The sequence below is a fragment of the Citrus clementina genome, unplaced genomic scaffold, assembly GCF_000493195.1.
Source record: "Citrus clementina cultivar Clemenules unplaced genomic scaffold, Citrus_clementina_v1.0 scaffold_1, whole genome shotgun sequence".
In the NCBI taxonomy this organism is placed as follows: Eukaryota; Viridiplantae; Streptophyta; class Magnoliopsida; order Sapindales; family Rutaceae; genus Citrus; species Citrus x clementina.
Window position 1 is genome coordinate 25,326,748 of NW_006263303.1, and position 60,948 is coordinate 25,387,695.

Below are 60,948 nucleotides of genomic sequence, written 5' to 3' on the forward strand. Positions count from 1 at the left end.
TTCAAATGTTTAACTAGAAGATTGATGCCTTCATTTGTGAGAAGGGAGCACTGGCTTAGATTTACCGACTGTAGTGCAGAGGCAGATCTGGCAAGCTTGCTTAGCCCAAAATCAGTCAATTGATATGCACCGGTCAGAGATATGGTGGTAAGGGCAGGAAGGCTAAAGTTTTGCGTGACAATGGTGTTTATAATGACATTTTCTGTCAGAATCCGTCCACAAAGGTCAAGTTGTAGCACCTGCATCAAGAACCCAGGGAAACATTAAAAAAACAATTAACAAACAGGATTTAACTAAAAAAAATTTAAGCTCAGAAAAATCATCCACCAGTGTTCAAAAGCGCATCTCTTAGCAAATGATGATGCAGGTTTATTGAGTTTGAATCATTCTCGATACATTCACACACTAATAAAGCTGGAAGCTGAAGCCAATGTTTCAATTGAAATAATGCACAAGCAGTCATGCTAGCAACGATTCTTTCTTTTATATATTTCAAAATTTATCACCGAAGTCAAATTTACAAAAGCAAACTCCTGGGGCTTCGCACGAACCTTTTGTAATAGTTTATTAATCATCTATCGTAGAGTTTCAAGAATGATGGCCAACACTGTCCTTGGTTCTTAAGGGAAAAATAAAAAAGAAAAGTAATGTAATACACGTTGAAGTAATGAGTAAAAATCACTCACAATCAAGTTCTTTTTGTCGCAAGCACCAAAGATTCTGGTGAAATCGTCTGTATTGATCTCGGAACAGTCATTCAAACGTATCTCAGTAGGGGAGCCACTTGCAAGGAGCTCAAGAAAGTGAGCATTCATTTTCCCTTTCTTCCGAACAATCTGACTAAGCTTATGCCTCAAAAAATCCGGAACAAGTTCTAATGACACAATCGCCTCTGCATTCCTTGCAAGAATTTTCAGACTAAGATCCATCAATGAAGGAACACCACATTGCCTCACCTCGACCTTATTCTTAGCAGGCATCCATTTCAATTCTTGCACCAAATTCCTCTTCTTGATCATCACCATTGCTTCATAAAAAGGACCACCCCCAAAATCTTGTGATTCGTCTTCAGCTTCTTTTAACACCCCCTTCTTGTTTCCTTTGTTGAATGAGTCATCTTCTTGAGGATGTGCAAGCCTGCGAGCACAATATCTTGCAACCTCATAATGCCTTCTTTTTGCTTCCCTTAACCGTCTCTCCCTCCACTCCCTTGCTCTTTGAAATTCATTCATCTGGGTACCTTCTTTCTGAAGATTAGAATCTGACTCCTCATTAGTTGCAACTAAGCTCAACGTCGTCAAATTCAATAACGCTAAATCGTCTTCAATGTCAAATATTATTTCAGTTGGTGAACTTTCGTTTTCGATTTTGGCCTCACCCTTTTCCTCAGTTGAGTATCTCTTTCTTTTACTTGAAGAACCACTTCCTTCTTCGCTTTCTTCATCTGAGAGTGTCTCCATACCTTTGAAATAGGCTTCTACGCAGTGAACCGCGTAGTCTTTTTCCTCATTTTCTGTTTGTTCCTCGGGAAAATTAGCCCCCGACTGAAACCCTAATTTACTATGACGCTCATCTGGTGGATTATTCAAATTAAGATTCAATGTTCCAGGCCTTCTCTGACCCATTTCCTCGTTTTTATTATCGTCGCTCAATTCACTGCCTCCAAGATTCTCATCATTTTCCCGCGAAACAGTTTTCTTGGGAAAATCCATTTTCATAATCTTCACCTAATCCGAAATCCCTCCTCAGTTTACCTCACGCTTTTTCCGTGCTCCGGAAGTTATGTACTTCCCGCTAAAAAAAACTGAATATTGCTGGGTTTGTTGCTTAAGGTATTACTTGAACTAAATAAAATTAAATAAACAAATTCCGAATAAATCTTTCTTGAGCGTAATCCAGCTTCTTTCATATGCGCGCCACGTCACGGTGAATATTAGTTTACCTTGTAATCCCTGCCGTGAGATTGTGTGAATAAGTAGATAATTCACGAAGAATTGAATACATGATCAAAAGCTAAAGTAAATTTTTTTTAATATATATATATATTGGAGAATTCAAGGTAAATATTAATAAACATAGCTCAAAAACTCTATTGCGACTTGAAGTCGGGTCCAATGTATCCACTTGATTGTAACAAAATTGATGAATTATAATTTAAAATTTAAAATAATAAATAAATAAATATTTCATATTCTTATGAAAACTCGAACTCTTATCCTAAAACATGAGGTGAATAGATGCCGAATTATCTCAAACATTTATAATAACAATGTAGTTGATGGGTTCATATTACATTATAAAGTCCATTGAGTCCAATTATCACGCCAGCTATTGGGAAGTCTTCTAGGCACTTAATTTCGTTTTTCTTTTTTAATTTTTAGTTGCAAGCATGCGTTACATTATTTAGCTATCTCTTGGTTGATGCTCATCTCGTGAGTTTAAAGGCTCATTACGTCCGTATCAATAAAATTTCCGTCAAAATTTGCTTAAAAGAAAAAAAGGTAAAATAAATATAATAATACGAAAGGGTGCCTAACTATGAGATTCACTTATGCAATGAAATAGCTGGAGAAAATGAAGTAATCAGCCAATTTGGAAAAATAAATAATCAGCAAATTAAACATTATTTATCAGGCTTATTACATGTAATATATATTCTATTCATCTTCTAATTAGTGCACGAAACATGACGCAAGAAGTTGAAGCTTGAAGCAGAGCCTTGTGCTCGTCAGGTTTTACGGCAGGTGCTGGTCCCAATCGGAGCCTCAGCAAAGCTTCTTCATCATCATCATCATCATCAACGACGACAACAATTATTTTCTTTCCTTTCTCTTCTTCAGTGAATCTTCTACTCCTTTTACTCACAGAAGAACGGCTTCCCACTTCAAAACCCCGCAAGCCTTTTGCAGCACTTTCTTTATTATTGTTTTCTTTGACAATCTCATCATCATCATCATCATCACCATCATCTGCCGCTGGCGCTGGCGGGTAATTGAGATCAATAACAAGTTTTGGCTTCTCTGTCTCATCAGAAGAAGCAGATGCAGGGTTTTGAGTCCGAGCCATGTTGATGATGGAGGGATTAGGAGAAAATGAATTAAACGCAGGGTTGAAAGCTTGAGTTTTTATTCTTGGAGTAAGAAATAATATACGATATTTGGTTTGTTGGTTCAACTTCAATACTGCCATATTTACGAATATTTATTGCAAAAATCGCATTACATTATAAGATAATTGGCTGGGCTGCCAAAACCAAACCAAAGTGATTTTATTAGATTTGGAGAGAGAATAAAGCCTTTCCTATTGGGTTCCCGCGTTAAAAGTCAAACTATAGTCAATTGGATTTTATACTTTTCCTAATTTCACTCAAATTCTTTTTAAAGATACCGTGGCGGACAAGTATGAACAAAGCCTAAACTTTCCTTGAATTTGAATTTGTATGAGTAATTAAAAATACAATTGCCAGTTATCAAGTAAATATAATTAAAATTAAGATCGTACAAGATACATGAGGTTAAAGCCAGCTCACATGATGAAATTATTTATATAGTGCTTTATTGGGTATGTGGTGATTAGTTTAAAAAGTGTAATAAAAATTAATAATAAGTGTTATGGTACCAGATGTATAGTTTAATAACCTCCTCCAAAATAACATTGTTAAACTCATACAAACTTTATTACTTTAAATAGGTTTTACCTTTACTCTATCATAGAAACAGGTTGGATCTGTGCTCTACTCTAAAATGATATTTTCCTTCCTAAATTATAAATTTGAGAATCGAGAATTTATTTTAAGATTTTGTTATAATGAGCATTATTGATTAAAATATTTTAAAGACATCATTTATTACTTTTTAAAAAATGCACAGAATAATCTCAGAAAACAAAAATTGTCACCGGAGGAACTAATACAAAAGAAAAGAATTGCGTGAATTTCATATTCAACAGTCAATTGAAAAAACAAACAAAAAAATTACAGAGGCCGAGAAAAGGAATACGATAGAACAAAAGACACCGAAAAAAAAAAAAAAAAAACACAAGTGGACAACAATTTAAAGAGGCTATTGGCAGCACGATCAGAGACCAAATGCATAAGAAACTGCAATCAAAGATATAATGGCATACGGCCACAAACTATGGGGCTGAGACAAACCAACTGCAGCACTGCATTCATCATTAGCGCCACTGAAACATCCCGGCTTTGATATTTTAGCGACGCCATCCTCAAAAACAAAGCTGGAATTGTGCTTGCCATTGCTGAACAGGACACACCAGAAATAGGGAGCCCCGCCGTCAGTGCCACTCACAGCAGCCCCGACTTCAGTATGGTTCTTACTGTATAGAATATCTAAGCTCTTTTCATTTTTCATCAAGATATCTGAAAAAGCTTCAGAAGCATGAACATATCGGGACTGGCAGCCTAGCAAACGTCCAGTGATTTGAGCGAGGGACGAGGAAAGAACACCGCAATTGGGAGCAAATGTGTCGGCAAACTCAGAATCAGCAGGTCTTTTGGCCTTTGGACCGCCCACATCATCGCAATGACCTTCATATGCTTTTATGTACTGCAAAGCTATGCAGGCCAGGCCCGGGTTATCATGGAGCGATGATTCCTTGTGTGCAGTTCTGTTGCTGTTCAGCACAGCCACCAACTCATCCGCAGGGTTGTTAGTTACTTTTACTGTATTTGTTATTCATAATGTCATAGATGAGAATGTGACCAGCAAAAAGATAGAAAAATAATAGGGTTGTGCTGTCCTGCGATATTGGACTGGGGATAAATGGTTACACGCCATCAACTTATTATTGAAAACATAAATACATAGAGCAATGATTCTAGAAATTATAACAAAACCAGCACCCTCCTGGGCATCCATCCATTCAGAAGACCACACTTTCAAACTTCCCTCATTTTATTACATTCTGTTTTCACACTAGGAATTATTCTGTCAATAGTAACCCTTTTTAGGATTGCAAAGTTCCTAACCTGATCATGGAAACTGAACCCTAGCTTGTCGTGTACTAAGTGGATCAGTGCAATACCCAAATGGAGCTGGATGCAAACAAAACACTAACTCAATGAACCTAAGGTGGTCCATTGAACTTCCTGCTACGCAGAACAAAACAGTGGGGGATCTTGATACAAATTACAATGCAAATGATGCTTCAACTGTCCTGGTAGTATCTCTTTCTTCTAACTTTCTAAAACAAACAAAATTTCATTAACCACAATTCTTGTGGACCTTGACTTTTGCATTAGTACCCAAGAAACTTGCTATTAAAATGGCGATTAGCGACTAGCAAAAGATAGTTGTTGGGAAAGACCACAAACCAACAATAGTGGTTGTTTGTTGATTTGCTTTGCGGTTTTATAATTTTTGTAGTAATGAATAGTAATAGCAAAGAACGAAACAAATGATCCATCTTCTTATCTCTCTCTCTCTCTCTCTCTTTTTCTTTTTTAAAGGTTTGGATGGGGATGAGAAACCTCACAGCTAAACATTAACGCTTGCCATCTATAATTACAAGAACTCATATGACCACGAGCACAGAGTGTATTCAAGGCCACCTCCAGGGGCTTATTTCTTCTTTTTCTTTAGTTGTGTATCTTGCTTAATCAAGAAGTGGTCATTAAATCCTTCCTTAAAAAATTACCATGATCAAGATTTTCCTTTTGAACTTATCATCACAAACACACATTCAAATCTTTATACCTTTTCCTCCCTCTCATCATTTTAAACGAAATGCATCAAATTTGCACCTTCTACCCTCCTTCACTTACTTCTTGAGTTAAACTAATCATAGATTTCATGCCTTCACTGTTTTAATCACCAAAGTCCAAAGCTCAATTGAATCAACATATTTAGGGTATGTTTGTAATTTTTGTGCTTCTGCTTAATTTTAGTTTTGAAAGCACAGCAAGCTAAAATGTCTGACAACTTCTCATCTTTACTTTCATTCCACAGTAGCCATGTAAGTACTAAAAGCCACAACTTCTCAAATCTCAAACAGAGCCTTAAAAGCTAAATCAGGTTGACTTTCTATTTTCCCCCTTCTCTATTTCTATTCCCTGAACAACAAAAGGGACAAATCTAAGATTCAACTCAAATCTCTCAGCAAGTCAAAAATCATAAATGAAAAAAAGAATAAGGTGGTAAAATTAGTTATTAGAGAGTAAGATATCTGCTAAAATCTGAACACACAATCTAAAAAATAAAGAATGCAGAGACTTTAAGCAATTATCTAAAACCGGAGTACCAGCTGCATTTCAAAAACAAAGGCAGAGATTTAATTCCAGACAGATCAAGCGAACATTGTTAATCAAAGTGAGGAAGGAGAGGCTTACTTTGAGTATTAGCAGATACTAAAAGCAATGGAGCTAAAATGAACAATAAGGCCGTGGCCGCCATTGTTGCTTGCTTCCTCTTCTTTTAGTTTATTTTGAAATTCAGCAGAATTCCAAAAGTTGCAGAGATTCTAAAGGGATCGGAGAAGACGAAGCAGCAACTGAACTGCGAAGCCAGTGAAATGTCCGCTTCAATGCGGTTCGGTTGCTTTACAACTGTTAAATTTGTTTTTATTTTTGTTATTATTGATTATTCTTGGATATTAGTAATTGCCGACATTGCCATTTGCCACCGACCGGTTTCTCGGGTTTGTCCCCAAGGCACGCGCTCCTTCTGCAGTTACTGTTATACCCTTGTATTGATAATGACACGTTAACCGCCAGAAATACTTCAATAAAATTCAAAATTATTCACGGAGAGACACACCCCTTCGTTATTAGATGTCAACACCGCACAAGTCAGCAAGGGCAATATTGTACACATGCGAGAAAATACACGTGGCGGTGACACAAGGTTAACTAAGAGGCTTTGCTTCGTAGAGTAGCACATTTCAATGCTCTATTCATTTTGCATTAGACAATAATAATGTTTTGTTCTTCCAACGGGGTAAATGTGTAATTTCGTAGCCGCTTACCTCTTCGGGCGCTAAGACAGACAGAATAGAACGAGAAGCAACCGGATAAGCTTTGGTTTCAGAGCTCTCTCATTGGCGTCTGTCGGAATGGCGACACTTAACGCCCCTGCGCACTTTAGCACTAGCCCCTGTACTTACTCAACCATCCCCCGCTATCTTTCCCCGAATTGCACGACGAAAACGAACAGGTCGCAACGAGTGAGGTGCGCACTGTCCCCCTCCAACTGGCGGGAAAGCCGACGACGATTGGTCTCCTTCTCTCTCGCCCTTTCACAGTTGCTCTTCCTTCCCAACACCAACAGTAGGCCTCATTCCGTTTGGATCAAATGATTTTTTTGTCTTGGTCATTATTTTATTCCTTAGCTATCATTTTTCGTTTTTATTACAATTGTATGCCACATCAGTAACAGTAAGCTTAATATTATCGCATTGTGATTCTACTTTCTAGTAGGAGCTTATGGTATCAATAACTAAGTTAAGATGGTTGTGACTTGAATAGTTGATTGATTAGATTTATGTGTGTTTTTGTCTATGCAGATGCTACAGCGGGCAGCCTTTGGGATAAATATGTTAAAAAGTAAGATTTTGCTTTTGCGTGGTCTCAGACCAATCGTTTGTGGCCAAGATTTTGTATTACAACTAATGTTATGTTATTGTGTTTGTATATTTTACAGGAAAAAGCTTGATCCTTTAGAGGTTTATATACCCCCTGTTATATTGACACAGTTACAGATTAAGGACTTAGGTAATTGCTTTCCGTGTTGATTCTATCCTATGTTTCTCCCACTCTGTAATTACGACTTATAATTGAATGTGACATGTTCACTACCTTCTTTCATTTCTTACTATTGGTTGGTAGTGTATCGCATCTTTTTCTGTTGATTGATTTCTTGAGTATCTATGATGCTGACTTCGCTGACCCATGAGAATCTGTGAGGACACGATTTCTTATTCAGATCTTCAGCCAGGTTAATGATCAAAATGAATATTTTGGTTGCACAATTTGAAGAAATAATTGAGGATGAGTTCATACTTGCTTAAGTTGGATTACTTTTCGTGTTGTTTGGAGTAGAATACTTCTAGAAACTAGAAATCGATTTTGGGTTTCCTTTTGTTTATGAATTGGTTGATATAGTTTGACTTCATATTATCGCCATCAAGTGACATAAATTTTTTTTTTTTTTTTTTTTTTGCCCCCACTTTTTTCAATTACCTCATAGCTTCTTAACTCACCCAGCCCAAATGAATTAATACCCCTTCCAAGGTTGATGTTGAGAGAAATGAAACCCACTTCACTCAGATGTTTGTGCTCGGTGTTGATGCACTTAAGATGAGTTCTTATCATGTTTATTATATCTCTCTTCAGCAACCCACTTCTAAAATCTTGTTGTTGCTCTGCATGATTTGTTATCATTTTAATATATCGACTTCTAGTCTGTTCCTTCAAAATGCTGGTTTACACAAGAAACGTGGTTTCAACTGACATCTGGACACTAGCACACACAGAGTGAGAATATAGAGTGGTGTAGTACTTATATTTTATCTTTTCTCTATTATAGAGAAAACTTTGGATGTTGATAAACCAGAATATGCTAACTGCCGGTCTCTACTACGTTCTGGTCCAGCTGCTTCTCTACGTGTAAATATCCGAGCAGTAAGTTGAAGCTTTCTAGTGAAGTTGAAAACTTTCATATTTCCACGTGTCTTCTGAACTATTTCCACCTCCATACTCCTTGAATGAAACTCTTTCATTGTCTCAAGCTCTCAGCTTAGGGAATACCGTATACTGAAATAATTGAAAAACAACACTTCTTCAATCTTTTCAAAATAAACTATGAGCACATGAAGCCATCTATTATTAGTGCATTCTTTTCATGACCTTTAAAAATTTCTTTTTGTGGTTATATTATGGTTATTTTCATCTTTAAGGCTATGTTGGAATCAAATGACCAAAGCATCACTCTGCGTTCACATTTCAGTTTCCTTTACAGCAGTATTTGAGTAAATGAGTTCCTGAGGTTTGGAAATTTTCTTCGGAACTTCAGGTAGCACAATATGCTTCAGATGCTGGAAATGGTAAAACGGCTTCCGATGATGTTGATCAATGTCTCAGGTATATAAATTCATCACAACCTCACTGCTAATTTTGAGGCCCTTGATATTTGGAGATATGTGCAGTTTTTTTTATTCAGTGGATTCATGATTTGCTCTGTACTAAAGTATTCCCAATTGCGCATCTTAGGAGCTATTTACCTAGAAAATAACCTCATGGTTGTCTGTGGGGTAACACTCATTACTGAATGGGTGTGGCCTAGTGTCACAAGCTACGGCTTGTTTGAGGATTTAGAGGGTTCAGCCAGCTAGCATGATAGCATTTCGATAATCTGTCCAGGCAGTTGATATTTAGGTACCATTTAGATTCTATGGAAAAGATACCGTAATGTTAGAAACACCTCAGATTTTGTGTGGGATATGGGAAAAGACAAGTCCCTGTAGCCAATATTAACATACTGTTACAAATTACAAGTTCTGCAACAAGAGAGTTAAACTCCTATTGACCCAATTTATTTACCTATTTTGAAGAGCCTTGGAAGATCTTGATTCTTTGTTTCTGCGTGCTTCAAGAAATGAAGGCAAAACCTCTATCAAAACAATGAAGGCCAAGATTGATACTGCTCTTAATGCACTGGACAGGTAACACTTAGCTTGTACTTCTGTAGAAGCTTGTTTCAATGATATTGTTTGCAAACCCAAAATAGCGAAAGATTATAAATAAATTAAGTTTCATATTATTGTCAGTTATTTTCTGTTAGCTATTGAAAATTTATTCTTATTAAAGCAAGTCAAGTAGGCTTCATTTTGTATAATAAGCTTCCCCCCGCAGCCTTCTCCAGACTGTCCCTGCTGATGTGTTAACTAAAGGAAAGGCCGTAGCTGATGCATATAGAAGTGCAGATGACGACACAGAAGCTCAAGTTTCAGACCCAGAAATCAAACAGTTGGAATCAATATTATGAATTTTATGCACTTTCATGTCTTCCCCTCCCGTTGTATTCTGTGGATTTTTCTTACTTGAAATGATGCTTTGTGATTGCAATTCATATTCATCTTGGTTTAGAATGAATGGTATTCTCACTGATCTGCCATCATGGATGATAGTCCACTTTCTTTGCTTGTGTATTGAATAATGAGATTCTTAGGATCTTGTAATGCATGTATTGGTAATAGTAATTTTATGCACATGTTTATATACTCTTGACAATTATGATCGTAAAATGCAGAAACTCGGATCAGGAGTCCAATTGGGATTTTATAAATAAAAAGGACACCAATATCTCAAATTTAAGATGTTACCAACCAGATAAACCGTTAGAACTTTTAACTTATAAATGAGCAAGAAACATAAAAACTAAATATAAGTTTAGCAATGAGGAATGCGTAAAGGTGAAGACAGAAAGATTAAAACAAACAATGATAAATTAACATAGAAACAGCATTTTATTGTGTTGTTACACAAAGACAGCCACATCAGGTACAAATAAAAATATACCCAAACAAAAACTGGCGTGAAAGATGACCATTTACAATGACATTAAAAGCAGATAATGGCAAGAATACCCCGCAGAAAGAAAATAACCACTTAAGCCAACGATAATTTTTAAAAAAACAAAGAGCAAAATTTTCTGTTGTATCATGAAGTGGTCAGGCTGCTGAAGATGCGCTTCAAACTAGGGCACGCTGCACGTAAGCTGCCCATGCTCGTTGAGCATATCTGTTGCAGACAAGAAGAAAAAAAATAAGGAATATTGTTATTTCAGATACAATTTTCCATTTTTAAAGGAAAAAATAGAAGAAAAGAAAGATAACAAATTTTTATTTCAGATATAATTTTCCACTTTTTGAGAAAAAAAATTGAAAGAAAAAGGGCAACAAATGAAACAGACACAGACCCATGCATTTTCAGTAGTAGACAACAAACATTAACTGATAGATATCACCATTGCAAGCGAAGTAAACAGTACGGGGGTACTCACCTTTGGACAAAACCGGACATCCAGAGTCTCAAGCATGCCACACTGAGTGATTGCACTTTCAACCCCTTCTTCATCAATGTTACAGGACTAATCAAGGCAAGAAAATAGCAAACAGTGTTAGATGGGTGCAGCAGGGTGGTATTCACTACACTGAATTGCAACGAATGTTAAAAAATATTAATGATAATGCAACATTTTGACAGTAACTGGAAAACAGGGCATGCCACTTCCATGTGAAGAGAAAAAGCTGACAACAAAACAGAGACACAAGAAGAATATATAGCATACAAATCCATATCTGGCCCAAGTAACAAAAAGTAAATGAACTAAAACAATAAATTCCTTGATAATTTTTGAAGTAGCTAAGACTCTGTTTAGTATAGTTTTTCAAGTAAAACTTATTTAATTAGAACTTTTGTTAGTAGAGCTTTTATCCAAAAAAATTTAATTGTTTAGTTGTCAATAAGAATTTTTATTAAAAATTATAAAATTATAGAAGTTTTTTAAAGTCCTGTTATGAAAAGAATAAAATGAAATTATCAAATAAGTAGAGGATATTTTAGATATTTTAACATTTAAAAAAAACTTTTCAACATCTACTCTCAAAAGCCCAAAGTTTGAGCTTTTGCTAGTAGAGGCAAAACAACAACAAAAATTTTAATAAGAGCTTATGGGATTAAAAAAGCATTTATGACCATTAAATAAGTCATACCAAACAGGTACTAAAGCCCCAAGAGACAAAACTAGAGTAGATCATCTAGTATGATAGTGCAAGATCCATCAGAGACAACTTTGCAAAATTCAACAATATTTTCATGAGCAGCAAACCAGCCAATGGATACTGGTTTTTGGTGGGGGGGGGGGGGGGGGGGGGGGGGGGGGGGCGCGCGCGGACGCTAAACTAATGATTCAGCATATATAAATGTTATTCAAGCAGCTAAGCAATATTATACATCTGCAGGAACTCAAGAAGTCCAAAAAAAGAAAAATAAATTATTTCCATAACTGAAGGCAATTTGGCATACCTGAAGAAATAGACTAGTCAATTTTGGGCAATCAAGCTTCAATGTTTCCAAAGAGCAGCAATTGCTGAACACAGAAACTTAAAATTATTAGCATACCAAAGAGCTCAGAAATGAAAAATAGCCTCAAACAAATCAAGAGAAACAATGTGCATACCTCAAATTAAGAAAGCACAAATTGAAACAAGCAACATCAACTTCCTTCAAGTTGGCAGATAGAGATAGATTTAAAGATGACAAGTGAAAACAGCGGGCCTGGGGTGGGATGAAAACTTTCCTAATATTCGGACAACCGACACAGTTGAGATTCTGCAGTAGGCGGTTGGGCTGGTCAATTGACTCATGAATGTTCTCATGAGGAAAAATTCCACAGGAGTTATATACAGAGGGTGACTCAAAAGGCTGACAGCCACTAGCACCCCAATTCAGGTCATGCATATTGCCACAACCATTCAAGCTAACATGAGTGAGGTGTGTACAGTAAGCAAGAAGCTCCTCTATAGCTGACTGACAAAGAGTCCCATAAGACAAGTCTAATTCCTGGAGAGCTGGCAGAGAACCTTTCTTGTAAAGAGACTCCAATGACGTGTTAGTGAGATACTTGCAAGCTTGTAATTTCAACACCTTGAAGAAGAAAAGAAAGATTAGAGAGATAAAAACCAAGCAAAGGGCAGAGCAAGAAACATAGAATCTTCAACATAGGCAAGATAACTAAGTACCATTCTCTAGAAAATGTATTGCACAAGAAACATTGGTGATATAATATGAAATAGCACACCGAGTATAGGTAGTACAATTATGCATAATCGAAACTAAAACTACCTTTAGTTGCAAACAAGACTCAAAAACAGGCTCCAAATTCGTCAAGAAAGTGTATGATAAATCAAGCATTGTCAAATTTTGAAGCGACCGCAAGGAGTAAAGTCCATCAGGACCAATAGACTGGCAAGACATCAATATTAATGACTCAATCAGTGGGCATGAAGTAGTAGTTGCAGACAAGCAGTCATCCTTGAGTTGACTGCACATAAAAATAAACAAGATGTCAGACATAGAACGGACAAAAGGATGCTAAAAAAATAGTGACGCGACACACCTGCAAAAGGAAGCATCAAGTGATGTTAAAAGAGGACAATTGATGTACGCGTCAGATAAGACACCACACCCTTTCAACTCAAGCACCACCATATGCAGTGCTTCAATACCGAGTGTGCTCAACTTGGGGCATATTCCCAGGTTGAGAGACTGAAGAGCGACCTGAACAAAAGATAGGGGTTTAGAGAATCATAAATGGAGTGATTGGAGCAATAAAATATTTAAATCATACACCAGTCACAACATAAAGGATTAAACTTCAAACTGAGGCTATGTTTGAGAGCTAGGATTAAGTTTAGGATTGGATTAATTTTGGAATTTGAATCATTTAACCTATGTTTTGCAAGCTTCACTTTGAATTAGATTAGGGGACTAAATTTGAATTCAGTCCTAAAATCATGGGATTAGGAATCCCGATTTACACATGGGTTTACTTAGGATTAATTTTAAAAACAAACATCTATTTAATTAACTATTACTTGTATATCTAATGCAATATTTGATTTAATATTCACTATATTAAAATTAATCATGAAAATTATTAATACCAGTAATTGGTTGCTTTTATGTATATTATTTGCTAACTTTTTGATAAAATAAAATATATTTAAAATATGTAATAAAAAATTAAATTAAATATTTAAGTAGTTTTTAACTTAATTAATTTAATCAAATCTAATTTATATTTGTTTATTATAATTATGACAACCTAATAACCAATTTTCTGTATATTTAATTTTTTATTAATTATCTTTTAAATTAATTTTAATAATTATTTTATTATTAAATATTCATGAATAGTTCATATTTATATTAAAATGTCAATTTAAATGCCATTTAATTTCATTCACATCTAATATAACATAGTCTAATCCAATATTGTACCAAACATAAGACATTATTATATAATCTAGTCTAATCCAATCGAATCGATTCCAGTCCAATCTAATCTTACTTGCCTAACATAGCTTGAAGGTACAACCCCAGAAATTTATCACAAGTACTTGAGCAACAAAGGAAACTAAGCAATCATTCTCACTTACTGGAACAAATGACGCACTTTCAATATGATCGCAGCCATCTAAACAAACTTTCTCAAGAATGGGACATTTGAGTTCAAGAGCTGTGATAGCACGGCAACCAACAAGAGATAGACTGACTAAAGAAGTACTACAGAACCGCACCACCGTCAAGCCCTGGCCAAGTAAGAATAACAAGTAATTACAGTCTCACAATTAATCAATAAGAAACCTAGAATGCCACACAAACCAAAATCTACTAAATGTTCAATGCCTCTTTTATCCACCCAATCTTCAGATCTCTCCCACTTATAACCCTTTCTCATTCTTGATGTAACAATGCTTCCCATCATAAGAGCAAGGTTCCTCACACTTTCCCCATTTAAATCACAAGTTACAAAAAAAAAAACAACCAGAACCCAATTCTTCGACATGGAAAGCTTTTTGAATACATCAAACACATAGAACAGTAATACCATCAAGATCATTATCTTCACATAGGTAACTTTTCTAAAGAGAAGTCATTGTGACAAAAAGAATATCATGAACATCTTGAAGTTACAAACACATATCATGCATGCACTTTAAAAAAATCAGTAAACCAATAAATGAATAACCAAACTCACAAACCTCACAATTGTCGAGAACCAAAGACTTTAGCATAGGGCATCCACCACCATCACTAAAAACTTCACAAACAGAATTTGTCAAAGATTCACAATCTGTAAGGTCCACTTCTTGCAGACACTGGCATTGCAATGCCAGTGATGTCAAGTTTTCCTGCTTCTGCAGCGACAATTTCTGCATGTCCGTAAAACAACTCAGTATTCTATCAATGAATATAGAATAAAGAATGGACAAGAAATAGATCTAATGACTCATTTACAAGGGACATACTTGAAGAGAATTTGAAGTAATGTTAATTCGGTGGAGAGCAGCACAGTTGGACACCATTATTGATGATAGCATCATTGCTCGCAAATTCAAGTCAGCAAATCTGTAGAATACAGAAGCTGATAAGTTAAAGACAAAAGGAGAAGGGGGAAAAAAGTGCTGCTAGCCAAAATATTAAGGCAATCGTTTGGGCTGGGAAGGGATAAAAGATAAATTAGATGGAGCAGAAAAGTATACTTGCGACAATGTACTAGTCTTATATTCTGCAAGCGAGGAAGCTCCAAGGAAACTGAAGTCAATAGGTTGCAATTATCAAGCTCCAGAACCTGGAGAATAGTTCACATCAGTTCTGACAAGTTGAATGCAATGACTAGAGGCTACAGAGTCATCCAGGAAACTCCAACAATAAAGCACGAGTATTCAAACCTCCAACATATAACTATGAGATATTGCGGCCATTGAAGCTGAAGTGATACCCTCACAGCTGTGCAGCTGAAGAACTGTTAACATTGGAAGCCTAACAGACTTCGAAAGGCAAAAACAAGGACGAGTGTCAAATAAAGTATTTCCATTTACCACAAAAAAAAACAATAGACGATTAAAATACAAAAACTGACCTCAAGTGATATGTTGGGGCAGTACGATGAATTGAGAATGCGAAGATTAGCACAACTAAGGGCAATCTCACGTAGTGACTCATCGCTCACACATGAACAATTCGACATATCTAAAGATTCTAGTTGAGGGCATGAAGTTGCTGCTAAACGAATTGCTGCATCTGAGAGCTTGTGGCAAGAGGCTATGTCGAGGAGATGCAGAAGTGGACAATTAAGCACCGCCTGAGCCATGTTACTGCGTTTCAAGGACAGATGTTCGAGTTGTGGACACCTATGGAAGATCATATTTTAGCACAAAAGTTCACAAGATAGAGAGGAAAAGATAGGTTACAGAAACACGACAATGCTTCACCTGATGGATACACGCATCACTCGGCACTTTGTTATTTCAAGACGACGCAATTGATCATGGTTTATGGGTATCTCCTGGACACCATTACCAAGCGTAGCATCATTGACATTCAAACTCTTCAACATACTGCAATCTGCTAAGGCATGAAAAAAAGCATCCCCTAGTTGACCTCTCCCCAAAGTTAAAGCTTCGAGATTTCTGACAATCAAAAAACAAAGATATAGATAAACAAATAGCCAAGACACCAATGTTCACTTAACCAGAAAACTATTTTTAAGTTCATCAAAACAGTTACCTCAACAAAGAGACTGCTTTCATGACAAGTAAATGGATAGCAGGAGCACCATATATGTTCACTTCAGTGGCATTTGGATATCTCTGACAAACATCCTCAACTGAACATGCAGTGGTAGATGAGCATTCAGTTTCCAAACTTACAATAGACCACGCGCGTGTGTGCAACAAGAATTCTCATAACCAAGCTAAGTTTATTAAATATTCAATATTGAACAAAACCGTTCAAGAAGTTAAATAAAACGTCATATTTTATCAGAAAATAACTAGAGAAACGACAATCAGTTTACATAACAAACAATAAAAACCGTCCTCCATGCTGCACCTGAACTATGCGTCCCTCCTATCAATAAGCATTTCAATTACTGGTTTCCATGTAACCCCATCGCTCCCAAACACAGGTAGAACAAAAACCACATTGTTGATAATGCAAAAAGCAATCAATATCCACAGATTTATCATTTTTCTTGTACATAATAGCAGCCCAAAATAATCTGCCCTCTCCTTATGAGATTATCCACCATCAGAAACTTCATAAAGCTGTATTCTAACTAAAAAAGATGCCTTAGCCAGAACCCATAGACACATGCACTTGTTTTTGGAAAACATCCCCTAAATTACCTCTTAATGCACGGAACCAAATTCTCAAGATAATAACCCCTTTTTCTCAGATAACCACCACATTGTTTTTTATCTCACCCAATCCTTTCATCTTTTTAGGAGTATATAGAAGGTCAAAAGAAGATTCCAAAGACCCCATCATGCAAGCAATAACCATGTCTGCTCTGAAAATTGCTAATTCCAGAATAGAACACTTAAGAGACCACCACATGTAATTTTTTACAAATCCAAAATGCCTTCTTATCATCTGCAATAGCCAATAATTCAAGGAAAATATTTCTCAACAAAATTTAATCTCAAATGTCCTGGAAATAACAAACTTCGGGCCACTTCCTATCGAAGAAACTAAATATATTCGGGAGGAAAGAAAAAATCAACTCCATTAAGCATCTGAAAGCCACCCATATAAAGAATCTTCAAGCTGCCCACTGAGAGTTGAACCCTCATACACATCATTGCCCTATCTGTCGCGTATCACCACAACTATTTACAATACAGAGTTTTCTTGTTTCACTTTTTGTTTATGTGGCTTAGCCTTATTTTAGTCTAAATAAATAAAAGAAAACTACTAAAATATTAGGGAAAATGGAGAAACTCATCTTAAAATAAAGAGCATACCTACTCGCACCAACTTACACCTATGGACAAATCCACAACCACCACGTCACCACCATGAACCAAGTCAAGTAAAGCACCACAGCATTTTGCCTAGTGCATGGTCACTGGCACCATTCCCAATCACTAACATGGCTATGTGCAATTCTACATCCAATATAAACATCTTCCTATACCAACCAAGACAATAGAGTTTGATGTTCCCTAAACCCATGAGACGATATCGAGACTCCACTTGCTAAAAGCAGTATTCTTTATGGATGTACTTGTTCCGACTTTAAGAATTTTATATTACATTCCTCCAATTCAATAACAAATTGCTTCAACCAAAGGAGAGGAGGAGGGAATGTGGAATGAAAAAGAAATGATGATATATCAGAAGCAATTATCTAAAATTTAGTTACAAATTACATATTCATTGTTTGTCATTTGTAATAATAGCAAAAATGTAATTTCAGTATTCCTGATCCTGGAATATTGTTTCAACTATCAAAAAGAAAATATTCTCAGATCTTAAAAATAGAAAATAGTCTTCTTCTTCTCTTTTAACAACTAAAATTTCTTATATAAATTTTGGAAAAATTACCAAGATATCCCTTACCTGTTACACCGAACAAATATGGACCTACGTATAATTTGATAACTCTGATTCTTTAAGTCTTGTGGGTCTAATACTATCCTTGAATACTACATACATGCTCTATTTGCAGTTTTACAGCACCCAGACCCCATACAATATAGAAACAATAAGAAAGAATGTAATCAGAGCAATTTACTGGGTTGCAGCAAGCGAACTCACATTGTTCCACAGATATCTTCCGATTTTCAAAATTTAAACATCTCCAAAAATCCTCATGAGCACTAGCTGCTCTCCACTGCCTACAAACAATAGCAGCTCGACAAAGATCAACGTAGTCCAAGAAAGAAAAAACCTGGGAAGAAATGGGGGGGGGTCAAGAATAAAACCACATAATCAATACAAAAAAGTGATAAGGGGAAGATCATAGACTGGATAAACCATGGTACCATATGCAGTAAGTCATCTGTAAGATCCATCCGGATTTCCAAATCTTCTGTTTTTGGAGTACCATTATCATCTCCACCGTCATTTCCACCAGAAGCATCAAAGGGGTTCCCATCACCACCACTATTCCACGTAAAATAATTGCAAAATATCTCACCAGTACCCGGAACTGAAGACCCCTGACTAACATTGTAGTCTCCGCCAGCTAATGAACTAGAAGCCCCAGCATCTGAGGACCCAGTAGTCACATAATGACCCCTGGGGAAAATAACACTTCCCGTCATAAATCTCATGAAAATTCTAATTAATTATTTCACTCTTAAACATAAAATAACTAATGACAACTAAGGTCTGCGACAGAACAAACTCACGTAGAAGCAGAGTACACTTTCGCACGCTTATGCTGCGAATCTTCCACGGCCAACGCCTTACTTCCAGCACTGCAGCTACCACCACTGCTCTCTCCGTCGAACCGCCTTGTCCCGCGAATCACCGGGCCCCGCCTGCTCGCATGCCTCCTCGCAGAAGGCACTGACGCGTCATCATTTGTGTTCTCTCCAGACATCGTGGAGTACACGTCGTCCAAAATCGCCTGCGGCATAATCTCAAAAGGAAGAATGCCCGTATTATTGCTGGTACTAGCATTACGCCGCCCTAATTGCATAGCTACATCTCCGCTGACATTTCCAATATTGCCCTCGGACTCGTGTTCAATTGCGGAAATACCCTCCTTCATTTTGTTACTGTTACTATTTTCCGGTCGTTGCTCTTCTTCTTCGTCGTCGTCGGTGAAGCATAAGCAGCACCAAATCTTCATGCACTTGAAGATAACAAAAAGGAGAGACTTTTATGAACAAAAACAAACCCTAGTTCATGATCTAAAAATGCATTGGACCAAAAACCTCTAATTTGGAGTCAGATTGGAGAGATTGTGGAGGTTTTTGTGGAACCCTAATTTAGAATTTTGGGGGAAAAAAAAATATTTTGCGGAAAATTGACAGATGAATCGATGAATATATATATATATATCTACATGCATATGTACATGTATTGAGAGAGAAATAGTGTTTGGATCTGGTCGGATCTTGCGACTTGATTGTTTTGTGGATGCTTTCTTTTTCTTTTATTTTTTCTTTTATTCTTTTAGGGTGTGAGCTTCGGAGAAAATAAATAAATAAATAAATAAATAAAGGGATCGGCTGTAGTTATGGTTGTAATTGTATGCAATTGCTAAATATTTTAAATTCTTAAAAAATAAATTATAGATTTTTGTGAATTTCAGTTATTTTTCCGAGAGCAAAACGGTATCGTTTAGAGGGTTTTTTTTTTTTTTTCCCCTGTGGATCATAATTATCCCGCTGGCTTGCTGTCATTAGGTGCGATGAAAATGCCACAATGGAAAGAAGCAGTTTCCCGAGCAGTAGTTAAGTCTTAATTTAGATCTCAACTGATGTGGTATTCATCTGCTATATAATAGTTAAATTATTTTATAAATTATAAAATATATCATTTAATAAGTGGGTGATACATGGTATTAGAATTCAAGTTGAACTCAAATATTGAGATCCCTAATATTATTGGTAATTTATCTAAAAATTTCTCCGACCTTTTTTTAACTAAACTTTTTATTTTTCTTCTTTTAAAAACAAATGATTATACAAAGAAAGATTATTAATTGTCCACTCGAAATTTATCATATTATCAAAAATATTATAAAATTTTGAATTTATTCAAATTTGCACATAATGTATGCTATTTGTGTCAACAATCCTCCAAAAAAAAAATATAATTATCTTTATAAAATGATAAGACGAAACAAAATACAAAATATAATGGTAGTTATTTTGTAATGACAATTATGTCTTTTTAATGGACAATTGGTACGCATTATAAATTGCAGATGGAAAATTAAACAAATTCAAGTTTTTGATTTTGTATTATTTTTTATATAACAAGATAATTTTTTTTTAGTAAATTGCTAATCTTTTCTCCTATATAGATAATAAAATGAAAATGAATAAAAAATTACTCATTACTAATATTATTATATTAAATCATTTATTTCTTTTTTTAAGTAGTTAGATCAAGAGAAAGTCCTAGTTATTAAACATATGATGATGGTATTACAATTTAGTTTGTAATTTCATTAACACTGCATTGTAATTATGCTGTAATATTAGCAGTTAAGCACCCATGTCTTTGGAATAATTAAGCTTTAATTAGTGTGTTTTGTTAATCCCCAGGCTTTTCTCTCTCTCACGCGGAGCCAACAGCAACTGTGTTAGAAGAAGTTTGATAAGATTGCGTTTTCAACATTTACTTTACCATCGGGCTGGCCCCACTTTATCAGTGCCTGCTTCCTTCTCCAGCAGAGCGCTTAAAATTACCGTACTGGATGATAAAAGTAGAAAGTAAGTAGATCCAACGGACGAGATTGCTTCATCAGAGCAATTTTACGAAAAGAGGCAGAGACTTTAATCAAAGACGACAGGTGGTCCACGGTCATCACGGTCGCCGGGACCACTGAACCGCTGCAGAAACAGTACATAACACAACAAATATGTTGGGCTGTTGCTTATAAGTATTTAAGTACCCCGACTGAAGCCCCCCCTGCGGTGTTTTTATTATTTGGTCTGTAAAAAGGTAAAATTATTTGAAACTAAAGCGGGCCCCGTTATTTATCAGAGACTAAGTGAAAAAGTTACCCCCCCCATTCACTGTTGCCTCTCAGTCGAAGTCTTGCTCTGTTGGTAGGGTTTTATAATTGCAGCTGCCTTCCCAGCTGTCACAATCGAACTCTTGCCCTTTTTCCATTTTTTAATTTGTGTGTTCACATTTACTTATGAGTGACTATTGAGGAGGCAGGTATATATGTAAGAAATAATAATAACTAATTTTCTTAGATACTATTTCAATTATTAATCTTAATTTATCATGTAATTAGTTGACATTGTTTATGTTAAGGAGATTAATCCCTCTTCAATAGATTACCAACTTCATATCACTGATTTAGTCCTTGATTTGTGTTTATTGACTTTAATCGTATCGAATGTGTAGTTAAAAAACATTTCGACTTTCAATTAGATGTTCAAAGAAAGAAAATTTTGATAAGAAAATTGAAGAATACAAATAAAATAAATGGTGTTCTATAAATGTTGAATAAAAAAGTGACAATTAGACTTGATAAATTATTCGTAGTTAGTTATTTAGATTTTAAAAAAAGAGAGAGATCTTTTATCCAAATCATCCATCTAATTCTAATTTTCAAATTAATTTAATGGATTTAAGCGAGTCATTTTTTTTTTTAATTGAGGTACATGAAATGTCATTTTCTTACTTATGCTTATTGAGATTTATGAAATGCTACTTTTAAAAACTGACAAAGGACAATATTGCTACAAAAGATTGTTAATTATCGGGAAAAAATTTAAAAATACTACTAATATAAACAGTTATTGTAAATTTGATATCTAAATAGATACTTTAAACCACAAAAAAAAAAAAATCAACGTTTGAACATTCCTGTTTATTAAAGTTTTCGTTGTTTGCGAATTACGACCCAAGTGGGATAATTAAATTTATCTTTAAATTTTAATAATTGTGTTTTTTAATTAACCCCCGACTTTTGATAATTAAGAATGATTAACCAATGGCATTAAGGAACAATTGACTTGAAGTCAAGGTCACCGGCTTCCCTGAGGGGAATCATGTAGGTCCCATCGATTGAATCGATGGTCATAAAAAGATTTGGAAAAATCGATCGGCCCATCAAATTCTTGACAATGTCTCTTGCAAATGGCCGACCGTTGACCAACCAAAAGCCATAAATATCATTGACTTGGTGGAATTCATTTACACATTCAGTTTATACATTGATAATATAAGTGAGAAATATTTGAAATGCAATTTGTAAGATTAATTAAATCGTGTACAAGGGCAATATATTCACTTTTTTGTTGATTTTATAATCAAATCGTTAAATTCACTCCATGATTTCGAAAATTATATAATTTTATAATTGGAAGGGTAATTCTTACGATAACAAACATAAGTTACATTACTAAAAAATAAATAAATAAATAAATAAGAAGAAGTGTATGATAGTGTTTTTTTTTTCTAATATCTGAATATAAGTGGTATTTGTTTATTTTTATAAATAAAAAACATCTTAAACATCGTTATTTCACATTTATGTCTTTACAAATCAAAACAAAAAAATAAATTATATTTTATAGTTTAGGAAATAAATAAATTTTATAGAAATATTTTTAGAATATAATATTTATTTCCCATTCAGTCCTTTTTTCTATTTAGATAAAAAAACATAAAAATTTACTTTTTTCTATTTAAATTTAAATGTGGTGAAAATAAAAAATAAGTTATAAAAAATAAAAAAATAAATTTTTAAAAAATATTTGAAATTGAAAGAATTTCATACTTCAGATGTTTAAAATAGTAAAATACAACTCCTATATGTATTAATTATTGTGCAATATGTAATTAAACAATCGATGGGCCAAGATGAAAGACCTTACAAAGATCTCCGAGCATCATAATTGGGTCACCACAGCTGCCAATGGGCCTTGGGGCTAAAATAGTGAGATTAGGCATAAAGCACAATTATAACGAACTTCATCCATATTTTCTCTCTCTTCCATCTGCGTTGCTTGTTTTTTTTCCATGCTGTTGCAAACCGCAAACACTTTTAGAATTATCATTAATCTGTTTTCTTAATTTTTTTCAATTTATGGCTCTGGTATAGTCAATTGGTTTGTAAAAATTTTAAATAACACATTTCTCTTTTTCTTTTTTCACTTACATTTATTCTTGTCAAGCCAGTATTTTTTAGGTTTGTGAAGAGAGAAAGTTTGAAGAGAAGAATAGGGATGACAATGCTTTAAAAAATTTATTAACTATGAAATTATATTGTGCAAAGGGTGAGGTAAGAAATGCTATATATATATATTTTTCTAAAGAAGAATTTTGAAAGTGAGAAAACAGACGAAAATTAAAGAAAAAAAAAAGTCAATTTAGAGAGAAATGATGTTTTTGGTATTAAAAGAAGTATAATTGAAAAATGAGTTTTAAAAGGATAATTAAGGGGTGTTAGAAGCTCGACTCTTTTATTTAAAGGGAAGGTGGCTAGCTGAAATTAAGACGCTAGTTCATGTCACCTCACTAGGTACTCGATAATGTGTATCTCTCTCTCACAACTTTTGGTAATGATTGATATACCTCTCTAAATAGTAGTGAGAGTAGAATGTATAGTTTTTTAGGCATGACGTTGAGGTCTCGTACTTAAGAAGTGTTTATTTTTTAGTTATATTTGTTAGGTCTTTAAATTGTGCTATACGTGTATGAATTTCACCCTATGAATTTTAAAGTCTCTCTCATACTTATACTTGAGTTTTGTCATTGTCCCCATGCCTAACTTCACAACTAAAATGAAGAGTTTGAAGTTTCTAAATGGGAAGAAAAAGACCATCCCATTCCTTTTTCATGAAGAGTAGGCCTTCCTACACCCTCAAAGTTCTTCATAAATATCTTTCTTATTGAAATTACCTAAATAACCAATTACATATTAATTTATTACTAGTTTTGAATGAAAATTTAATTAAATATTTAAGTAAAATATTCTTTTAACAAAATATTTACACCTACCCCATTTCATAATTTTATATTTTAATTAAAATATATTTTTTAAAAGAAAATAACAAGAGTTTTGAGTTATGGAAATATAAATAATATTATACATATTTAAAGATTTTAGGATTTGTATGTATATTATAATAAAAACTTAAAAGATAAACATTTTCTTTGGATGATTTTTTATGGCTAGATGGTTACTTTTATTATATGAATTTGTATTTTATAAATTAAATCTGGGGTATTTTAGAAAGTAAAATTCAAGGAATGTGTTATAAGGATTTTAGTTAGAAGCTGGACTCTTTCATGAATCTCTACATTTCATTGCTTAAGCCCACAAAACGAACCCGGTCCATCCGCAGCGTAATGCTAATGAAACAAAAGTGGTGCTTTTAACACCCTTACAATATCCTGATATAATTAATCCCTCTTCTACTAAAATTTCTTTAAATCACAAATACTAATATAATTAATCCCAATTATTTCCTCCCTCCTCTTTTGCACACCATATTTTTTTTTATCTTTTGCTGTAAGTTCTTTAGATTCATGATCAATTCATTTTTATGGCTTTTTTTTTTCTGTAACTCTCTATTCAAATTTAAAATTATCTCCTGTTCCTTTTCTTTTTCTTCCTAATTAATTATTTTTAATGATGAAAAACTAATATTTTTTAGTTTTATAGAGAGAAAGGCTATTGTTTTTGAGTTTTATAAGAAAAGAAAGTTCGGAGAGAAGAATAGAGACAACAAAAATTCAAAAAGTTAAAGAGTGAGAAATTTATTGGAAATAATAAAAAGCTGTTAGAAATTAAAACCACACAAATGAAGGATGATAATTTAGAAATAACGGACATTTTTTGTATTAAATGGAACATAATTGAAAAGACAATTTTAAAAGGATAATAAATAACTAAGGCGAGCAAAAAAGTTCAGCCCTGTCTATATTATGAGGCCATGGACATAGGCAACAAATTTTAAAACCCATTCCATCTAAGTTTTAGCATGCTTTTAAAGAGTCTTGACTCTTGACCTATTATCAATAACAGGGGCTTTGATTGGGCTTTTTACCATCCATATTGAGGAGTGTTAAAAGCCTCTCTCATGAAACAAATCTCCAAGCCAATAACTATGACTAGCCCAGCCCATTAGCTCAACTTAAAACCAAACTTATGTACTAGTGGACCTTTGGCCTAGGTGGGGGAACACTCCCCATAAAAGTAATTATAAGGGTTCAATTTCCTTCTTTAGTTATGCAATAATTAAGTGAAGTGAATGTGATTTAGGTGTCTCTCGTTCCTCGAATGTTAGAGAGGATAAAATCTTAACAGTGGTTTATAAGATTTACTGTAAACGCATGTTGCTACTTACTGTAACACACACAACTACTTAGCAACATGTTTTCTTTTTTTTGGAGGGGGGGGGGGAGTTGTGTCCATGACATTTAATTACAAGATATATTAGTATCTAATGAATTACAAAATAGGACCGTTGCTCTTTCCATATAGATAAGTTTGATTAGCTACATCACCACAAGAAGACCAGTGATTCACTTTTTTCGTTGTTCTAAAAGATTATTTAGTGAACTAATAGGGGTAATTGATGATATATACTGCTTGCTCATCCCTTGTAATTATATGAAGCATTAGTCGTATTTCTATCTCATGTGATGGTGACACTCAACTAGGAAGCCCTCACAAGCGCTGCTTCGATAAGTTTCTTTTTCATTTCAGCCAAAATGATTTGGCATGCATGGCCCTCATTGTCAGGACAGTTGCAGCTAGAAAAATAGAGAGGGGCCATATATATAACTTTTGACGGAACTTTATTATCATTATTATTTAGGAATTGAAGCTGGCTAGCTTACTAAGGCTGTAAGGCACAAACATAATGGCAAATAATCATGGCTACAACTGTAAAGGCCTGCTAAAATTTAAACCATTTTTGTAATTATGCTCAAGTGGCCTGCCCCTAGTCGTTATTTGCCTTGGATTTTCGGACAACGACGCTGGCGACCAAGATCTTGTTCTGTCTCCTGCTGAAGGGAATCGAATTTATTTATTTATTTATTTACAACAGAAATCCATTGATAATTCTATGTGCATGGTATATATAAATGGATAAGATGATTTGATCGCTTGCTTCAATAAGAGTATAAAATCACTAGTTGTTTAGCTTTTTACGACGTGCATGGATCTTATTCTTCTTCTTCTTATAAGACAAAACGGTTCACATGCTATGTATGTCAATTTTCAAAAAGCTTGTACTCAAAAGAGAGGATAATAAAAAATTATCCATTCTAGGATTCCTAAATTTTGACCTCCTCGAACTTAATTCATAGAATCAAGAAACTTAAAGCTCTCTTAATACTAAAAGTAAAATGAGCGACGTATGACGCGAATAGATTTCCTTCATATAACTTTAATTCAAAGAATAACTACAATAGAATCTTGCCTGGTATATCACTTTTACTGCCCCCATTCATTGAAAAGCTTCAAATTTTCAAACTATTTCATCGCTGCTTCTTCATACATCCCTTCCTGTTCCTTAATATGTAAAATGCTTTGTATACTTATAATTTTTGAGAAACAACTACCAAAAAAAAAAAATAAATAAATTGATGGTGTAACGAGAAAAGAAATAAAAATAAGAAAACGTTACATGTAAGTATAACTTTGTTAATTTAATAATTTGTCGGGATCACTTTACACAAAATCTTCAGTATTTGTCGAGTTCAGTGCCTCCGACAGTCCTAGTACTAGTTGCTAGATTGTGAAGAGATCGAAATGGTAGGTGATCAATTAAATAATTGGGGCAATTGGAGATTAAATAGCATTTAATAATTCAACATGATCTCCGCCGGGAAAACACGTCCGCGCAGTGCATGACACGTTTTCCAAAGAAATAACTTTAACGCATCCCATATATGAGAATAGGAGGAGAGACTGCATGGGGGTTGAAACAGTGAGACTATTTACTGATTGGTTGGTCCATCTTACCAAAAATCATGATCTTATAATTGTCCTTCGAAAGCTGCTGCTGCTGCTCTCCGGACCCCACTTCATTTTTATCTATTCTCTACTTTTTAGGAGGAAAAAAAAAAAAACAAAAAAGGGAGAGAGAAAAAAGAAAGCAAAAGAAAAAGTTAAAAATTGGGGTGGATTTGATTTTTGCATGAACCCAAATAAACGACACCACCCGAGATTAATGAAAAATTGAACTAATTAGCTAAAGCCAAAAAAAGAAAGAGAGGGGCAAAAAAAGGAAAAAAAGAAAAGAAAAAAAGTGATGGCTTTTGTAGTTTAGATGATAATCTTTTTTGCATGAAAAGCGAATCTGTTGAGACCTAACTCCAAAACCCTAATTGTCCAAAAAGATTTGACTCTATATGCAGCAACTTTAATTTGAAGTCAAATAAATCTCGAACTGAGACGTCAATCGAGCACTATATATGTATAAGATCATCTTAGATAAGACATCAATTGAGCGGTCGAAATTGATTGGCTTATGGGCACCAGTTTTGCTAGATAGCATGATAAAGACAAGCATGATTAAATTAAGCAATACTGACACTGATGTAAAAGATTTGTATAGATAAGCTAAGGAGCATGATAGTTAGGTTGCTACAGTCATCATATCATATGTGACCATACATTAATCATGGTCAAATCATTGATCATTTCAGGTAATCTTTTCAACTTAGAATCATGCACATAAAAAGGATAAAAAAGTTTTGGCTGAAAAGATGTGCCTTTACATTGCCCCAATTATATTCAGCTGATAACTGGAATGAGCACATGGCCGAGCTGCAATTAAACCCCAACAACAGTATAATAGATGCCAAGAAAAATTACATTTGATCATCATTCTTAGCAGCATAAGGAACAATATTACACTTTTTTTTTTTTGTACACTTAGGGTTCATTACTAATCCTTGAAAATATTTTCTGTCCGGGGGCAAGAATGTGTTTTGGATCAAAAGCCTTCTTGCTGTCTCGAAATCTCGTCCATCGATCTCCAAAATGACATTTCCATTCCTCTTCTGATTTGTAGTGAGGGAAGAACAGCTTGAAATCGAATCCCCTGTCTTTACAGTACTGAACGATCCCTCGGTTTTGGTCAACTAATTTCTTAATTGAAGCGCCGTCCTCGTGTGGAGGAGGGAATCGGAGCAAGGCCACGAGGTAAAAGATTTCCTCCTCCGGTACCATCACCGAAGTACGATCATCCCACCTAATTACATAGCAAGAGAACAATTAATTAATTAATTAATTACATCGATGCGCATAAAAAGAAAGGCAGAATATTCCATATAGACCATTACAAATATTATTGAAGCATCAACCAAGACAGACTTTTGACTACATCTAAGTCTAACTACTCATTTTGTGAGGTATTTTCAAGTGGAATTTAAAAAAAAAAAAAGGAATTAAAATTTAATTGCTCAAATCTATCTGTTTTCCCATCAAATTTCTAAATGCGACGACTCTTATTGACCAGTTTTTTGCAACGGAAGTACATATTCCACATTTATGTGCACACAGCCCAACAACACCGTGCCCACCAAAAGGACAAATTCGTCCATGAGGAAAAATCGTTGCTGGAGCCCAGACAAATTATGGTGGCATTATAGCTTGGTTGGCGAATAAATATCCTTGTCGTTTCCAAAATGACAGACTGACCATGAAAGTTACCTCACCCAAAATCTCATTTTCCACAAAAAGGAAAAATCCAAATGACGTAATTGCCCTCTTCACCACTTTCAAAAACAGATACGGCTATCTTAATTCCCAAAATACCCCTCCATTCGCAATCCATATCAGAAGCCTGTTTCTTCTTCACTTATATAAGTACACAGTTAGGTCCATTTAAATATTTATCAGGAAAAAAGAAAAAAGAAAAAAAAAAGGTCCGTGAAATATAATAATATGGTGAAAAAATGGAAAACAGAAATTATCATCCTGTGGGCCCCACCATATCTTTGTCCCACAAGTACACTCCCCTTTCTACGTTTGCTTATACGCTAAACACAGCCACAGCCCACAGCTGCACCATACACCTAACATGACGTAAACAGAAACTTATTTATGTACTGAGGGTCTTTTTAATTCTGTACAGCAAGCTGCAGGTTATAGTTGGTGCTACAGCCAGTTATTTAATATGTAGGGCATGGTATGACTATGAGGAGAAAAAAATGAAAACCAAAGATGGCATGTGGGTCCCCTAATCAGGAGTAAACAACATTTGACCTACTTTCAAAATCTTAACCACCGGGATTTTAAATTGCTCAGCTATTTAGTCAGCATTATTAGATTGAAAGGGTCAGGTGATTCAATAATTTTTACATCTGGGCCAAGCGTATGCGGGTCCAATGGGACCCACAGGCCTAATACGTGTCGAGATAGTAGGCACTTGGTCCAAAACCTCGGTCCATCAATGTAATTTAATCACACGTGACAGAAATGCCGAGAACGACAACAGCAAGAAGCAAGCCAATTAAGACGACGGGGGCCACTTAATGCATGTAAGACGGGCTTAGGAGGTGTACTTACTTGCTTCGCAGCAGAGGGTACACAAGCATGGGGCCATTGATCCCATCCTTCAAGATCTCGTTGAACACCGCACGATTAAATTCTGCGAGGTTTGATTTTGATACGAACATGTTTAACCAAGGGTGAGGAGAGTCCCACATCCCGTTGGCCCTTGCATGTTCCTCAACTAGCTTTACACGCAATAAAAAGTCCACGTAGCTCACGTCCACTGGGAAGTTCAGTTTGCTGACAAATCCTAGCCGTTCAAGTAATCTGTCCACAACCTACACAAAGAACAAAGTAAAAGTATCACCAAAATTAGGGGCAGTTCAGGTCATTTAGAAATGTAAGAATTAAGATAACACTGTTCAATTGATTTACAGATTCCATTCCAGACAGTAAAGGGCTTATTGGACATTTGATCGAGGTGTGGACCGTATCTCATCAGCAAAATCTCAATGATCAGCACCCCGACACCTATAGATGTAGCATTACTATATTAACCTTGACGCGAACCTTATATCCCAAAAGTGACCCCCGTAGAAACGTACGTTTTAGAAAAATACAGTGGCCCCCACAATGTCATTATCGTAATTGTATGGAGAAGGATAGGCGTTTTCCATATCTTTTCTTTGTCAGAAAATCCAATGGAAGATATACATTATACTGTATGGTCAGTTTCAAGTCACGAACTATATAAGTCCCTCTCTTAAAATTTATTTTAAATTTATTTGGTGATATGAATAATGGTGGACCAGAATAAGCCGTCGTCCCTCGCTTAGCGTAGGACACATGTCCCTGAAATCTGAGTCTTTTGACTTTATCACTGTCCGCCGGGACAATTCGTTGCGGGACCCATGAGCTAAATCCATGGTCAACATCTTCAAAGGAGACGCACTTAGCATCCACCTAGGTGAAAAATCAGTGATCATTGGACACAACATGGCCCACCGCCACTCAAATTCTTCCGGACGCCCGCTGTGTGTGTGCGCGTGTGTAGAATTGGTTGTGAATATTTGATCGAGGAAATAAACGAAGATAAAGCATAAGTTTCTTTTTAATGCAATGAGATGCGATGCAGGAGATTGTTCCTAGGAGTTGGTAAATTTTAGTTACCGCATCAACAGCTGAGCGAGGGTCACTGTTGTTGTAATGAAGTGCCACTTCAAGGCAGTATAGTACTGAGCCGGCGGTTTGAGGTAAGTGAGCAGGGTCGAAAACTTGAGCCGGGTCCAGGGGTACCGAAGGCCAGCCATTGACCGTGTCATCACTGTTCACGAACACGAAACCTTCCACGTAATCGAACGACTCACGCTCCTCCTTCAGACTCACCAGCAACTCAGCATCCCGAGTGAACTCGTCAAACTCGGCATAAACTAGCCTTATCCATCTCACCTAATTACAATAGCAATATATTATATATAAAGAACCCCTAAAGAACCAAATTACGTAGCGTAAACGTGTCGTTCATGCACTAAAATTCTGGTAAACAAGCATCAGACAAGTTAATGAGAAATCTAAAGAACTAATAATAATAATAATAATAATCAAAATCCTCACCTTGTCCGGTGCTGACTGTAGCAAAACCCTAGCTCTGGTAATGATACCGAACTGGCCAAGGCCGCCAAGCACATTAAAAAACAATTCAGGTTGTCGACTTTCTGAGCAAGTTACCATGTCGCCATTTCCCGTTACGACGTCTAACTGCGCAACGTTTGATATTTGCGGGCCGTAGCGGAAGGCCTGGCCACTAACTCCGGCGTTAGATAACGTTCCGCCCACCGTTAAACGCAGGTAATCCGTCCACGATCTTGGAGCCAGACCGAAGTCCTCAACGCATCGTTTTAGCACATCTTCCCATAATGCCCCTCCGGAGACATCCAGATAGGTGGAGCCCTTAACCTTTACTATCTCGAAGTGGCTGTCTCCAGTGGACCCCATATCTATGACGAGACCTCGGTCAGCCATCGCCTGGCCGTTAATCGAGTGGCCGTTGCCTCTCGCCGCCACCGTCAGATTCGATTGCAGATGCGCAGCTTTGATTACGACCGCCACGTCATCGGCGCCAGATGGTCTGATTACAGCCAGAGGCTTGTATGAATACATTCCGCCGAAATCTTTGTCAGCTGAGCCGTTAGTGGCCCCGACTCCGAAGTCGATGCTGCCTTTGAGCCCAAGACTCTTGCATATGGTCGAAACGTCGTCGTTTTCGGCTCTCGACTCGACGTCGTTCTCCGGCACAAATCTCCCCAAGCAAGCTATCATCTTCGCCGGTAACCGGTTTTATCGCAAAAGAAGCTTATTTTCTTTTGATCAATAAAAGAAGCTTATTTTCTGTTTGTGGTGTTTGTGTTGGTGACAGTTGGGGACTTGGGGCGTTAAATAGGGGAGTTTGGGGTCATTTTTGTAAAAATAAAAATAAATAAAAAGAATTCATATTACGTAATTAATTAATTGTATAAAATAAAATAAAAAATGGTGACGTGAGCCTAAGTTTCAATAACTCTGTTGACGCTGTGATCCTCACAACATCCTCTGTCTGCCACTCCGGCGTATTTATTATTTGCCGATTTTCAGTTTTCTTTTATAGCCTCTGTGCCTCTATTTAATCCAAAATTGATTTATAAAAGTATTTGACTTGTATTTATTATTATTATTAATGATGTCAAAATTATATAAATAAACAATCCTTCGGCATATTTATTTTCAGGTTACAAATGAATTTGACTTTTATTAATAAATACTTATAATACTAATCATCATAATTACCATAATCATTATTTTAACAAGAATGAATGTCAAATGACTTATTTTTCTAAAAAAAAAAAACCTAATTTACTAATTGATTCATAAAATAACTCCCTCGAAACGTTGGGTATACAATTTTGTTATTATTTTATTCCAATCTTCGATGACTTCAAAATAAATTAATGTTTAAGTATATTGTTGATGAAGTTATTACCCCTAAAATGAGTTATTGAGAAATGTAATAAAGTTGTCATTTAGTTCATTTTAAGAGAATATTTATTAAAATTGTGTGTAAAGCATCAATATTAAAATGTGAGTCGTAAATGAGTGTTGTCTAGAGCTCTATCAACATATATTGCAGATTGCCAACACAACACTTTCTCCTCTTCATATGAAAAATTGAGGCAAATATTTAATTATGAATTATTTATACGACTAGTTTTGAGAGAAAGGTGTGTGAATGGCCGCAGCAAATTTTTATTTGGTGCCATTACCAAAAGTTTTGCTTTGCACGCAGCAAAGCAAAATGGCCGCTCACGTGACATTTTACCTTCCGTTTGGTTGACCATCCTCAATTTTATTCTTTTTTTTTTTTCTTCCTTTTAACTTACTTCCAACCTTAAATCCCTTATAATATCTTAAGTAAGGAAGAAGGTATTTAAAGATAAGACGAGCATATATTCACAAACAATGAACTAAAATATATTAATTGATTCATGTAGATCTAACGAAGCCTCTATTGCAAAACTTGAGTTCTTTTTAATTTTCTTATGTAGTGGGTTTCAAGTCACAATTCATGTGAAATGAAAGCTCTAAATATTTAAAAAAACATAGAAGAAAGTTTGATAAATACCAATAATTGTCAAATAAAATTAACTTTATAGTTATCAAAAATAATTAATTGTCCGCCAAAGCCAAGCTATAGGTGTTTGCCTTAGCATCTTTGCAACTTTCGCTCTGCCCGACTTCCCCCATCCAAAAGTTAAAAATAATAATAATAATAATTAAAATGGTGTCTAATAACAGCTTAAGATTTTAATGGTTGAATTAACTAGCAACTAATAAGTATTTTTATTTAAGAGAGCTTAAGGAATTTTAAGGCAACATGCTCACCAACTTATCATATGACAAAATTATTAATAATTAAAAAAAGCTTAAGGAATCTTAATTCTAATTGTAAATTAATTGACTAGATAAATTTTTTGCTGACTTTAATATTAATTTTGATTGGAATGATCACCGTTGACAATGTGACCACGATTTGAATACCCCGGCCGTCCGGATGATTAAAACAAATTAAAAGTCACAACCCTATTCCCTAAATAATATTAAAATAATACTATTAGTTTAATTTTAAAAGTGTAGTTTGTGTATTTTCTAGAAATTCTAATCAGTTTAAAAAAAATAATAATTGTTATCATTTCGTGATTTTATATTTGTTTGTATATGCTGCGACTCCACTAGGAAATAATTTCTGAGACGGACAAAAGAAGTATAGGACAATAAAGAAATTGGACAGAAGAGGTCCATATCCCCTATAGTTGTTGAGCTGCTTGGGATGTTCTAAATACTTGATTTTTATATACCTGATTAATTTAATACAAGACTTGTTATAAGTCAACATCCATAAATACTCAGAAATAGTTTCAAGTCAACACATTTTAAATGATTTCCAAAGCTTCTTCAACACCTGAACTAGCATAGATGTATAGAGCTACACAAGAAAGATAGAAAACAATTAAATATATAAATAAATGTGAGATTCATAGAATTGAGATTCATAGATGTTGGCCAATTATTATTATTATTATTATTTAATTTTATTGTAATAGTTTGATGTGATTATGTGGTTGAATTAAAGGTTATTAAAATATAATATTAACAACTAAGTAAGTGGCTTTGTGGGAATTGAGAAGTACTTCTAACTTCCCTCTAACATCCTTAAATGACACTTTATTAAAGTAAGATGCATATTAAAATATAAAAAATATGTATGTATTTTAATACATTAAAAACTGTGTATTTTTTCTTTATATCTATTAATGTATCGAAATCTATTTTTTTATCTATTAGTGGCATCGAACTTTGTTAAAATGAGGATGTCATTAAAATACTAAAAAAATATATATTTCAATACATTGAAAACAATATTTTTTTGTCATTAATGTATTAAAGTCTATTTTTTTTGAGAATTTATAAAAATGTTTTAAGCCTCTTAAATTCCACGATTTATGCATTTTTCAAACTTTCTATATATTTCTATTGATTTTCTTATTATGATGATGTATATTTCTAATATGGGTGAATCGCATTTGCATTTTCTCAAGAAAGGACGCAGTTTGTCTATTTCTAACAAATGGATAGCTTGCTTACGGCCTTTTGAATGACTGAAATATCCTTTGTATTATTAATAATCAAAGTCAATTTTTAATACTGGAAATTTGGATGTTTCAATTAAAATTACTCAATACGAATAAGGGATATGTTCCATACAACTTGAGCAATTATGTTCTTATTCGTGAGAACATAAAACCTCAAGCACCTGAACATTATATTACCCGTAATACTTTTCAACATGAACATCGGCGGTTTGCCGGCTACATTTGGCTCGAGTGATGGTGGGGTAGACCAGTGGTCCATAGAGAGATTTTATACTGGGGTTGGGTCTGATTTCATAGAGATCCCAACGTTTTGTTGAATTTCAAAAGATTAATAAGTTTTTTCCTGAAACATCATCGATAGACTGTTTATGAAAATTTTACCCATCAATGATCCATCAATAATTGTTTTGTCAAAAATTAGGCCCTTTTGGTGTTTGTACAAGACGTTTCATTTTTATTTCAATATTTTGAAGCTAACCAAAATTGTTGTGGACTCTAACATCTCGCCATTTTTATCCAAAACCCAAGATGGTATGTCATGATGATCTGGAATCATCAGAAATTTTCTGACCCTTATGAGAATGTTTAATTCACTACCATGGCAATCTGCTGACATAGAAACAAGCAAGTTGTATATTCTATTGTATGGGTACTACTGGATTTAAAAAAAAAAAAAAAAAAGAGATATGAGAATCCGAGGCATGTATCATACCTTAAAAGCACAAAATAGATATATCAAATAAATGCCAAAGATATGGATAACTTTTGCAGCTATACGCAAAGAAAATAAAATTAAAATAGGAAAAGAGAAATGGCGATCTAAACTATAGGAAAGAGAGTTGTTTTTTTTTTTTTTTTAATTTGTTTGGTAGCTTTTTTTCTTATAAAAGGAGTTGTTTACACCCTAATCGATAGTTTACGTGTTATTTAATTAAGCAAAGATTAATCTACTTGTCATTTTTCTTCTTTATAGGTTGCCTTTGCTTTCTTTTTATTCTTTTAGGGTAAAGTTGTAGGTTACCTTATTTGTAATCTCATTTATTTTTATATTGTATTGAAGAGTACTTCCGTCATAAGAAAGATTGGCTAATTCAGTTAGGATTAATTTGAATTTTGGGATTAAGTAAGGATGTAGAGGAAGTACTTATCCAGAAAATATTGTCATTTGGCTGTTTTATCAAAATATGTGCTTCGATTTAATTTGACCTTGGTTGGAGACGGGACCGCGGAGCAAATTAGAAATAGGGTTTCTTCTAGATGTAAATAATTAAGAGTAGTGGTAATGATTTTTGGATTGTTTGTATCACAACAAGCACTTGGCTGCTGGGAATCACTTCTTGTAAAACAACTTGTATTTTATTTCTTTTCAGGTGAAAAATAATATTAAATCGAAGTGTTTTCTGACTGCCTATGAACACTTTTGACGCTACAAAAGGGTTGTACTTTTACTCTTTAATTAGGAGAATGTAATAATCTAAACAGGTAAAAAGGGTCATTAATTGAACTCTTATGTTCCTTTCACACGCATTATAAAATTCAAATGCAATCTCAGGTGTTGATTCGAAACTGGTCTCTGCTAGCTGCTTGCGTGATTTGTTTTGCTTAATTATAAATCTTTGTTGTAGATTTGCAATTGATTTTGTGATTGAAAAATCAAAATGTCACCTGCATTCCAACAAACGCCACCATTTTTACTGTACTTCTCTCACACTCCAATTGAATCAATTTTTACTTCTAATGCTTTGATTGAGACTTGTTCAAAGGCGGCACTTTTTTTATTTTTCTTTTTAAACTCTATCTGATGCCGCAGTTTTCCACTCTTGATGTAGACTTGCAATATGTTGTTTTCCTGTTAGACTCCTCATAAATGATAACCCTAGATTTTGCTTATTTTGATGATCATGGTCATTAAATTAAAATTTCTTTTCTTGGATGTGCTTATTTGAATGGGAGATCGAAGTTGTTCTTATCACCTTGGATGCTTACTTATTCTCTCTTTCTTCTAATAGTTTTTATTATCATTGCACACGATAATATATCGATCAGTTTTTGGGTCGTCCAAGCAATAGATAGTACAATAGTTTTATAGATATTGTGTCGTATGAAATCTGATTTTCTCTTACAAGATGATGCAACAAGAATCAAGTTGAAAATGAGATGATTACGAGCCTATTCCAAGTTCTGTTGTATCAAGAGAATAATTACAGTGCAACATTGTTCAGTACGTAGAGCGCTTTCGTCTCTAAGATTTTATTAATTTCCCCAACTCGTAGTATATCATGAATACATAATATTGTAAAATTAATGTAAGTCTTATTAGTGACGGATTTTAGAGGTATAACAGGAAACGTTTAGGGTTTCAACGAATATTGAGGGTGGCGGGAGGTGTTGTATCGGTCAGTGCTGCATTTAAATCATCAATAAACTTTACATATGGATTAATTTTGAGAATTTTTAAATTAGTAACCTTTGATCATATTTGCTTTTGGTAGATTTCCTAGGATCTTGATTTTGTTTGTCTTTGTCAAGATATGCAATTATATTTATGAAGTTTAAATACAAGTTAGGCATCAAAGCTGATCGTATATTGAATTCAATAGCCGTGTTAAATAATAATGAAGAGAGATGAGAATCTAGTTTTGTGCTTAATTTTCTTGGGTAGAACAAATGCATAAAGTCAAGAAGCAAAAACATAATTTTGCTTTCATAAGCAAAAAGACTGGCTCCGTGATTGATGATGCGAACGATAGTTTGTTTTCTTATTATCTATTGACATGACCTCTTGGCGGTAAGGCGCCAAAACTTGTTAAATTGCCTATCTACAAATTATTGATAATTGATTTTGATCCCGTTTGAGATTTTGTAAAACTGAAATCTTAGTTTCATAATCTTGGACGTGGAGCCATTAATGGTGTTGATTAATCTTTAGACTTTTTACGATATTTTTGATACGTTATCGAGGTGGTTGATCGGATACTTGACTAATTGAGCCAAAGTTTGAGAGTGATATTTGGGTCAGTTTCAGGGTATGAATCACACCATTTGGGCAAAAAATTCTTCATTGATTCAGTAGTAGGTCATTTTCCTACAAGAAAATTGCGCAAGCGTGATGCCTCATCTCATTGCATGCGCACCATTATCTGTCCTCAGGATCAATGATTTGCTTCTGTAACATGTGATTTAGACTCTATTTAGTATTACTTGTTTCATATTTTCGTGATTTTAAAGTGTTTAATTAGTAAACAATTACAATTAGTTTTCTCGTTCTAATTGTATTTGTCTTAATTAGTTTTCTTATAAAATATTAGTTCTTATTTCCGATTTACTTAGATTAAGGTTTTGCGTTATTTGAGTATGATATTCCAATTAGTCTATAATTGAATGTCTATAACTATAAAAAAAGATGATAATCTTAACAGTTTATTAAATTCTCTTTCAAATCTTTTATTTTCACTATGGAATAAATTATTTTGGATACTCGTGTTTCAAAGTAATTTAGATTACAATGATATATACTATCAACTTTTATTTCATAACTGAGAGAGCCTTACATTTTTATTATTTTTTTTTAATTTGGCATCCCAAAAGAAACCACGCTGTTTTACAGAGGCAAAGATCATAATTACCAAAGATATTATTCGCCAAGAATTCCTAGATTTAGATTCTCTTTATGAGGGGGCGGTTCTCGATTTTGTAATTAAAAGTGCTGGCTGCTGGCTGCCGACTGCTGACTCAGTTTAATTTTTGGGCACACAAGGGGTTCATCCTCATGCTGCTGATATACGAGATGATCGTATAAGTTGTAACATTAAACCAATCGCAGCCACAACTAATCAAATTAAATTTGCTTTCTGGGTTCAAAATGGTAAAAAAGAAAAAAAGAGGAAATGAGAAGTGGGTTTGTCTGACTTTACGTCACCACGGAGCCACATTGTGCCGGCTCTTCAATTTAAGTATTTCATATCTTACCAGAAATTCCCTTTTTTTTTTTTTTTTTCCTTTTGAGGGCAAATCATAAGCCTGTTTCATTTAAATTAACGAATATTGCTATTTGTTGTTTCGCTCATTGTCAAATATAATTGTATATGATATGATAGATTCTGACCATAATAACTCAATAGCATATACTTTCACATCATGTAAAATTCGATTTGGTTCTCAACTCTTTCACAAAATTCCTGGTATCACATACCAAATTATTGGATTAACTCCATTTATTTATCATAAATAAAGATGATATTCGAAAAGATGTATTGTTCTAGGAGCTGCTTTCTACTCCAACTTTAGGCAACATTTCATGTTCTTAGTATCTCAAAGCATATATATATATATATATATATATATATATATATATATATATATATATATGTGTGTGTGGGTAATGGATAAAAAGCAGAAGCGCTTTGATTTTGTTAATATTCTTAATAGTAAAAAAAATTGGTTTGATTTGGACGTTTTCATAGAACCATTTAAATGAGGACCATAAGCAATCAGTCAAGTACAGCGACTACCGTATATGGATCTGACACAACATTTTGTTCCTTATAGTGGCTATAAGGTTCCCAATGATCTTGATGAAGAAAATGTTACACCAATATCATGATTTAGATTTTGAATATTATCAATTGTAATTATTCATTCTTTGAAACAACATTGTAAGACCCATGCTTCTTTCACTGGATGTTCTGCTTTATTCTCTGTACTTTAAAAAGCAAGCATATTCGATTTTAAATATAAGGCTATCCTTTTTTCTGCCTGCAGCCTGCGTAGGGACTACATTTCTCACGTGCAAAGAAAGATTTGCACCATGTCAAAAAATGGAAAAAAGGGGGGGCCTGTTATGCTTGATATGTATATTTAATCATTTAATCTTGTAATTGAATGACGACATATGCAAATTCTTTTTTTTTTTTTAAGATTATCTGAATTTTGAAAGCACAATAAGTTGCAGAATGCTTTTTTAAATAATAAAAAAAATGCTTTATCCAAATGAAACAAATTGGGGGGAAGAGAGAGAGACTTTACCCACTTTACTCAATACTCAATGGCTAGTATTGAGCAACTCGGCCTTTTGCCAATTGGTGAGCTATTGCCTTCCCCATATTATAATATGTGGACTCAATTCTTCTCTCAATTAAAGAATAATTGAGTAGAGATAATATTTTCCCTTATAATAATATGTGAATAAAATATATATTTTTCGAATATTAGTAAGGGTAAAAAATATAAACAGTGTTTCATAAGATTTAATGTAAACTAGTTCCAAATAGTTGTCCGATTGTAAATACCAATAATTGTTTGATTTGAATATTAGTGGCAGTAGAAAATCGATGCAGTATTGCATAAGATTTAATATAAACTAGTCCCCAATAGTTATCTAATATAAATGTTAGTAAGGGTAGAAAACCTAGGCAATGTTTTATTAGATTTAATGTAGATTAGTTCCACTAATTGTCTAATTGTAAATATCAGTTGTTGTCTAATTCGAATATTAGTGAGGATAAAAAATTTAGATAATGCTTTATAATATTTAATGTAAACTAGTTTAAATAGTTATTTGATTGAAAACATAAGTAGTTATATGATGTAATATCAATTGTCACTATTAATAGTTGTCTAAGGTAATATCAGTATTAAAAAAAAAAGGCCAGTATTGGATTTGTCTAACGTCGACCGTGGATCAGAAGTTAGGTACTTCAATTTTAAACAGGTCGTTAATATGATAAAGGGTGCGTTTGAAATTAAGGTTGGGCAGCTGTAACTTAAAAGGTACAACACTAAAGTGTTTGGTAAACACTAACTGCTGTAACTTGAAAGTTATGTTGATATGAATTTTTAATTGTATAATGGAAAATTTATTTTATCTTTAATAATTTTATCAAAATTATTATTTAAAATTTAAATTTACTATATATTACTAATTTTTATTTTATAGTTACAGTTTTTTTTCCACAGTTACAGCATTTCAATTCCAAACGCACAAAAAATATGAGAAAACCTCAAGAAAATTTGCAAGCTTGATGCTACATATGCTACATCTCATTGCATGCGCAGCAGGCAGCATTATGATTTGTCAAGATAAATGACATTTTCCAGCTCTCATTTTCCTAAAAATTTTAGTACCCACCTGTTTCTATTACAATCCCAAAAGAAACAGTTGCTTTACACTATCGCCGCGGTCCCCAATATGTTTTGAAACTACACATTTTGCTCATGATTACAAAAAGATATTCTACAATGATTATTTTATATTCTCATCGAATAACCATCGATTATTTTTTTGTGCTTTTCTAATTAGGAGAGAATGATCCATTTAGTGGACTCTTATCTTGTAAAAGTTAATTGTCGTCACCACCAAACATGTTGACAACCAGCTAAAACAAATTTTGTACTTCAGGGACTATCAGATTTCTGCTTCCAGGGATTCAAGATAATGATTAAAAGAGAGAGAGAGATAGCAAACAAGTTTTCATTATAGCTGGAAGATCATGAGAAAGGGGTTTGTGCCGGCGTTTTCAATTTCATATCTTACCTGAAGTTCTACTTTTTTGGGGCAAATCACAAGCCAATTTCATTTTGGATAATTCCTTTTAAATTAACAAATGTTTCTACTGGTACAACTTTGTTGTCACATTGTTATTTCACTCCTTTCACTCCTTTTAAAATGTGCATATGCATGTACATGATAGGATGTATAACTCTAGCATATACTTCCACATCATGCAAAATTTGATGTGAATTGGAGAGCACCCATTCTTTAGAGCAAAAGTTTTCAAGTTTGAAACGAATTTAAAAACATACCAAAACGGCTACCGTTAGAGAGCTATTAAATTATGCAAACCAAATAGAAGGTCAGGGATGCTCTCGGTGTATAATTCCTTATCATGGATTTATTCTTGCCACGGCACCACGCACGTGTAGCGAAAGTCCAACTGTAAAGGAATATAAACCAAAAGCACCTCTTTTTTTTTTGGGTATACCAACAAGCCAGATTAGACAGCAAATTGGTTCTATGCAGAGAAAGAGTATACCGATTGACTCAAAGAAAATACACCACATTAAGGATCCTAATAAGTACTGAGTATCCATATTAGCAATTCTGAGTCACCTGATTAACAAAATGCGACTGTAAACAAGATTGAACATCATCCAGCAAACAAATACTGCAGTCATATGATAAAACAAAGTGATTCTTACCATCTTTAAAACACTTCATCAAATTCTCATACTTATAGTGTGTTGGTAACTCAATGTATTGATAATGCTAAGTCATCTCACATGCTACTCAGTCTTCGTCCGCTGGGTACTTTAGGCTTAGTTAGGCTGCAAGCGTAAAGCAAATATGCCAGGACCTTCATTTTGGAATCCAAAATCAGAATCACAATGCTCACCGTTATCAACTAACTCATACTCATAGTGCGGATCCTCCTCTTTAGCATTAATCATCTGAATGAAAACCAAAATTTCATTATTTTCAAAAGTTTTAATCCTCTGTTTAATATCTTCTGTTATCAAGAAAATAGATGAGAGACAGCTAATTTTACTTACAAATCCATCCTGAAGACTTTTGTTCTCTTTTTGCACACCCCTTACCTGAAAATTTCCCACAAATAACAAAATAAAAGAAAGGGAAGAATCATAGGTTTTAAGTATAATATGACAAACAGAACATACCTTTCTCTTGAAAGTATTAATCTGTCTCGCGAGCACCTGATCCTGTTGTTCAATTTTGGATGGGGGGGAAAAGAAATATATATGGCTGTCAGTGAACACGACACTGAAAGAAGTACTGGATGCTCAATCTAAAGCATAATACATAAAACAAAGTGATACATAATAAGGTTATAAACATTCACCAAATGAAAACCATGGTGAAGTTTGAAAAAAATAAAATAAATAAACATTCTCTAAGAGAAGGAAGTCATATCATCCCGGCTTAATTATAAAGCATTGTCAATTTACACTGAATAGATAGAAGTTGGAGAGCTAATCTTTAATTTCACTTCAATTTTGTTTTGTTTAAGAAAACGACACAAAACAGCCTACTTGAATTTGGAAACATTATAGCATAATAACAGTTTCAGAACACACTCTTCCACACTGAACCCTGTGTTCCATTTATACATCACAAAGCAAGATGCTCAAGAATTTTGGGTGCATGCTAATTGATTCAACTGATAAAATTTCTTCTTCAAATAGTACATAAAAGTGATTATAAGAGGTTTGACACGTTTACTATTACGGTTGTACTAGAAGAGGCACAAAGGGTATATGGTTTGATAACCTTGCATTCACGAATAATCTTTAAACCATCAAGGATATCTTGCTCAAGACCAGTCAATTCCTCCAAGGTCAGATCGTTCAAGCTTTCACCCATCCTCTGCCTATTAGAAAAAAAAATAAATCTCAATAGGAATACAACATTAATAAATAAATCTATTAAATAAGCATCATCATGCCTAACTACGTTTCAACACACACAAATACCTAATTTGCTTCTTCAGAATCCTATTCACTTGTTCCACAGCCCCCAGATTCTCTAGCATTTTCTGCACAATCGAACAGTTAATTAAATTTTTTTTTTTTGCTCCCAATTAATAAACTTGTAGGGTTTATATACGAAATGTGATGAAAAGAGAGAGTGCTTGTGTCTGTGGGAAACGAACGATCGAACGAACCTCATAATGAGAGCTCCAAAGATCGACTCTTAAAGTCTTCTGATACAAATCAAGCAATTGCTTTGTTCTGCAAAGATTAAATAATAAACCAAATTAGATAAAAATCAAGCAATTGCTTTGTTCTGCAAAGATTAAATAATAAACCCCATTTGAAAAAAAAAAGAATAAAAAAGGGGTTAGTGGGAAAAAAGAAACATACGTAGTGGAAGGGCTGATGTATTCATGGGCCTTAGCAGTGCTTGAACAGATGAGAATGGAAACCTTGGCATCACAGAGAATGGTGAGTTCACGAGCTTTCTTGAAAAGCCCATTTCGTCTCTTTGAGAATGTCACCTGCCTGTTCGTTGCGTTCTCAATCCTCTTCATCTCCATCTTTCCTCTACCCATTTTCCCCCACTTGCTACTGCACTGTTGTGCCTGTGCTGTATAGGAGAAGCTGAAAGAGTTGGTGATTTTTTACATAAACCCCCTTTAACTTTTGTGTAGTTACACTCTGATAGAGTTAATCCATTTTGACATCAAGAAACTCCCTGCCGACTGCCGAGTGCCGATCTATTCAGAGACCGAGACCATGAGGTGACTGCAAAACTTCTTTTCCAAGCTTTTTAGCTTAGGGGACTGTGTAGTACGGATAATTTGGCGCCATTCACAGAAGCTCGAAATAACCAATTTACCCTTGGACAAAAGTAATATTGACAACGTCCAATCACATAGTAAGGACAAAAACTAAAAACGATTGGAATGTTTCGTAATTCAGACTTGTCTAGTCCGGGTCGATTCACACACCCAATCATGGATAGATGTGAAAATGATGTTTCAAATTGGGGCTAGACACCCAGCAAAACACAACCGATTAACATATGGGCCTTGCGGTGTCATCGAGCGGTTTCTATGTGGACGCCTGGTAGGTGCGATGGGCGGAACGGCCCATCTTAACCCTGAACTCGTGGTGTGGTACAGAGGAGATCCGTTGAAATTGAAGGGGAGGAAATCCTAGTCAAAGCTTCTGGCAAGCGTTAAATTAAACTAAAGCACTGTATATCTTTAACTTGGGTCTTTAAAAGCTTATTTTGAAGATCCATGTGCTTCCCAAAAAAAAAAAAGAGTGATGCTATTTACCCCGAATTTACACCTCGAAATCAACACGCACTGTTTGCTCTGAGTTAATCACATGTCCATTACTTTACTTTATATAAAGGAAAGGAAAAAGTTGGGGAAAGAAAAAGCAAAAGCAAAGCTGTTTCTTCATGTATTTCTTCAGTCAACGTGTGGGCCTAACTAGAAAATTTATTATGTCCAGCTGTGGTCCGCTTATTTTACTTTGCTTTGCTATTTCCTTCCTTCTTTGTTATTTCATTTTTTGCTATTTACTTTGCTTTCAGGAAGATCTGAAAGAGAAAGAGGAGTTCATTGCTTTACAAAGTGAAAAACTCTACATTACAAAACTCGTAAGTATTTATTGTTTCTACATTAATTTATTAAGTTATTTCATTTTAATTTATGAATGTTAGGTTATTTCATTTTAATTTATGAATCTTGAGATATTTTATTTTAATTTGTGAGTTCAACCATGAGTATTTATATTTAAATTTACTTAACCGTGAGCATTTGTATGTAAATTATTGTATTTTATTTGGTTCAGTTTGTTGAGCCGTGATAAGTAATTAATAATTATTAATTTGTTGAATCGTTAATTAAAAATATCTATTTACATTTTTATTTGTTTGTAAACTTAATGAATTAGGGATAAGTAATTAATAATAATTAATTTGCTGAATCGTTAATTAATAATATCTATTTATATTTTTATTTGTTTGTAAACTTAATGAATTAGGGATAAGTAATTAATAAGAATTAATTTGCTGAATCGTTAATTAATAATATCTATTTATATTTTTATTTGTTTGTACACTTAAGGAATTAGGGATAAGTAATTAATAATAATCAATTTTTATTTTTATTTGTTTCTAAACTTAATGAATTTGGTATAATTTATTAAATTTGCAGCAATAATGGACGAGATTGATGAATTGGAGATTGATGAAGTAGAGGAATTTCAAGATTTACAGGAGGCTAATTTTGAAGGAAATAATGAAAATTTGGTGGAAGAGCCTACGATTGGGATGTGTTTTAATAGTCCAGATGAAATGTTTGAATATTACAAAGCTTATGGCCAACAAGAGGGACTTTCCAATGATGCAGAGATCTTGTAAAAAAAAGGATGACGGGAATATGAGATATGTGACATTTAGTTGCTGGTGAAATGGCAAGTCCAAAGGCAAATCCAATCAGGTTTTGCGGATTCAACCTAATCAGAAAATTGGATGCAATACTAAAATTGGAGGACGTTTTGTTAGTGGAAAATGGATAATTGGAAATTTTGTCCTTAAACACAACCATGCTATAAGTCCGAGCAAGAGTAGGTATTATCGATGCAACCGTACCATTAGTCCTTATGTAAAAAAACAACTGAAAATAAATGAAGAAGCAAGAATTAGAATGGCTCAAAGTTTCAAGTCTATTGTCGTTGAGGCTGGTGGCTATGAAAATGTCGCATTCTTAGAAAAAGATGCTAGAAATTATGTTGATAAAGCAAGGCGATTAAGGCTTGGAGAAGGGGATGCGGCTGCAATTCAGAAATATTTTCAGAAAATGCAAGCAGAAAATGATGGATTTTTCTTCAGTCTTGACTTGGATGAGGAGGGTTGGTTAAACAATGTATTTTGGGCAGATCCAAGAAGTAGGGCAGCCTACAAAGACTTTGGAGATGTTGTTACATTTGACACCACGTACCTTACGAATAAATATGACATGCCATTTGCTCCTTTTGTTGGAGTTAATCATCACGGTCAGTCTATTTTGTTAGGATGTGGGTTGATTTTGCATGAGGATACGGAGACGTTTACGTGGTTATTTCACACATGACTATCATGTATGTCCGGCTCTCCTCCCCTTGGAATCATCACAGACCAAGACAGAGCGATGCAAAATGCAATTGAGATTGTTTTTCCAAATACTAGGCATCGATGGTGTTTGTGACATATTTTGAAAAATGTGCCCGAGAAGTTGGGAAGGTATGCAGAATATCATGCCATTAGATTTTCATTGCATGCTGTTGTTTATGATTCACAAACTCCTATTGAATTTGAGGAAGCTTGGCATGACATGTTAGATAAATATGGTATTGTTGATAATCAGTGGTTAAATGGTTTATATGAGGAAATATATCGTTGGGTTTCATGTTTTGTGAAAATAACTTTTTGGGCTGGCATGTCAACCACTCAACGTAGTGAGAGTATGAATGCTTTTTTTTATGGGTATGTTAACTCAAAAACAACTTTGAAGCAATTTGTGGAGAAATACGAGAAAGCAATGGAAAGTAAAATTGAAAAAGAGTGGCAAGCAGATGCTAGGTGCTTCAGCCAACGGATGCCATGTCGTACCAATTTCGCAATGGAAAAACAAGTTGAGGAAGTATACACAATTTCCAAGTTTCAAGAATTTCAACAGCAGCTAATGAATAAGATGTACTGTGAGGTTTTCAGTTGTGGGGGATCAGAATATGAAGTCGTCGAAAATAATGGAAAGAGTAAAGAAAAGACTTTTCAAGTTATTTTTGAAATGGACGATGGTGAAATTCGTTGTGCGTGTGCAATGTTTGAATGTAGAGGGATTGTTTGCGGACACGCCATTGCAGTGATGATACGTACCCTTGTAACATTTCTTCCTGAGAAGTATATTATACGGAGATGGAGGAAAGATGTGCGGAGATGCTACAGTCGAGTGAAAGTCGGTTATGATGTGAGAAGCTCGAGCATTGAACACCAGCGATATAAAGAAGAGTGTGCTGCTTTTTATGATGTTGCTGATGTTGCTTCAAAACATGAAGATGTAACTGTTGTTGGTGGGTCGGGAAGTTGTACGGAAATCATACAGGATCCAGTAGTATCTTGTCGTAAAGGTCGGCCACATTCTCAAAGAAAGTAAAAGCAATTTAAAAAGCCAAAACATAGGTCGAACAATACTTCATTGAGTACAACTGCAGAGGTAATTCTATTGCATTCATTTTTAATTAATTCAATACAAATTAATTTTATATAAATTGAATAAAATTTAAATGTTTCTTGCTTACTTTCGTAGCACTTGGAGGCACACGATTCATCTTCTCAGGCGGCTACTGCAATCCCAACACAATCAGGCAATATGGCTATGGTAAATTTTTTTTTTATATACATGTTGTTAGTGTTGTTTTATTGTCATTTGTTTATTAATTTAATGAACATTTTTTTTAACAGCCACTCCCACAACATGTTTTTCCCCCCCCTTACTATCAGCCTTGGATAAATTATAGAGGAGTTCCTCATGTAAACTTCCAACAATTTCTACAACAAGATTTCGAGGATGCCAATCGGACGGAATTTTCAGCAAATGATCCCAACACATGATTAAAACTAGCTTGTGTTTTGATCTATTATTTTGCCCCACAGAAGGCTGAAATTTTAATTGGTGCCAAAACTAAGGACGGCTGTATGATTTTGACTCTATTTAGTTGTGCTGGACAAAGACTCATTTATTCTATAGCATTTTAAATTGACCATTTTTCTTCTTTTGCTCTATTTCAGAATCAGTTGAAAAGACCATGAAAGCATGAATAAATGAAGCCAAAATGTGATTTTTTTTTTGCTTTCTTGAATATCACGATTTCACGTATGAAGATTTTGCCATGCAAGAACGTTGTGTTCAAATTCCGCATGTACATTATGTCAATAAATTTCTTAGCTAGTTCCAAAATAAACAAGTGAAAACACGAAGGAAATTTCTTAGAAATTCACAAAACTAGAAATCGCCATAGGATAAAGAAACAATTGACATCAACTAATCAATTAATCAATTGCAAATTAATACATAGTACAAAATAATACAACTTAAAAATAACACTTGAATAGATAACATATCACAACAATTACAAGTATTTTAATGTAATCATATTTTGGTGTATGTCTCCTTCGAAGTTCGTTATCATACAATAATTGGAATTTAACGGACAAACACTCAATCTCTAATGCTAACTTTCTAACCTCCTCCACTAACAAATCAATTTTCTCTTCGCTTGGTTTACGATCTTCAGCCCATTGAAAATTATTACATCTTTTACAAAGCCAAAATTTACGATTTGGATTCTTTGTTGTACGTGACGTTAATAACTCCATGTAATTACCGCATCCGTTACATAGCTGCTGTGAGTTTCGAATTTCACTTGTGCTAGTTGACATTGTGGTTAATTGATTTCCGAAACTACGAAACAGAAAAAAAAATCGAAAATAAAACAAAACATACAACAATTACAGCACCAGTTACACACAAATAAAACAGAAATTAAATTCCCAGGGTGTCAAAGTGTCCAATTCCCAGGGTTGGAGGAAAATAAAATAGAAACATGAGAAAAGCTCTCTCGAGATTGGTTGCTCATGTTGCTAAACAAGCATGGTATCTGTTGCCCATAATGATTCATGTACTGAAGCAATATTCGTCCATTCAAATATAACTACATCAAGTTCCTACAATAATAATAAACTATCATCAAATTTTCAATCCTTGCTTCCACCATTTATTTAGCATTTTAATCAAACTAAAAAAAGCCAATCAATTCAAGCATACATAAAAAACATACCAGTCTAAACATTTTTAACTGGTAAAAAATTATTAAAAAATAGAAGAAGCAAGAGTAACTCAAACAAAAAATCACTATGTTCATAACCAAACACCAAGCAACCCTCTGTTTCACCCCTGAAGAAACAGAACACCACCTCCCCAGAAGAAATGACCAAAACATGCATAACATAGATAATTAAGGATCTAAGCACAGTAGCAGCAAAGCACAACCAATATTCATCATTCCAAACATCCAAATCCAAACCAAAGGAATCAAGTACAGAAGCCTTGCAACTAACAATAAAATTCTTTTCCGAAGATAGCAAGCGAAATATGTAAAATCTGTCCAATTTAATTTTTGTAATTTACAAAATCTTATAGCAATCACACCCACAGTATCCGACTCGATAACTAATTCAATTAACCAAAAATAATTAAATAAATAAAGCTACCGCTACCACAAGAAGCCAACATAAAAACCACCCATCAGATGATGATACATGCATCAAACACAATAACGAAAATTGAACGAGAGCAAGAGAACGAACCATCGATCAAGAGTTGAGGGAAGGGGGGAAAAAAGATTGAATTAAGACGCAAGTGGCGTGGTTGAGTGGATTTGAAACCAAAAATGGAATGAAATCCTCCTAACTTAACAAACGAATTTGCCTGAAGAAAGAGAGTGCTGCTAACTAGAAAGAGAAATGGAAAGTGACGAATCTGCCTGAAGAAAAAGAGTGCTACTAACTGGAAAAAGAAATGGAAAGTGAAAGCAAAATGTTTACCTTGCTTTACGGGCCTAACTAGAGAAGTGGAAAGTGAAAGCAAGGAAGTGGAAAGTGAAAGCAAAATGAAGCAACACGTGTGGAGAGAAAAAAGTAAATGGTGCGTTTTGATTTCGGGGCGCAGATTCGGGGAGCAAATTCGGGGTAAATAGCTTTTTCCAAAAAAAAAAAATAGTTTCAGATTTCAAGATGGGCCAATTACCAAAGACACCCAGCATCCAAATATGTCATTTATTCTCTTTGAAGGTCAAAATATGGCATTAATAGCACAACAGTAAGAAAAATATGCACATGCCTTCATAATTAACTAAACTGATATTTGGAAATTGTTACAATTTCTAATTAGCAGTTTCTTGACAAGTAGTTAGTCATTGTTATTTTTATTGTATACTTTTTGAGGTTTTACTTCAATTTCTCCCCTTAGAATGTTGGCATAATAATTTACTCTTCTTCAAAATTAAGTCACGTCTGTTTAGAACCATCTAATATTTTGGTAGCATCAAATTTTAAAAGTAGATCCAATTTATTTTTGGACTTAGAATTGCGCCATTGTTAAACTGATTCAGAAAATTGTGACATACATGTAAATCAAATGTTTGAGACCAATTCAATTAGAACCAATGAGCAAATTGCTTTATATAACAATATCACACGTTATGAGTTCATGGATTGATAAAACAAAAAGCACTCAAGGACCTTGAGTAGATGAGTTCAAGTTCCAACACTACTTGAGACTTGATTCCCCTTTTAGGGATGGCAAAATCCTCTATGGATTTGGGGCCCGATGAGGTTCCACCTCAAATGGGGTGAATTTTGAATAATTTTTAGAAAACGGGATGAGGAATGAAGGAAAATAATCCCCAAATTTTTAATGGGATGCAGTTTGATTTTGTACTCTCCAACCCACCTCCAGCCCAATCCCCGTTATATATGAATATTTTTTAATTTTTATTTAATAATCTTTTTTTTATTAATTACAATGTTAGTTAATGAATTTTCTTTTTATTTTTACTTGATATAAATGGGTTATAACTAAAAGAAAACCCTGCAATATAATTTTTACTCAACCCTAAAATATTGTTATGTTTTATTTTCTCTCTTAAGATATTGTTTTTTTCAAATATTTTTCAATTTTGATATCATTTCAAGATATTATTACAAACATTTGGAGATATTTTTAAATAATTTAAATTAATGATTTTATTTAAGTATTTGATTTTTAATTTATTTAAATCATGTATCTATATCTACTACAAAATAAATAAATGGGGAATGGGGTGAGGATGAGGGAAATTATTCTCCACATGGGGATTCCCCATCCCCACCCCACTAATGCTGCGTTTACTTACCGAATTGGGGAATTGGAATCCGGAATCGAAATAATTGATAGCGTTTACTTCGCAAAATTAAGGCAGGAATCAGAATCGGAATGGTGGGACCCACTACTATTTAGGAATGGGGAATGGGAGATTGATTCCCATGGGGGAGGTGGGAATCAGTCTCCCATTCTCGGGACTTCCCATTTTACCCCCAATGATATTACAATATTCCTAAAATACCCTCATTGAAATAAAAAATATAAAAACTGAAAATTAAAAAAAAAAAGCAAAATCCCTAGACCCGTTCTTCTCTTCGAAGCTGGATGCCATTGCCATAGCCCTTCATACGCCGTCGTTGACTCGTCGGTTTTAAATCACACGCCGTCGTTGGCTCTTAAATCGCTGGCCATCGTCTTCGCAGCGACTTCCTGTCGTTGTCACTGGTCTCGTCATCACTGAACTTCCCGTCACCATCGTCTTTGCTCTGAAATCACCGGTCTTGTTGCTTCGCCGCTCGTCTTTGCCTCCCGTTCACCGCCGATCGGAAGCTTCTCATCACCATCGTTGCCATTTGTTGATTTTGGACCATACAAATTTTATATTTATAATAATAAAATTAACCAATAATAATAATAATAATAAATATTCTAATTATTGTTAATATTATTATTATTTTTATTGTTAATATTATTATTATTTTTAACAAAGAAAATTAATATATTATCCTAAATTATTATTTTTATAATTATTTAATTTATTATGTATAATAATAATAATAATAATAATAATAATAATAATAATAATAACAACAATATTTTATTTATTTATTTATTATTATTATTATTATTATTATTATTATTATTAATCCATTTTATCATTATAAGCAATAGGGGTATTTCAGTAATTTGAAACAGTACATTCCGATTTCAGAATAAAATAAACACATCAACGGGAATGGAATTCATTCCGATTCCGATTCTGATTCCAACAGCTTAAGTAAACAACTTATTCTGATTCCTATTTCCCATTCTGATTTCAGTCCATTTCGATTCATGTTTAGTAAACGCAACATAAATTTATTGGGGAATGAGGTAGGGAATGAAGGTGTAATTTGTAATAAGGTGGGGAATGTGGTTGGTCTTCCCACCTTTACCACACCCCATTGTCATCCCTACCCCTTCTAATAAAATCGAGTAGGAGTTTACTTAACTTACCATTACTTAGGATGGACTAGATATTCCTCTAGTATTAAGTTTGAACTGTGCCATAATATAAAGTCCTGGTGAATTTTTTATTATAAATATTAATAGAATTCTAATGGTAATATATCAATATATATATATATATATATAAACTCAAAATAATAGAATCATCTTCATAGTTAATTCGGTACATCAATTTCTGCATCATCATCACCATCATCATGATATTATTATTATTATTATTTTCCAAAAGTAAATGCTGCCAATCGATCTGTCATTATTTCTGTGAAGCACAACACTCTAGCTTTCCACGAGTAAGAAGAATAAGACAACTCATATATTCGGTAATCATAAAATTTTCGTAAACTTTTCTATCAATGACTCACTGCTCAATGCATGGAAATGGATGCTTGAAGGGAAGAAGCCAGCCATGAACATGATAACGATGTGGTATAAATGAGGTTAATTTCCTCTGAGAAAAAAATATTAGCTGGACCACCAAGTGAATGCTAATCAACAAAAGCACAGATAATTTGTCGCGAGTTAATAGTCTGTGAGCATTCGAGAGCTGGCACGAATGGACTTCTCGGAAATGGACATGTGACGTTCATCAAAACCTTTTTTCTGTTGAGCGAGCCTGCCAGAACGGGGGATAGAATAAAACAAGAAATCACCACTTGATTTGAGAGGGATCGATTGTTTCCTAAGGTATGTGATTAGCTCAAAAGGAGGGAAAAGAGATTTAATGGACAATAATGTGTTACTTTAGGATCATGATTCTCTCATGATTCGATCATGTTCAGTAAATAATTCTATCACTGATTGATTGTTAATAAATAAAAAAAGTAAAAGAATTTAAATCTTACCAATACACTAATATTAAAATAAATATGACAAAATATCATTAAAAGCTTAATAATGCTAAGATCAGGAGAGGATCATGTTCCGTTACTTTAACCCACATTAGTGTATTAATGGACACCTAATTAATGAAAGTGCTGTAAAATAAGTTGGTAGCAAATAATAACTTATTAGGGATATTATCATTTCACCACCTAATATGTTTTGGCATATTATTTTATCATTAAAGTTTTCTAATAATTTTTTTTCCATTTAATGTCTCAGTTTTTATCATTTTACCACCAAACCATTACAGTTAACAAAAGTTTCAATAGAAATTATAAGAAAAATCTATTTTACTTCTGAACTATGCAAGTATAATTTGATCATTTGAATTGAACAAAAATACAAAATTAATTATATACAGAGAAATAACACTTTTATCGATTGATTATTTTATATCTCTAAAATAGTTAATTGATAATATTATAAATATTATACCTTGTGAAATTCTTAAAATAATGGATATACTGAAATTCTCAAAATACTCTTATGACATCAACAATTTATTAATGAAGTTAACGGTTTAGTGGTAAAATGATAAACACCGAAATATTAAGTGAGAAAAAATAAGTATAAAAAAACTTTGATAGTAAAGTGACATAGCAGAAAATAACATCTAGTAAAATAATAAAGTCTCATTTTATTATAATTTATGGTTTTTCTATTATTTGACCCTCTCATCCCATATGGCCATATTGATGAAAGTGCATGGGCAGTCTTTACGTGTAGACACAGTGATAGGCCTCAGGGCCGGACCCTTGAATTGAATTTCCGCAAAGAAAACACTCCTAGTTTGATGGTGTTCAATTATTATTAGGATTTCTGCAGTCTCTGTATTTATGGTAATCTACTCCAAATTTATGAAAATGCGTCAAAGTACGTATACGCTTCCCAAGTTCCAATATCCAAGAACAGCATCTACAAAAATATATAAACTGGCTAGCTAAACTAAAGTCTTTATTCAGGTTATATTCCACATACAGATTTGGTGCTTGAAATTTCATGTCTAGATAATTTTGAGGCTATGCGAATACAGATGTGTAAATTTACAAATCTAAACATTTTCACCACTATCAATAATTTGTATTGAACCGGGCCCCAAAAATTTAAAATCATATTTGGTCATGGCAGGTATGTGGTGGGCATCTGTAACCTGACAAAAGCAAACCCACTGGGTAACCTAGCCAAATAACACAATAAGATATATGTAACCGGTATAATGATGAACAATTTTTGACAGACGAATGAGAGCTATGTGCTCATATTAACAATATATAGTTGAGGGTATTTATCAGTTAGTGAAATTTCTTGTTTAGTTTAGTTTTTTTTTTTTTTGTTTAAGAAGAGAATTGGGTTGACCATTAGTCTATAATAAACGAAAAAAAAAATTAAGAACATACAGTCATCGTCATATTTCTGAAAGGAAGAAGAAGAATATTAATAATCATTGAAATTGTTTAGAAGTTTCTCACTTTTGGCTGTCCTTTATTATTCTCTCTTCTCTCTCTATATGTATATATAAATTGTTTGTATTGTTGTTCAAATTGATATCTAAGTTACTTTCTTTCTCGTCCTCAACTTGTTTTTTTATCTTATCATATGCATCTAAATTTAAGAACTTGTTTATTATTTATTCTCTCTTTTGAGCATAAAAGCCGCAATCACCTGTCTCATTCATGCACATACCAGTCACGATGAATAAGGACAGCCATTGGATTTGGATACATATAGATTTCATTTCTGTGTTTGTTTTCTTATTTTTTATCAAAGTGCATAATATAAGTGCACAAGCATCGAGATGTGTACTCATAACATGCCAGGTCCTCTCATTTTTCAATCATAATTCAGAAACCAAATAAGAACTCACTACTGCTTTCATATATAAAATGGTTAGTTGGTGTTCAGATTCTTCCCAAAGAAAGGTAGCTAAAAACAAGTGAAGTGACCCATCTCATCAATTTTCTCTACAAACCCATAAGTATCATTACAAGCTCTATTATAGATACATTTATCATCCCCATCAAATTATTTCCTTCTCTTTGAGTGTGTGATTTTGTTGTAGAATACACCCAAATTTGCTCGCTCATATATAGAAAGATACTGTAGAAAATTAAGACACCAATGGTTACTGTGAGCAGTCAATGTACTAAGAAAGAAGCTAATAGAGGAGCATGGACGGCTGAAGAAGACCAAAAGCTGGCTCAAGCCATTGAGGTTCATGGTCCCAAGAAGTGGAAATCAGTTGCAGCCAAAGCAGGTCTGTCGTATAATTGATGGATGATAGTGAATTTCAATGTCAACAAAAGCTTGATGGGCATGTAACTACAATTTCAATTATGCAGGCCTTAATAGATGTGGAAAGAGTTGCAGATTAAGATGGATGAATTATCTTAGGCCACATATCAAGAGAGGCAATATATCAGACCAAGAAGAGGACTTGATACTCAGGCTTCACAAACTCCTCGGAAACAGGTAATAGTACTTTCTTTTTCTGTTTGGCTAGTGGGATGTAATGCGTTAGTAAAATTTAAGGCTTTATATAGGTGGTCTTTGATTGCTGGAAGATTACCTGGTCGGACCGATAATGAAATCAAGAACTATTGGAACTCTCATTTGAGCAAGAAAATAAAGCAAAATGAAAAACCAAGCAGAGGTTCAACGGCAAAAGATTTGGAGCTTGAGATATCTAAAGGGGAGGAGAAGGGCAGTACTGTACAAAAGAGAAGTGGTGACCTTGAGGGAACTTCTTATGCTGATGGGGGATCAAAATTATTTAGTTTTGTTGGAGATAACAAGTTCTTTGATTGCTATAACGATGAGCCTCTGAATTTGGAGTGGATGAGTAGATTTTTTGAAATTGATGAGAGTTGGTTTGACTTTGCATGACATAAATTTGAACTTTTGTTTTGCTTATCATGTCTTTTCTATAATATGTATGCATCTTGTTTGTGATGTTATTGCAATTCCAAGGGAAATTTTTCGAAGTAAAATCCTAACTCAAATGTGTGATGCTACAATTTGTTATTAAGTAGTAGTAGACTAGTCTTTGTATTCCTTCCAATTTCTATTATTATTATTGTGACTAGCCAGCCACTAGGCAGCCTAACCCTCTTTTAGCCAAAACTACAAGGAAGGTAAATGACTGTACCGCCCACTCTTACACAACATAGCAGCCGTATCAAAGAACCAACCCAGACAATGAGATAGTTCAACTCGATACTCGCTCAATCCCCATAGAGCAAAAAGGCACCGCAACGGGCCTTGCCATATGTACTGAGGTAGCTGGCCTCTGACGGGAGACACGACCAACCTTACAGCAGTAATTGAAGCGGGTGAGTCCAAGTGGTAATTTCTTCTTCTTGCATAATCAAGTTCATAAGTTTCTTATTGAAGTCACTTCACCACAGCCACAAAATTCAACAGTTTCACTGCAAACTCTGTAATCTAGGGATATCGATGAGAAGGCTTGTATCTGATGTCATGAAAATTACTGGAAAATCACAGCTTGTAACATTCCCTCTTGCAAGAGTAATAATCAAATTACAAACCCCCACATAGTACATTAATCAACACAAAACTTCAAACCGCATTCAGTAGTCAGTGAAATTACATGACAAACAGCATACTTAGTTTCTCTTTATCTATGTTACATTAATAAGTACAAAACTTCAAACCGCAAAACTGAAGTTGGTGAAGTTACGTGACAAGACATTTTCTCGTGTTCAACGCATGTTGCATAACTTTTCTACAGTTCACGCATCATTGAATTGCAGGCATGCTGCATAATCCTTAGGGCAGCCGTCATTATTGAATTGCTGGCCACTTAGCTGTATAGTTTTGAAGCAGTGGTTGTCATTTCCTCTGAAAACACACTTATTGGGTTTGGTGCAGAATAATTGGAGCCCCATGTTTTGGTTGAAGAGTTATGACTGTAATAGGAGAATGAGTGTAAGAGGCCGAGATCTCAAATGTAAAATTCTGAAGAATCATAGCCAGAGCCATCTTTGCTTCTATCATGGCAAAGTTTTGGCCTAAACAGATTCTTGGACCCCAACCAAACGTATAGAAAGCAAGTTGATCCATTGAAGCTTTCGCAACTCCATCAGCAAATCTATCCGGATTAAACTCGTCAGCATCACTGCCCCAGTACATAGGATCGTGATGAAGAAGTAAAAGTGGCAATGTTATTTCTACGCTGGGCGGGACAGAGAATCCTCCAATGTTGATACGTCGGCATGTATATCGAAACAGAGCCGTCACAGGGGGATACAATCTAAGGACTTCATGTAATATCATCGACACCTGCAATGACATGTATGTAGCAACTTTTGAAGCAACAACTTATAAGTCTATATATGATAATGTAATTTGTGAATTAAAACAACTAATACTTACAATCTTGAGGCGATTTAAATCTTCTATGTCAGGCATTTTCTTGCCACAAGTGTTTAGAACTTCTTCTCTGGCCTTTTCTTGCCAATTTGGGTGCATACATAAAATGATCATTGTCCATGTAAGCAAGTTTGCTGTGGTTTCTTGGCCAGCAAAGTAGAACAATTTGCATTCCTCAATAACATCTTCAATTTTCAAATCATTTTCAGTTTGTTCCGTGCATTTTAACAACATGCCCAAAAGATCATCATCGTTGCTTGATTGTTTGTTCATTAGCATAGCTTGTTCTTTTTTCCGGATAATACCCCATAACGCTGCTTTGATCTCCTTGTCAAGATTGTATCTTTTTTTGTTGCTTTTAGTGGGTAAAAATCTGTGTCAGGAATACAAAATTAATCATCAAAATCTATATAAATTAATCCAGAATTCTTAAAGAGGTCTCTCTCTCTCTCTATTATATGGTATGGTACCTTAAACCAGGAAAGTACATAGCATAATGAGCTTCGAGAACTAATGCAATTTGCTGTTTTTGAAGTTCAAATATCCTTTTTCCCTCTTCATAGCTGCTTCCAAAAGCTGTGCGAGCGATGACATCTCCAGCCAGAGTGTTAAATTCGGGGGCGACATCAATTTCACATGATCCTGGGCAACTAAGCTTCTTCCATCGGTTGATTAGATCAATGCAACTACTAGAAAATGCTGCCGCCATTCCCTGCTTACAAATAAGAATGTATAAAAAAGCTAGACAAAATTAAGGGAGACTACTATTTTTCCAGTTTTTACGACTTATTCTTCTACAGTTTAATAACAATCAGTTGCTCTTTTGCTGTCAAAATTTTCACAAAAAAAAAACTAATTCCCTCCAGAAAACAATGGCTATTTTCAATTTTTCTAGTAGCGAAACATTAAGAAAACTGTGAGAGTGTAAGCACCCTAAAATTAACTTATGGAATGTGCACAAGGATTAAAGAGACACCTTTAACTTGTGAAGGTGAAAAGCTGGAGTGATCAACTTTCTACGTTTTGCCCATGACTCTCCTTCCAAGGTTGAAACTCCTTTTTGCAGAAGATCCACAAGAGGGTTCAATGGTGGCTTGATAATGTGACCGGACTTGTCTCCTAATACTAACCTGATCAGCTCAGGCTCGGCTGCTGTAAGCCTAGGCCTTGTTCCGTTCCAACCCAGAGAGAATTTACCTGATTCAATAACAGAGGCAGTGAGTGTGAGTGTGAGCTTTCGTCCAATTAATTAAATTTTGTAATCAGTGAATGATTACCATATTTTTGAACCGTCTGATGGATGAAAGGAAGGACATAAGGCACAATCTTATGATTCAAAGACATGGGCTTGGACCATGATTCTAAAGAAGCCCTTAACATCTCTTCCTTTTCACCTTGGAACAGACTATAAGAAGTGCCCTTGATCCCTTGACTCCTGAAATTCTTCTCCAAGCTTTTGGGTTTCCACCATAAGGTGTACACGACTCCAAGAAGGCCACAGAAAATTAGAGAAGAGATAGGGATCACAAAGATTGTCAAGAAAATGCAATTTTCCATTTTCCCCCCTTTATCAGAAGAATTCAGAATTCAGGCTCAGGTTTGCTGGATTCTGTGAAATTTTCTGAGGAATTTATAGAATTTTCCATTAACTTAAGCTTTATTGTAAAGAACTAGTTGTAGGAATAGGAATTTACCTGCCCCACATTTCCTTCCGAAAAGGACATGTTGTGTGTGTGTGCTCTTTGACTTTTTTGCGAGTTTTGATCATTGTAATTTGTTCTGTTAATTTGTGCTTTACCGGTGAATCTGTAGCTGATGATCTTAAAATTTTACAGTGATTGAACAACTTATTATGAGTAATGATGTATACTTCAGTTAGCTGACAGAGAGAATATAATAATTAAGTATGAATTACATATGTGTGTCTCTCTCTATATTTGTATATTAACAATATTTAACAAAAACACACTCAAAATGAATTTTTCTTGGGGAAAAAAACACCCTACCGCCCTTTTTAATTATTTTTTGTTGCCCTTTGTCAAAAAAATTTGTGTTTAGGCTTTTCCATTTTTTTGTTCGTTAATTTTACATTCAATGAAGCTAGAAAAAACAAATCTCAGGTTGGTTTTTGAACAACTAGCAGTCTATTGAGACGGTTTGTTTATTTTATTTTCTAAATTATTTTATAAAATTAATTTAATATTTTATGCTTTCATGCTCGTTCATGTGATATTCGTGTCCCACTCGATCCCATTTATACTACTCCAACCCATTCAATATCTCTACGACTTTCAATAAAAACATTAAATTGCAAGTTAAATGCCGGAATAGTCTTTATATACTTTACAACATTAGGAAAATCTATCCATATATGTTCGTCTCGGAAGCTAAACCCCTCAACTTTCTCTTTGTGATGTGATGAGAGACAGGAAGTAAAAGTCACCCATAACAACGAGTTTCGGGTTATATATTAATTTTTTGGATAAAAGATATTTTAACTGAATAAGTTTATATTTTGCGAAAATCTTTAGTACTTCTAAAACATTACTCTTTATTCATTCAATACTTGCCTTTTAATTCGTTTAAAGATACATGTGACAAAAGAATGGATGAAAAAATAACGAGCCAAAGACTTTTCCTCATATATCATTTTAAAACATTACCAATTAAACAATTTCAACCATATGGGTTAAAAAATCCAACATAATGGCAGAAAACTTTTTCGCATTAACGGTCAAAACTAGTAAAATGCTATTGACCATTTCTATTCTTGATGCCCGTTGCCCACTCCTTTGAATAAAACCTCTCGTATGTGTCAATCCTTGGAGATCAAGCATATAAAAAACAAAAAAAACAAAAAAAGTTAGACCCTTTGATCGATGATTGCATTACTCAAGTGATCTTTGTTGACTTATGGAGAAAACATTGATGGTAATGACCATTATGCCGTGCCCCGCAAGAGTTTGATTATTTGGATTCAACGAACGAATTATCCACGCACCCATCACTCAACTTAATTCTTGCTTTGAAGACAAAGTGGCAAATCGGATCGTCGAAAAAAAAAACAAGAAAAAGAAAGGCTGGAATTATGAGCTATTTTACTAAAGAACATTTCGTTTCTTGTCGCTTCCGACATTAATTGAATTT

At 34.3% G+C, this 60,948-nt stretch overlaps 9 protein-coding genes across 12 annotated transcripts in view; 3 read left to right on the top strand and 6 right to left on the bottom strand.

Annotated features, from left to right (window-relative positions):
• LOC18055918 overlaps positions 1-1,763 on the bottom strand; it is a 3,994-nt gene extending 2,231 nt beyond the window's left edge. The window contains exons 1-2 of the mRNA XM_024178176.1: positions 687-1,763; positions 1-239 (exon numbers count right to left, since the gene is read on the bottom strand). The exon at positions 1-239 is cut by the window's left edge and continues 195 nt beyond it. Coding sequence (XP_024033944.1) covers positions 1-239; positions 687-1,718 — 1,271 coding nt within the window. The 5' untranslated portion in view covers positions 1,719-1,763. The remainder of the gene's footprint in view (positions 240-686) is intronic.
• Positions 1,764-3,906: 2,143 nt separating this feature from the next.
• Positions 3,907-6,583, bottom strand: LOC112101555. Of its 2 annotated transcripts, none has more exons than XM_024192240.1 (2): positions 6,347-6,583; positions 3,907-4,681 (listed from the first exon to the last, which is right to left on the bottom strand). In XM_024192240.1, exons 1-2 carry the CDS (start codon positions 6,408-6,410, stop codon positions 4,077-4,079), a joined length of 669 nt encoding a protein of 222 aa, XP_024048008.1. In that variant the 5' UTR covers positions 6,411-6,583; the 3' UTR covers positions 3,907-4,076. The 2 variants fall into 2 exon arrangements, with proteins under 2 accessions (XP_024048008.1, XP_024048009.1); XM_024192241.1 differs by lacking the exon at positions 6,347-6,583 and adding an exon at positions 4,823-6,120.
• Positions 6,584-6,917: 334 nt separating this feature from the next.
• On the top strand, positions 6,918-10,183 carry LOC18055919. 2 transcript variants are annotated; one of them, XM_006452933.2, is made up of 7 exons: positions 6,918-7,282; positions 7,519-7,558; positions 7,656-7,726; positions 8,541-8,635; positions 9,027-9,094; positions 9,565-9,675; positions 9,866-10,183. In XM_006452933.2, exons 1-7 carry the CDS (start codon positions 7,069-7,071, stop codon positions 9,996-9,998), a joined length of 732 nt encoding a protein of 243 aa, XP_006452996.1. In that variant the 5' UTR covers positions 6,918-7,068; the 3' UTR covers positions 9,999-10,183. The 2 variants fall into 2 exon arrangements, with proteins under 2 accessions (XP_006452996.1, XP_024048010.1); XM_024192242.1 differs by having other exon boundaries at positions 9,876-9,995.
• Positions 10,184-10,459: 276 nt separating this feature from the next.
• On the bottom strand, positions 10,460-19,764 carry LOC18055920 (F-box/LRR-repeat protein 15). 2 transcript variants are annotated; one of them, XM_006452936.2, is made up of 17 exons: positions 18,940-19,764; positions 18,571-18,826; positions 18,344-18,476; positions 16,310-16,409; positions 16,015-16,212; positions 15,663-15,933; positions 15,472-15,570; positions 15,283-15,371; positions 15,049-15,148; positions 14,782-14,952; positions 14,176-14,328; positions 13,134-13,294; positions 12,860-13,058; positions 12,195-12,661; positions 12,041-12,104; positions 11,016-11,102; positions 10,460-10,753 (listed from the first exon to the last, which is right to left on the bottom strand). In XM_006452936.2, exons 1-17 carry the CDS (start codon positions 19,383-19,385, stop codon positions 10,673-10,675), a joined length of 3,075 nt encoding a protein of 1,024 aa, XP_006452999.1. In that variant the 5' UTR covers positions 19,386-19,764; the 3' UTR covers positions 10,460-10,672. The 2 variants fall into 2 exon arrangements, with proteins under 2 accessions (XP_006452999.1, XP_024033286.1); XM_024177518.1 differs by having other exon boundaries at positions 10,461-10,753; positions 18,344-18,423; positions 18,940-19,723.
• An 8,100-nt stretch (positions 19,765-27,864) lies between these two features.
• On the bottom strand, positions 27,865-32,084 carry LOC18055306 (cytokinin dehydrogenase 7). Its single transcript, XM_006452937.2, has 4 exons — positions 31,302-32,084; positions 30,858-31,136; positions 29,763-30,025; positions 27,865-28,443 (listed from the first exon to the last, which is right to left on the bottom strand). Exons 1-4 carry the CDS (start codon positions 32,004-32,006, stop codon positions 28,125-28,127), a joined length of 1,566 nt encoding a protein of 521 aa, XP_006453000.1. The 5' UTR covers positions 32,007-32,084; the 3' UTR covers positions 27,865-28,124.
• A 9,825-nt stretch (positions 32,085-41,909) lies between these two features.
• Positions 41,910-44,161, bottom strand: LOC18055307 (floral homeotic protein PMADS 1). The gene is made up of 7 exons (XM_006452939.2): positions 43,748-44,161; positions 43,549-43,615; positions 43,358-43,419; positions 43,155-43,254; positions 42,545-42,586; positions 42,419-42,463; positions 41,910-42,316 (listed from the first exon to the last, which is right to left on the bottom strand). Exons 1-7 carry the CDS (start codon positions 43,933-43,935, stop codon positions 42,185-42,187), a joined length of 636 nt encoding a protein of 211 aa, XP_006453002.1. The 5' UTR covers positions 43,936-44,161; the 3' UTR covers positions 41,910-42,184.
• Positions 44,162-46,047: 1,886 nt separating this feature from the next.
• On the top strand, positions 46,048-47,535 carry LOC112095768 (protein FAR1-RELATED SEQUENCE 5-like). The gene is made up of 2 exons (XM_024177909.1): positions 46,048-46,396; positions 46,703-47,535. Exons 1-2 carry the CDS (start codon positions 46,048-46,050, stop codon positions 47,533-47,535), a joined length of 1,182 nt encoding a protein of 393 aa, XP_024033677.1.
• A 7,968-nt stretch (positions 47,536-55,503) lies between these two features.
• Positions 55,504-56,295, top strand: LOC18055308 (transcription factor MYB114). The gene is made up of 3 exons (XM_006452942.2): positions 55,504-55,666; positions 55,752-55,881; positions 55,953-56,295. Exons 1-3 carry the CDS (start codon positions 55,531-55,533, stop codon positions 56,293-56,295), a joined length of 609 nt encoding a protein of 202 aa, XP_006453005.1. The 5' UTR covers positions 55,504-55,530.
• Positions 56,296-56,844: 549 nt separating this feature from the next.
• LOC18055309 (cytochrome P450 CYP72A219) lies at positions 56,845-59,461 on the bottom strand. The gene is made up of 5 exons (XM_006452943.2): positions 59,079-59,461; positions 58,778-58,998; positions 58,272-58,513; positions 57,805-58,174; positions 56,845-57,711 (listed from the first exon to the last, which is right to left on the bottom strand). Exons 1-5 carry the CDS (start codon positions 59,356-59,358, stop codon positions 57,283-57,285), a joined length of 1,542 nt encoding a protein of 513 aa, XP_006453006.1. The 5' UTR covers positions 59,359-59,461; the 3' UTR covers positions 56,845-57,282.
• Between the last annotated feature and the right edge of the window lie 1,487 nt (positions 59,462-60,948).

Coding starts and splice junctions, on each gene's coding strand:
- LOC18055307 (XM_006452939.2), bottom strand. CDS start 43,935: ATGGGTAGAGGAAAGATGGAGATGAAGAGGATTGAGAACGCAACGAAC. Junction 43,420..43,548: donor TTTGGAGCTCTCATTATGAG/GTTCGTTCGATC, acceptor TCGATTGTGCAG/AAAATGCTAGAGAATCTGGG. Junction 42,464..42,544: donor TTAATACTTTCAAGAGAAAG/GTATGTTCTGTT, acceptor GGAAATTTTCAG/GTAAGGGGTGTGCAAAAAGA.
- LOC18055308 (XM_006452942.2), top strand. CDS start 55,531: ATGGTTACTGTGAGCAGTCAATGTACTAAGAAAGAAGCTAATAGAGGA. Junction 55,667..55,751: donor ATCAGTTGCAGCCAAAGCAG/GTCTGTCGTATA, acceptor TCAATTATGCAG/GCCTTAATAGATGTGGAAAG. Junction 55,882..55,952: donor CACAAACTCCTCGGAAACAG/GTAATAGTACTT, acceptor GGCTTTATATAG/GTGGTCTTTGATTGCTGGAA.
- LOC18055920 (XM_006452936.2), bottom strand. CDS start 19,385: ATGAAGATTTGGTGCTGCTTATGCTTCACCGACGACGACGAAGAAGAA. Junction 15,372..15,471: donor CTCATAGTTATATGTTGGAG/GTTTGAATACTC, acceptor ACTATTCTCCAG/GTTCTGGAGCTTGATAATTG. Junction 14,953..15,048: donor TTACTTCAAATTCTCTTCAA/GTATGTCCCTTG, acceptor ACGGACATGCAG/AAATTGTCGCTGCAGAAGCA.
- LOC18055309 (XM_006452943.2), bottom strand. CDS start 59,358: ATGGAAAATTGCATTTTCTTGACAATCTTTGTGATCCCTATCTCTTCT. Junction 58,999..59,078: donor TCAGACGGTTCAAAAATATG/GTAATCATTCAC, acceptor TTATTGAATCAG/GTAAATTCTCTCTGGGTTGG. Junction 57,712..57,804: donor ATTTAAATCGCCTCAAGATT/GTAAGTATTAGT, acceptor ATGTCATTGCAG/GTGTCGATGATATTACATGA.
- LOC112101555 (XM_024192240.1), bottom strand. CDS start 6,410: ATGGCGGCCACGGCCTTATTGTTCATTTTAGCTCCATTGCTTTTAGTA. Junction 4,682..6,346: donor AGTATCTGCTAATACTCAAA/GTAAGCCTCTCC, acceptor TAACAAATACAG/TAAAAGTAACTAACAACCCT.
- LOC112095768 (XM_024177909.1), top strand. CDS start 46,048: ATGGCTCAAAGTTTCAAGTCTATTGTCGTTGAGGCTGGTGGCTATGAA. Junction 46,397..46,702: donor TGTTGGAGTTAATCATCACG/GTCAGTCTATTT, acceptor AATTTGAGGAAG/CTTGGCATGACATGTTAGAT.
- LOC18055919 (XM_006452933.2), top strand. CDS start 7,069: ATGGCGACACTTAACGCCCCTGCGCACTTTAGCACTAGCCCCTGTACT. Junction 7,559..7,655: donor TGGGATAAATATGTTAAAAA/GTAAGATTTTGC, acceptor TATATTTTACAG/GAAAAAGCTTGATCCTTTAG. Junction 7,727..8,540: donor GTTACAGATTAAGGACTTAG/GTAATTGCTTTC, acceptor TCTCTATTATAG/AGAAAACTTTGGATGTTGAT.
- LOC18055306 (XM_006452937.2), bottom strand. CDS start 32,006: ATGATAGCTTGCTTGGGGAGATTTGTGCCGGAGAACGACGTCGAGTCG. Junction 31,137..31,301: donor TACAGTCAGCACCGGACAAG/GTGAGGATTTTG, acceptor TATTGTAATTAG/GTGAGATGGATAAGGCTAGT. Junction 30,026..30,857: donor CTCGCTCAGCTGTTGATGCG/GTAACTAAAATT, acceptor TTCTTTGTGTAG/GTTGTGGACAGATTACTTGA.